General features: G+C 40.3%; 2 protein-coding genes across 3 annotated transcripts; one reads left to right on the top strand and one right to left on the bottom strand.

Moving 5' to 3' along the window:
* Positions 1-33,261: 33,261 nt before the first annotated feature.
* Positions 33,262-36,583, bottom strand: zic1 (zic family member 1 (odd-paired homolog, Drosophila)). Its single transcript, XM_068304492.1, has 3 exons — positions 35,360-36,583; positions 34,737-34,900; positions 33,262-34,365 (listed from the first exon to the last, which is right to left on the bottom strand). Exons 1-3 carry the CDS (start codon positions 36,318-36,320, stop codon positions 34,168-34,170), a joined length of 1,323 nt encoding a protein of 440 aa, XP_068160593.1. The 5' UTR covers positions 36,321-36,583; the 3' UTR covers positions 33,262-34,167.
* Positions 36,584-39,982: 3,399 nt separating this feature from the next.
* On the top strand, positions 39,983-44,638 carry zic4 (zic family member 4). Of its 2 annotated transcripts, XM_068304491.1 has the most exons (3): positions 39,983-40,676; positions 40,785-41,420; positions 43,403-44,638. In XM_068304491.1, exons 1-3 carry the CDS (start codon positions 40,250-40,252, stop codon positions 43,840-43,842), a joined length of 1,503 nt encoding a protein of 500 aa, XP_068160592.1. In that variant the 5' UTR covers positions 39,983-40,249; the 3' UTR covers positions 43,843-44,638. The 2 variants fall into 2 exon arrangements, with proteins under 2 accessions (XP_068160592.1, XP_068160591.1); XM_068304490.1 differs by having other exon boundaries at positions 39,983-41,420.
* The last annotated feature ends 27,451 nt before the right edge of the window (positions 44,639-72,089 follow it).

Genomic DNA, 72,089 nt, shown 5'->3' with positions numbered 1-72,089 from the left:
CAACCGTTGTTTAAAGCATTTCTGGATCTGCACCACATTTGGTTATATGTTTAAAACAGGATGCCATCCTCACCCTGTGATGTTCTCATTATTGGTATGTTGATCATTCTTACCCGACTGCCCTCATTAAGTCTGACAAGTCATGCAGTGATTAAAAATTGGAATGCTGCAACAACAGTGTAAGCATTAGGATCAGTGACTGCCTTAACTCCCAGTGACAAGGAAAGCCTGGCCAACGACTCCTCTCCAGTCAGTGGGAAATCTTCAGCCTGGCTGACTTCTGCCGATTCAAAGTGACGGCTCCTCAAAGTGTAAGCGAGACCGTAAGTCAAGTAAGGGCTACTCAGGTGGGGGTTGGTTTTTCCACTTCTTGCCCCTATTATAATCTGGTTTTAATCAGCTACAACACAAAGGTGAAAAGGCTTTGCACAACTAATCTCTGCAGCAAAGCCACCACTTAAAAGCACTGCTAACACCCTGGATGGAAAATACTGCATGTATCCGTACACCATATGCTGTTTTTGCCATAACACATATTCAGTTAGACAGTTGTGAAGACACCCAAGCCAGGTTTGGTGCATCATTGCTTCCTCACTGCAAGGATAAGTGACAAAATGACAAAATGTGGCACTCAGAGAACACAAAGATGTGTCCGCATGATCATCGTCCAAGTTCAAGGACTCTAATTAATCATTTTTGAAGACAACTTCACAAGTTCACAATGTTCTGAAATGTCAACACAAATTCATATTCAAAACTGAAAGAGGTCATATTTTGGATTGATCTATGTAGATGTGAAAACCAAGCATCACATATCTTGCATGCTTTTGCATTAGTACATGTTAACAGCAGGTCTATGCAAGTGTGACTCAAACAAAACACTAATATGCGCTTTGGATTCCAGACCTCTGTGTTGATGCATTGTTGGTAAAGAGCCAATGGATAGTAATGTCACCACCCATATGCTCAGGATGGCAGGAAGCAACTAAGCAAAGGCATAACAAGTGCCAGCCATGCTTTGGCCTGCCACCAGGCCCTGTCATCACCCTCACCTGCTGGGAGCAGAAGCTATTAAAATCGAGGTAGTGGGGTTCTCAACCAGAATTCATGAAACACTCTGGATTTTTGTGATAACCTCGCAGAACAACTTTAATGAACAAATTTTGTCAACAAAGTGTAGTTGACCACAGAATCAGTTTTCTGTGTGACCGTAGAAGTAAGAGTTTACAGAGGAGGGGAAACTCATGCAGCTGAATATTTTGGTACTAATACACAAAGTGTTAGCCCATAGCAGTTTTACTCAGTCATTTCCTGCCCTTCAAAATAAGGCCTTGTTGAGTTTAGGGAGACTGAGTTTAGGGAGATATGATTGACTCAAAACGAGTGCTCTGTTAACTGTACCTGACTCTGTGAAGCGAAATTAAAGACATGTTTAAAACAGCACAAAAATAAAGACGTCTAAGCAGTTGCAAGACAGCAGTGAATGATGCGTAGTCCCATTGCACATTTCCACTTTTTAATGGATCGTATTTACTGAGGTTAGCGGTTTGAAGTTCGCTGCTGAGTCCTGGGAGAAATTTTGTATTCTTATTTCTCTGTGTCACCGTTTTTAATTATAAGTTGACAGGGCTTAAGATCTCATAAAATATGAGAGTATCATTTGGATGCTTGAAAGACAGCTTAGTGTCAGTCAGCTCTATGGTGATGGATATAATAAATCCAATGTTTTTCTAATCCTGTAATGTTAAATTCATTTTTCAAAATCGCAAATAAATCACCAAAGACAACCCTCTGAAATGCGTAATGGTGGATGTCACAGTGTTAGCAGACAAGTTGCAGTACCCTTATTTCACAAGTGTCAGATAAAGAGTGAGAGTCAGACACATGGGCCCTCCAAAGTAAAATACTGTACACCTAAATGTACATCATCACTACTTCCCTGTCATGTCTTTATTCAGAATTGGGTTTTGTTGGCAGAATTTAATCACCTTTTCTACAATTTTGGATGCTGCTAGGTTAAAAAAAAGAAAAAAAGAAGATATAGTGTATATTTTAACATGTTCTAATAACTACAGAGAAATCACAAGGTACCAGATAAACTCCAGTTTCTCCTTCTTTATACAGGCCTTTTAATGTGAAAAATGTAGCACATTTGGAAGGGAATTATGATGCAGTTGTGTGGAATTTAATAAATTCTAATTAAGATTGCAGGCTATGTAAGTTGTAAAGTTAAACAGCATGACATCAGCCTCAGATAATGTCAGTCGAGGCAGATAACGATGGCGAGTGTAAAAATGAAACTAGAAAGATGGAACAAGACACTCTACCAAGGCAAGCATCAAGTGAAATAAAAAGTCAATATCTGTACCCCTGATGAAGGAAAAGGCTCAGATGTGTCCACATCATTCATGCAGCGCAGGCAGACACATTCATTAACGAGAGCCATTCTGTCCAGCAGCTCACAACCCTCCTCTTTTCTTTCTGCATCGGTTACAGAGTTACATCAGCCTGCCTTTTACTCAGTTGGTAAAATATCTTCAGTGAAGATACTTGGACAACTTTACTCATAACACTGTGATAAAGTTACAAGCTTAGCTCCCCTCTTCTCTGCTTCTTCTGTTAGATTTTCTTCCAGCTGATCGGCTCCTACACTGGCCCGAACCTCATCGGAGTCTGGGAGAGAAACCAAGGTTAAAAATACATTGAGCTCTGCTGTAGATTAACATACTTAAATCACTGATTACATCACATAATCCTCTCATTAGGATTATTTGATCTAACTTCTATTATTTGGCATAATAGTTAGAATTTTCATTCTGTTGATTGCTTGAAGATCTTTTAGTGCAAAAAATCTCACTGCCTTGGGCATGTTTTAAGTTTAAGCCTAGTGATAAAAGAGAGCATAAAGTCATGGTGATTTGATAAATTTGCAGCAAAAAGGGAGCAGCCAAAACCGCTTCTACCACAAATCTAAAAAAGCACCTATAGGCCCACCACCCCACCCAATTTGCTGAACTTGAACAGATGGCCGCAGCTGCAGGTCAGATGAGAGTCTAAATATAAACCTGTCAGAGCCAATAAATGGCTCTTCTTCATGAGGTGTATTTGTGTTACCAGTGATTAGATCTATGCTGTAATGGTAATGAACATAAGAAAACAAGTCCTTTCATAAAGTTATTTGTGTGACTAAATTGTAATGATGACAGTTTTATTTCTAAACTACATTTGAGCATAAATGCCAGTGTGACTTATCTAAAGAAGGAGCTCCACATGTAGGTGTATGTCCAGAATAGGAGAGGATGACACTTATAATTCAAGAACTTGGTCTTTATACAGTTATATTTGTCTTTTGTTTCATTTCCTATCTAAAAGGAATATCTGTAGATGTTTTAAATAACTGCTGGGAGTATTAATTTGTGTCTGATATAGTTATCACACGAAAAGTTTTTGCAGACACAACCTCTAATGTTTTAGCATAATTGCTCAAAGATCAGGAGTTCACCCCATAGCAAGATAGTCTTAGGCCGGTCTATGGGAGGTTTGTATGATCTCTCTAATATTGTTTGGGTTTCCCGTAGATTCTACTGTATATTTATATTCAGGGAGGCAAGGGGATGAAAATAAGATCACAACCTTGACCTTGAAAAACTAGGTCAAGGTCAAATTTTCCCTTTTATACCACTCTAGGTACACATCTCTGAAACGTGATGAGATATAATCACAAAACAAAAAGCAACATTTTCAGGAAGCCAGAGGTACAAAAATGTGATGATGACCGTCACCTTTGGAAAACCAGGTCAATGACAATTTACCACTTTTGTATCTTTTAGGGTGAAAAATTCTGGAGACAGACGATAAAAACTATGAAAATAATCAGAATTCAAGGAAGTAGTAGGTCAGGGTAAAATTTTGAATTCAGGGTTGTCGCGGGATGTTGCGGTCTGTGACTGCCTTGTTCAGTATAGTGATGGTCAGCTCAAAGGAGAACATTGATAGTCTCCAGTTCCCCAGGTACCTCTACTACTATAAAAATCCAAAAACGCTGCTTAATAACTGCCCTTTGTGCTTCGTCAGCGTTACATCAATGCTCCTAATCTGTTGCTATTTTTTCTAGAAAAAAGGATGAACTGCCTTAAGGAGCCAATTCAGCATCCTTCATTTGTTAAATGGAATGGGGGAAGCGGAGAGAGAGGGAAGTGTGTGAAGAGTATGGAGCAATTAAAAAAATCAAACCTGATTCCCAACATCTGTCCAGTTGAATTTGACTGTTTCCGGGTTTCCTAATCAGCGAGCAGAATAAGATTAAGGGATTGTACCCATTGAGCCAAGCTCAGTGTTCACTTTGAAATAAATGAAGACTCAACTGGTAATTACCCCACCTGGTATTGATGCAAGACATTGATTTTTTTTGACTTCCCAGACTGGAGGAAGACAACTGCACTTTCTGTGATTCGAAAGAGTTTCTCTTTCTGAGGCAGCAATCTCTACCCAAAAATAAACATGAAAACAGACTCCTGAAAAGTAATGCAGTTTTACTGTATTTGAAGTTTTGTTCTTCCAACAGTCATAATGATTACACAATGAAGTTCTTACAGAAGAGATATTAAGTTTTTAACTTTTAAATAATTTAATGATATAGTAAGCTAAATCTAAAACTATAAAGCAATTGATTTATTCCCGACTGACAGTATCTATGCTTTAAAGTCTAGTTTGGATGTCAGATGAGCTGTGGTTTTTTTCTTGTGTGTCTCAGATTGATGCATCTCCTATTATTTTCCAGGAAAGTATTAAGATCCAGGAATAAAATCCAGGTGACAGACAAGATGTTATTATTCTGTCAATAAAAGAAGATAATAGACTGTTTACAAGAGTAAATACCATTCTTGAATGGATCTTTTGATGTTTTTTTAGATCCAAAGTTTGCTTGATATTTACTTACCTTTATAATGATGAGAAACCACTTAAAATCCAGAGAGATGTAGGCTAAGAAATTATGAGAGAGGGACCTTGTTATACCCAGTTGATACCCATGTGACACTAAATATACTAGGATTTGAATAGTGTGTTGGTTCAGTAACAGTAGTGAAGCACACCATCCGTGTTCTCAATGAGACTTTGGTGTAGTATCCATTTGAAAATAGATAATGATCCCCTGCTGTTTGTTTGTAGAGCAGTCCTATATACCTAAGAGAGTGTTTTCTCTCAAGCTCCAAAGTTAGATCAAAACAATATAAAACACACAATCCCAGAACCAGTGGTCCGGAAATGCAATAACATGTTTCTTCTCATTCCAGCATTAATGAAGTTCATTCGTAACACTTTAGTCTAATTCGTACAAATTGAAATATGGGCTCCGCATTAGCAGCAGTGAACAAGTACAATGACAACTTCATTACCATAAGTAGAACTGTGCATCATAAAAATCATATTAAAAATTGCTCCCTAAATTGCCATATTAGTTTCTTTATGGGGTAATTTCTACTCTACACACAGTAATAGAATATATTCTTTACCCTCCAGTGCATATTAAACTCACTTATCTTCCCTATAAAGTCCAGCAGTGTGGATGTAATGGTGAAAACGGGAAAGTTCTGTTCAAGCAAACTTATTTACAATCCAAAATTGACACAGGCAAATGATTTCAAAATGCAAACAACCATTTGAGAGATTGCAACAAAAGTAATATTTCACTTCCTATTAGAAGGCGTAATATAGACTTAACGGGTGCAGAAACGCCACGGATTAAAGGACAGCTCAGGATTGGATGGATGAGCTGTGGAGTTAAAGAACGCCAATACTCGAGTGATAAATGAGTCAACTCTGATTAGAAATATTGCTTTTTTTCAACATTGTCAGTGGAATAAAGACATCAGCACAATGGAGTAGTTACTGCCTTTTTCATAATTGAGACTAGACCTTCTAGCCGTGCCCCACAGCTCATCATTAATCAAGCTGAATGACGAAAGAGGCAACATGACAGTTTTGGATAGCACTGGATGGGGAAAGCACTTTTTCAGGTAGCCAAGTGAACCTGTGAGTCATGTGTGTGTTCATTTTCTGCAAGTGTGGATTTATGCTCTTATACTCTCCCATTTCTGTATTTCTTTTTTATTATTATTATTGTAAATTGTGTCTTTATTCATAACTAAATAAAATGAATGAAAGGTTATTTGAGATGTCCCTTCATTTGAGAGGAAATTCTTTGTTTAAGTAAAGAAATACCCCAACATGCTGCTTGAGGTAAATAAAGTAACTTTATAACATAAAGTACTATAAATCTATTAAATCTTCAAGTTGAGGGACAGGCTCTCCTAACTGGTCTGTCACTGAGAAATCAATAGACTGCTGGTGAGCCAAAGCCCATTATTGTTGAAAATGATGTTCATTAATTATGTCATTTAATTGGATTTAGGCAGGTGCACAGTGAACACCTCAGCCAGGGTGGTCAACGGTGGTAAAGGCTTGAGCGTCGCTCCTCTCCTTTCTATTAGGAACCAGCATGTCCCCTGTCTCCGGAATTGCTGTGCTCTTTATTGATTAATGACCCTAATTTATTACTGAGTAGAAGGTGCTAAATGTACTATTAATCAACTTTCAGTCATCAAGTTATGAGGATCTGCGTTGAAAATGCCACTAGGAATGCTGGAGACCAAGTGGCTATTCTCCCTCGACTCCTGCAGCAAGTCCAAGGTGGTGATTTTAACAGGAGTTAAGAGTCTTTCATTGCTCTAATACCTCCTGTCTGCCTGTGACAAATGTCTCCATGAGAAACTGAACATAATTCCTTTTGATGGAATGACCGCCATGTTCTTGCCTCAATTCACAGTCAAGCCAACTAGAGTAATGAAACGCTCATCCATACCCTTGAAGACCATCTATTAATTTCAGAACAGGAGTGTAAAAATGCCTGAAGCTCCAAACATATCACAGATAAATCAACAATATTATATTAAGAAGAAAACAGATGGGGGATGAAAGAACCGCAGGCAAGGCTGCAATGAATTTAAACTGTGCGGCACTATCATTTCCCATTAACTGTAGACATTTATGACATTTTAAATCTAGCTTTGTAAAAACTAGAATTTATCATAATTTCTGCATGCAGAAATTATGATAACTCCAAATGCATTGGAACCATGCAAAAAACTAGTCTTTTCCACAACTGTGTGGTGATGCATTAAAATTCTACTCAAATGATTCTGCGATTTACCTATTAGGCATGCTGAAATGAGGCAGTAACCCACAGATTTCACTCCTTTGACAAGTGAACAATAAAATCCTGCAAAACATCTGCAAGTCTGTTGTCTTTAACAGAATGTACTTAGATTGTTCTATCATAAAAAAGCAAGGTGTAGTTTTAATTTACCTTACATTTTTTAATTAACTGTGTTCTTCCACCTCCTGAATGACAATTTATTTAAAATGTCAAAATTTAAACGAACCTTTGCCCAGTTATAGCTGTGATCCCTGCTACTTTAATGATATACTGCTAGAGCTGCAGCATTCTGAGGACCCAGACAGACTTTCAAAGCAAATATCCATTTTTAATGAAACTCAAAAATCACGGGGCTGTAGAATCCGTCCCACTAGTCATCGCAGGTTTTACATCTACAGCTGCTCTGAGAGTCGTTCACCAGCATGAATATTAATCAGACGACCCCAGACTGTTGAAATAAAACACATGATTTTCTCTAAGAGCAAACATTTCTTCAATCCAAGAAGCTAATATTAGCCATGCTACAATTATGCATTGATGAGGTGCGTCACACACATTAGAGCTGAGCTTGTCTGTTGTTTGTTGTTATATATAGAGCATTGCGCATAGAGTTACTTTGACTGCAAGATGTTATTTGTATTGATTTTGCTTGTTGTATGTCACTTAACAGACTAAAGAAGAAATAATCAAGAGTAGGTGGCAAATATTTTAATAACTGAATTCAGTTAAATACAACTTGAATTAAATGAGTTGCTTTACTTTATTTTTTATAATTGTTAACTAATATTGGCTTCTGGTTGAACTAAATAAGACATTTGAATGTCACATCTTGCACTCTTTGGAGATCATTGTGATGATCTACAAGGAGTAAACCTTTATAAATTAGACCAATTGATTCATTGATGAAACAATGAGTGAATTGATGGACAGAGACAGAAATGTCTAGAACAATTCAAAGACTCCCAGACTGCAGCTTGTTACCGTCACCAGTTTAAGTCTCTAGAGGCGAAACCTTGAGGCTAACTGTAATTGTAAACACACTGATATCGAGCAAGGATCTGGATTTATATCCCCTTAGGGTGAGCCCTGGTGTCAAGGGGAGGAACAGGGTCAGAGGAAGCGTGGTAGCAGTTAGAAATCACATGGGAAATGTAAAGCGGATTCCTTGAAAGGGCTTCACACAAATACATGACAGGAAACAAGATGATCTCTGGTGATGTCTCCTTCAAGCAAATATATATACATATATATATATATATATATATATATATATATATATATATATATATATATATATATATATATATATGTGTGTGTGTGTGTGTGTGTGTGTATATACGTGTGTATATATATATATACACGTATATATATATATATATATATATATATATATATATATATATATATAATGACAAAAACGGGCATCTGACAAAAACGCTCTTTAAGTAACTACATACAGTTCTGTTCATGTAGTCAGCTAACAGAGCCATCACTTCTCTAAAATTTCTTCTTTTCCACTTGCTCTTTTGACAGTGCCTTTTTCTTTAACGGTAGCTCTCTTCCCAATCTCACGATTAGTTATCTTTCTTTCTCCAGTTAGCCTGCTAACATTCATCTGCCAACCCAGCGCAATCCATGATTTGCCAACACAAAGTCGTTACGTCACCACATTGACTTTTGACTACGTTGGGTGCGCTTGATTTATAATACAAACACATTTGTTTTCATATGTTTGGTATGAAGTCTGATATTATTGTTTTATCATGGAATTTCCATGGTAGTATACTGTATATATATCATTTTAATCTCCCATTTAATCTCCCGTACACTGCTCATATTCATAGCATTGGCAGGTAAGTCTGTCTCCGAGGCAGACAGCAGCAGGCATGGCTGAGCTATGAAAAAGAAATGTCCTACGATGATCAGGAACAATCCACTGGTTTGTCAAAACGTGGCAGAATCTCTGGCTCCAGCAATAGCACCTTGTTAGATTGAGGTGCTCAATCAGAGGAGTGCTGGCCAGGCCAGGTTGAGAGCGGTGATTACCGGGCCACGGCTGTCCAAAGCCACTGAAATGCTCCACCTCGCCACAGGAGGCCCTCTGACATTCAAGCCTGCATTTTCTGAATCAGTCTTGAGTGATTAGGGCAGCGACAGGCAAAAGGACAGATCAAACAATTATTCCTCCTCGCCTTCCTCTCTATCCTTTTGACATGTGGCAGAGCAGGAAGACCGCAGCTCAGAATTTAAAAAAAAAAAATTAATTCATTTTTATAGAGACAGAGAATATAGGTCTATTGAAGTGAAAGGTCAGTCGGAAAAAATCAATTCCTTATGCAAGCAGCTCTGTGAGGTGTAAGCAAAAGTGTTATGCAAAAGCAATGTGCCACTAATCCCTTTGTGCTGGGGCTAAATAGGCTTATTCGAAGGCTGTGTGTTAAAACTACGAATGCACACTGTTGCTGTGTGTTTTATAACCTGCAGCTTTTCAAAAATGACATCAGATCAACAGAAACTCATATCACTCAGCATCCTGAATAATATTTACATAATATTTAACTGCTCCACTGCCTCTTTTCTTGTTTGGGGCTGTGCCGTTTGAGCTGCAGGGACAAACAGCAGTGAAAATTAGTCAGCGTGAACAAGGGAGAGGGAGTACAGTATGTGTCAGAGCACAAGAGGGCAGTGTAAAATCCCTCTGACAATCATCCATCCAACTGACTCGCCTCCCACCTGAAACAACAGCCGTAAAACTTGTTGTAGGCTGCCACTCTCCGATGGCTGTTTTCTTTCATGAAGCACAGGCCTGAGATCTGATTACAGAGGGAAAGCTGGAATGGCTGATCGTCGTTCAGCAGGGACTCCTGTTTGATCTTGAAGAAGACTTGTACATCTGAGTGAATGTGTTTTCAGACATAATAACATAAAGCAATCTGAAATTAATAAAAGAGAAAAGGGAACCCGGTATTCTCACATCACCTCTGCTTAATGCCGACATTCATTCTTTGAGAAGATTAGCGAGGAGAAGATTATGGGTAATGAGTTGAAACATGTAAAATTCAGCGAATATTCATAGCGTGGCTTTCTGTGAATGGTTTCTGCTCTCTGCGGAGCACTCACCTACGACAGGAAAGAGGAACCTTTAGCGCTGTGCACCTCAAAAATAACTTAAAGATTGATATCATTTTTATTCATAGTTTAAAAATACCAAAATGATTAACAGCAAAGCACTGGGAATCCTTGCACAAAGTCATATGATACATAAGTTTAATTACATCGACAAACTATGATCCAGACGGAATTATTAGCTGTCAAACACAGTCTGTGTTTGCTAACTTTTGTGTAGCTTACATTTTATGTTTAGCTCTATGCCAGAGTGTAGCCTTGAAAAGTGTGACCTGTTGCATCAAAGCCTAGGGGATTTGAGTTTTTCCATCTCATAATTAATATGGCTGAGGAGAGGGCGACTGCACCTGAAACTGGAAAGGTCCAGCAGCATCCCGCTGTGGCCAGAGAACACCTCAATACCCACAATGCACCACAAGCTGACTCCATCTGTAGAAATACGGTGTTATCCATTTCTTCTTTAAATAGGCTCGGCATCCTTTCTCCCTTTTCTCCAAACGTCTGCTTTAAAGGCCAAAACAACAAATACATAGCACATGTTTGTTTGTTTTTTTAAATAAAGAGCTTCGTCATCCTGTTGCTAATTTAAATATAATCTCGGGAAATTCTTGACATTTTTTGTGGCCTTTTACCCTTCTGGGTCGCTTTCATTTCCCAAAAGTGGCAAATGTGGTGTCTTTTTGAAGCCTGATGAGCTGCATTTTCTTTCTTTTTCATCTTTTCTTTAATAACATCTGGTACTAAACCCAAGTAAAACTCTTTTTTTTTTTTCCCATCAGTATGGGAACATGCAAAGATATATTCATGCATCAGCAATGTATAGAAAAGTGGAATCATTTAAAAGGCATCTCTAAATAAAAAAAAAACCCTGAATCTGTGTACATTTTACCCTTTTTTTGTGAACTGTCCCTGTATATTGCGAATGTGATATTTTCTCTCTCGGTTATCTCATGCCAGAATACAGGTGAAAGGTTACATTGCTTTCAGAGGGAATGCTGATTCAAAATTGCCAGCAGTTGTTTTGGAGAAATCCCTGGTTGCTTTGAAGTCTGCACCCCGCTGGGTGTCCTAACTTTGACACAGAGAGCCATGGCTGCGGCTATTTATACTTCTTGTGGGAGAATAGGTTTCCCTACGTAACAGACTTTCTTTTTCTCCTTTTTTCCTTTTGACGTTGTCCCCACAATTTAGCTTTGCTACAGAAATGAGAATAGGCTAGCCTGATAGTAAAGAGATGCACAAAACCGTCTAGTCTCAGTGCATGATAAATGCTGTTTTATCTTCTTATTTTCACTGCTGTTCTGTTTCCCCACTAACTTTGATATAGCAAAGTACTAGGGTCACAGTCAGAGAGTCCAAACCAATGCATCTCTTACAGTTCTCAGTCTATTGATTCTCCTTCTGAAATTTATGTTGCTTTTCAGTGGGACCCCCTGCTGTGGCCCTCACTACCTCCTCCACAGGAGGGTCACAGTGACACAAGAGTGCTGGGCCAGATGCCGAGCGATCCCCTCTGATGCACCTCCACTTCCAAAAGCCACATCCAATGCCACTACGGGACAATCAGCCCAAAACTCATTGAAATACCACACACCAAACCTGAATCACCAGCATCGCCTGCTCTCCTGCTTGCGGCTTCTTCTTTTTTTTTCTCTCTTTTTTTTATTTTTATTCGATCAACAACAGGAATTGTAAATCTCTAGAGCAAATGCTCCGAGAGAAAAAAAAAAAAGATCTGAGGAATAAGTGGAAACGATGAAATGGGAGAAAACAGAAAGGAAGAGAAAAACACAAGTGAAGAACAAAACAACCCAGCTGGTCCACCTTTGCCACTGGAAGCCAGTGAAGTCACCCTATGTTTTTGTGAGGGTGCGTGTGAACAAAATGGTCTTTGAAGTTGGGTTACAGCACTGTACTGTGGCATCACTACGGCCACTACTAAGCCCCTGCAAAAATGTGCTGGGCGATTATAGAAAATGCTATAGAATCTAGTCATAAATCAACTAAATTTTCATGCAAATGGCCTCCTCCATGGGGCATTTATGTCGTGTGTGTATAGTGGCATCAATGGCGCATAAAAGGCACATTTTGCCTCTTAAAAGAGAAATCATTGAGACACCACAGTCCAAAAGCACACAGAACCTTCAAGGTCAAACACTGAGAAATAATAAAACACTGACACACAGAGAGACACACACACAAACACACAATTGGGAGGTAGAACAAGACTGGAGAGTCGTTAAGGCTTTTATCTTCTGGTTGAAGGAGAAAGATCCACCCGACATCCCAGAGGGTACTGATCAATCACGGCCTGACTGGTTCAAACTGTTTGTGCTGGATTCCACATCTATCACCATCCGATGGAGCGCTGTGTCCGACTACAGCCCAGAAAAAAAAAGGAGAGCACTTTCAATTAGGGCATGGCGAAATAGATTCACACCACTTGATTTATAGTGCAAGACTAATTATACTTGCCTTTTTCTGCCCATTGCAGACTGAGCCGAGACCTAGTCTCATACTTAGGGAGGTTATTGTCTTAGAGTGAATGGCAGGCAGCAAGTTTTTGCGTCGCCATGAGAAAGCTTGCGGTAATCACAGGAGGGATAAGTGCAGATTCAGCCACTGATGTTATGATAGAAAGTGAAATATACTTGTTATAGTTCACAAGTGTTTTTTTATCCCAACATTTATTTGAAGAGTAAGTTCATACCTCATAGACGACTTCATAATTTAACTGCTTAATTTCTATTACCCGGTTATTTTAATCGTGAAATTTGTTGTGATAAAATTTAACAGACTACTCCAGAATACGTTCAATTTCAGCGATGCTTTTCTTTTTTTTAAATGCATAAGTGCAGATTATGTCATTTCTTTAAATGTTGCCACTAGCCTATACCTCAGGGGAAGATAGGAGGCTTAACAATAGGTACAAGCTACTGGCGGAGGCCTGGGGCACGCTGCACCTCATGAATATCATTAGCTGTGAACTGAATTTGTATTACTTTGGGATTACATCTAACCCCATAATGCAACCTGATTGTGATTGCGAACTGGAAATATATAATAACATAATCATATGTAAAGCAAATGTAAAAATACAAATCATGTTGAGGCATTAAAACCACCCCAGTTGGTTGGTTGTCATAGAAGAAAGCAGGGAGCCCTTCCCTAGCAGAGCCATTTATATAGCGTAATTCAGTGTGGTACGAGATGTAAATGCACATAATAAAACAAGACAAGTGAATGAAACAAGTGCTAAATACACATGAGAGATATTGTTATTGCCTTAGTACCAACAACTGAAGCATTTCACTACTGTTCAGGTAAATAGTCAGAAAAATAAAGCTTCATGCTCCTTAATTTCACAATAAAATGCACCAGATGGCTTTACAACTTAATTTATCCACTAAGCACACAATTATGCACATTCAACATTTCCTCTCTTGTATTTAACACTTTGTAATCAATCCAATTAGGTGACAACTGATTGTGTCGACCTATATAACTTAAACGTCTCCCAATTAAGGTGTTTTTGTGTTTATACTCCAGTAGTTGTAGGGAAGTCTGTTGATAACCTGTGACATCTCTTTCACCCTGAGACATCCAGCAGAAGCAGAGGTGACAGAATCTGGGTGTCAGGTTGGGAATTTAGACACATTTTCCATCACTGAGGCCTCAAGGGATTTCACAGTCTCACTTAAGACACTCTGCACCTCCCAGTAGGTGCCATATCTAAGACGGGAGATGGTATATGATGGCATTCAGGCACTAGATCCTCTGATGACAAGCAATCAGGCTTTCGGAAGACAGGATGAAACTTGTTGCACCAGACTCTTGATGGTGATTATCCCTTCAGTCACTGCGATCATTTGTCAGTCAATGTATGCAAACTGTTATCTCTGCTTACAAATCAACCAACATTTAAAATGATTCCTGATCATGCAAGATCCCAATAAACCATTCATCAGAACCTTGTTATGGTTTGCTGATCTGTCAAACCACTAAAAAAAAAAAAAACCTTTCCAGAGAAATTCCACACCAAGCACAGCAGGCAGGCGCAGTTAAATAGAATTATGTGCAGAAATTGATAAATGCACAATTATTTTGCTTGTATCAATGCAAGCTTGAGCCAGATACATTACAACTATTTCCTGGTTCTTAAATGATAACATATCTCCCTATAAAGTGACTGAAATGATCACAAACCCTCAAGCACACTGTTTCAACATCCAGATTAATTTCTTTTAGCTTGCAGGAAGAAGGTTTGGATTAAGAACTCCTTCATGAAACTGACAGAAGGTTCCACTCTGATTGAATGTGAGAGCTGCTGATCAAGCCCCAGTTAAGGCCATACGATCAGGGCTGAGGTGTCACTTCAGAGCTTAGCTCCAGGCGTAAACGCCACACTCCTCCTTAAGCGAGATGAAAGAATGTTCTGCTTGATACGAACCCTCCTAAACACTCTGACGGATGTGATCGACCAACACCACCCCCCATCCCCCTCCATCCCCCCCACCCCTTCCAAAGACATGCAGTGACAACAGATGATCTGCTCAGGTAAGCACCATCTTGCTTTTCAAAGTGCTTCATGTTGCAACTCCTCATATGAGGTTGATTTCAAAGTCATCGGTAGTCTGAGTCTCGACAGATTTCCTGCCCATGCGGATATGTGGCGACGTCACGGATGTCTTGGAGGCACAGGTGATAATAGGGACCTAATCGCCGTGCTGGTTCTGCTTGTCCCTCTCAATGTCACATATCCGGATAAATACGGTAAATATCAGGAATAATGCCACTTGATCTGTTTTTGTCAAACCAAGGTCTTGGTCACATGAAATGGCTGCGAGATGAAAGGTGTAGTTTTTAACATTTGCAATTTTTAAAGCCAGTGTACTCTATAATCACCTGGTTAATGCTATTTGAATGGTTTGAGGTGGAAACTCTTGGATTAAACATGAATCTGAATGAGAAGTACTTATTTTTGCATGCAGGATGCAAAGACTTTTTAAAGGGAGGACGGCTTCTTTGAGGCTAACTTGCATTTTTCACAGACAGGTGAGCAGAGCTCAGTGCAGAGATCCAGCCTTTGTTCATGAGGAATTTGGTTGAAAAGTAATGTATTGGAAATGGAGGAGAAATAGTTTCAAGAGACTTTGGAGAATTCTTCCAGGCTAAAACATAATCAGAGCACACTGCTCAGTACCATTTCATTCGTCATGTACCAGAAAGAAATTTCAACTTACTGCCCTCACACATGCTGCAGAAAGAAGAGTCTGCAGTAGTGATGCTCTGGCTGCTGTGCAATCCTCAGCTGAATAAACACAGGGGCCATTTGTAGCTTGGCAGACCCCGAGATGTTTGTATTTCAAAGCAATCCACCTCCCTTCCTTCACTCTGGATGACCCCCTCACTCTCAAACATAAAGGTGAAGAGACCGCAGGAGCTTACAACCACCACAAGTCACCGCAATCTTCAGTAATAGGGCTGCCGCTGTTTGCCAAGAAACCCGGATGACACAATCATTGTGGTCCAAGTGTAAGAATTTACAGTTGTGAGAGCGGTAATGCAGAAAAGGAGAAAGAAAATTGAACTTTAGAGGACATTATATCAAAGGGACCAAATCAAATAGGATGAAAGAGACAGCTCTCCGATGATTAATCAGCGTAATAACAAATCTGATCTGCAAACTGGGACACAGATTAAAGTAAAAAGCAAATATTAATATTCAGGTTAATTAACAAATTACACATAATGAATCTTGATATTTGATTAGAATCTTTTCATCAAATGCTAACAGTAGCAATCCCAACCGTGTATTCTAGAAATTAAATTTACTAATTTGTTTTCCCAGTTCATTTTATTTTTATCTTGTCAGGGAACAGCGTTCTTGTACCACACATAATTTGCTGTTAGGATGTGTGGTGGGCTTGTGAAGGGAAGAGTGGTGAGTTAAATGTAACAAATGTACACTGGTATAGATTGAGGAAAGGATATTTTTATTAAAAGAGTCTTCGTATAGAGAAATACAGTAAGGATGCAATTGATTATTAAAAGCTACTTGACCCTTAAAAACAGGTAGAGGTCATGAGACACCGATGTAAGTGTCACAAGATGACTTCCAGGAAACAAAATACAATTTAAAAATCTGAAACAGTGCACTTTAGCTGCAATGCTTACGAAATAGGAATCAAATAGGAGTCGTATATAACATATATGAAAAAATAACCTTCAAGCCACCGAAGCTAAGTAAAGCAGATTAATAAATTTGTGTTGTTATTCAAAGAAGGTTAGCATAAATAAATACAGAAGAGCATACATAGCTTCTAATTATTAGTGCAGAAACATGGTTCAAGCAAATATGCTAACCTCATTGATGATACCTGGTTCTCCATTAATATTCCAATGCATTAAGGGTTAGTCTTCTAAGGCTAAATGTGGTCAGCTGTGGCTGTTTTGTATCACTTTTTCTACAGACTGTTATACAGACAACACAAACACACACACACACACGTACAAACACGCACACAGACACATGTGCAAACACATTTGTGGGGTTGGTGTATAAATTCAATATTTCACTGCTGTGTTCCTCATTGAAAAACTTCACCACAGGTAGACTGTGTGTACTCAGCTCAGGCACATCTCCGAAAGAAAATATTCTCAAGAAACAGAAGCACCTAAAACAAAAGCTGCCTTAAGAACACAATTGCATTGTGAATTCACGACCTGGCTCTTGTTTGGGTATGGTGACACAAAAGCGAGCACAGTTCGCTGTTACTGTCAGTTTAAACAAATAACAATGATACAACAGGAGAGCTTCCGGTGAATGTGAAAAACACGAAGCCCCATGATGGTTTGTCATGCATCACAACGGCCAGGACGGGCTTGGTATTAACTTTTCCTTTTGACGTGTTCCAAAAGGTTTTCTTTAACCCACAGAGGTTGAATGGGAATCAGCGGATAATAAGAAATTAAGACGTAAAGAGGACACAGGGGAAAGAGCAAGAGAGAAAGCCAGATCCTTGCCCCAGGGCTTAATGTTAGAACACAATGGCCACTGAGGCAGTAAAGGATTCAGCATTTCTTATTCGCCCCCTCCCTTAGTGCCACCTGCATTACAATTAACCTCATGGCAACCTTGAGGTCTCTGATTAGTGATGGCCTATTGTCTCCAACCCGTTAATGCTTGGCCCCCACTCTGCCCTCAGTGCACTCACATCAACAAATCAAACCCAGTTTCCGGCAGGCTCTTTCAGTGCAGAGAGCTGCCTTCTAATATGGGATGGCTATAACTTAGTCATGGGAGGCCTACAAAGAGCAGTTCTGGGTACCTGTGAGGCGAGATGACTCTGAAAAACTAAACTGTAGCATAATTTGTGTGGGGGGGTTTTCTACCAGAATGGCAGATGTCTCAATTGGTTCAAAATACACACAGGAAATCAGCAAAACATGGGTGAAAACTGGAAGAGTTACAGGACATTGCTGTTCCCTTTTGCCTCGATGTTAACTGTAACCGTGTTCTGAAAAGAAATTCTTTTTAATTAAAAAGAACTCTAACCTTTACATCGATAAGAATCAATAGAAACGAAAGGCATGGAAAGGAGGGAGCGTCCAAAGAATTAAAAGCATGCCAGATGTTGGGAGCCCCTCGAGGAATAAACCGACACATTAAACATAATATCACGTCATGCACTAGAGTGCAATCACTGGCTCTCTTTGGGGAGCTGTTATATTATGTGTTGCTGCCACAGTTTAAATATCAAGAGCTAGAAACTAATGCCCCACAGACGGTGTTGGCCCACTGAAGGGTACACTTGGGAGCTCTGGCTGCCTTGGCAGCTCCACACACAAAGCAAAGAGTGTGTTTCTATTTGTATCAAGTTCAAAAATCAACTACAAGCAGTCATATCTGATATCTTTGCGGGGATAAACATGCAATCTTTTTATTTAAGCTCGCAGGCGTAGTCTTTCCTCCCGATTCCACTATTTGCTCCGTCTTAAATCACACATGGCAGCTGCGACAAGACCAAATTATTCACACGGCATGAATAAGAAGACGAGATGCAATATTTGCGCAGGAAGATTGATAATTTCCTCACCTTTAAAACTCTACCAACATTTTGGCACCTATTATTTAAAGATAATACTAATTAGTAAAGTAGTTTGGAAACATTGGAAGTGACTTTGTCAAAACAAACAATTGTGAAATGCATATTTATCACATTAATGATGAGATGAACCAGAAGCCTGATTGATTTAGTCACTGTAACGTACAAGTTTGTTTTTTTATTGGCAGATTTGTTTGATGAAGCCGTTAAGGTGACAATTAAGACAAAAATTACAGTCATGTCCTCTTTATAATCATATGTAATTACTGTAATTAGTATTCTGTAATTATTGTAAATACTGAATGTTTAGTATTCGTGTTTCTGGTGGAGTGGGGATGAATTGTGTTGTGAAGTGGTAAACCTAAAGGTAAAGTTTCATGACATTGAGGTTACATTACAAATGCTTGGTTCAAGCATTGTGCTCTGAACGGGCTACAAATGATAAGCTTGCCAAGTACGTATGTTAAGAAAAATGTAAGTGCTGCTTTCCAGACTAACAATCATTTGTGTTTTTTAATTTTGTAAGTTTTTATTTAACACCATGTCCACAATTAGGAGCATATTGTTAGGGTGATTCTGAAAAAAAAAATCTACATTTATAACAGCTGTGCAGGTACTTATATTTAAATGATTGTCCATGGGGCGGGAGGTGTCATGTGACCTGCTATTAAATATCTGGACACAAAACACCTCTCATACCAGCTTCAGGACTTGTGAAACAATAGAGTGCAGTCTTACAAATTCATATTTCATTCATATGTCCAGGTCATTTCTGGATAATATGTGTGATTTTTTTTTTCTTTTAATTATTTATAAATTTTGTCTTAAGAAATTCAAGTAAATGTAAAAAAAAAAAAAACATCCTGGAGTAAACTAAAGCCTGAGTCTCATCCTAGCAAAGTAACAAACAATTACAGATCATATCTAGTTTGTGGCAGGAAGTAATTACGAGTTGCAGACGTGTTGCGGTGTTCTGTTGGTGCTTTCAATTGGTGCCTCATTGCTTAAACTATGCAAGTGTTACTACTAACCTTTATTTACCTTCCTGCTATTTACAGTAAATAGATGAAGACTGACGCTGAAGAGGGTGAACGGGCCAAAGCTAGAACGGCTTATTTTTGGCAAGTCAAAGGATTAATAGACAGTCGCTCCATAGTTTTGGGCAACCCTAGCAAAGAAAAGTGCAGTTTATTATTAGTGTAGTGTTGTCACCAAAGACAACAACAATGCAATGATCTGAAAAAAAGTGGCTCTTGAATCTCCGCACCACAAAGAAGCGCATACAAAATGCTCTATTGGATGCATTTTTAACTAAAATGTTAAGTAACCTCTACACAAACAAGAGAGGCAGTGGGAATATAAGTACCTAGAGCTGTTTCCTTGTAATTGCACACTTTGAATTATGTAGCTGGAAATTAGCATCAGCTTTCTTGGATCTTCTGCTGAATTCATTTATTTTATGGTGCTAAAGGCCTTTCGAGCGCCAAAGCTGGACTCTGGGGGAGGAAAGGGGCCAATTTATTCCAACTTACAGGAAAGTATTGGTGTTCTTGAGAATTTCACTTCTCTCCATCACTGTTAGCTCAAAGCCAATTAGACTGTTTTTGAATCCATGCAGTGTGTTGTTAGATGGGTAATTCAATACGATGCTTGCCTTCTGCTATTCGTGTCTTGGTTTCCAAAAATGTAATCCTCATGGATCACCAGACAAAATCTTGATTTCTGAATATAGTAACTGCCAAGTTTATAACAACTGCCCTTCCTTCTAGTTCAATAGAACATATTTGTGGTTGCAGAGAATAATTTAATAATTAACTTACATGGACTCTGACAAGTTTATGAAAAGGGGATTATACATGGATAATCTGGATGCTTTTGGTTTCAATAAAACGAGACAAATCCATTTAACTTTTAATTCTCTCTGTGTCTCTGTCCAGCTAAGCACCACAACAGTCACACCATTTATGGACTGTCCAGTGTGCAGGTGGCAGACAAACTTCTGGGGCACACCTGCCAGCCGATTCGACCATTAGACTACGCACTACCCTGTCTTCAGCCCCAATCCCCCCGAGGATGTCGCTTGCCATTTGCAGGTGCAGAGGCTGAGAAACCGGGTTAGGGTTTACTCCACATTTAGTAATAACATCCTTAGAAAACCTGTCCTTTGTCTGTGAATGGAACAACTTGGTGACTGTTTTTAACACATTGACGGGAATGAAGTTTTTATGCTTCAACTGAAACGGCACTCACAGAGCGCAAACCTCAAGCAAGGATATAAAAGTTTAAGTCACCTGAACCTCAAGCCAGATTCATTTCAGAAATTCCCATTCCAAGGAAATGTGATAAATGTTTTGGGAACCCTTTGAGATATTTCTAAAGCATAATAATCAGGTAGACAGATAAACATAATAGAAATACAACTGCCTTGGCTAAGGTAATAAATAGGTCTAGAATGTTTCAACTGAAAAGTCAGATGAGGTGACTGCGATGTCTATTACACCGACATAAAGCATTATTTCAGGATTCTGATTTTGGCGCTGGAATAATGACAGTTTAAATAAGTTCTGAAAATCATTTTTACGACTCCAAAAACACTTTCTGTCAGCTCCAAAACAATGTTTCCTTCTCCTACTGACATTATCCAGTACTAGCAAAGCTTCCACATGGCTATGACTTCACCCAGCAACCATCACACACCCAACCATATGCCGAATGTAATGGTTTAACTCTGAACCAAGTCCAACCCAAATAACACTCCTGTTAAGATTCACAGTAACAGTGGACAAACTTTTATATGATCTTCCATCATGTGAGATACAAAGTAGTAACTGGCCAAAAAATAGTGGAAGCAGTGATAAATTATATTGTCTGTACTGGAAAGACTGTCAAGATTGAGAATTATTTTTAAAAACAGGCTCTCTCTCTCTCCCTGGCATCTATGCAGGAATATAAATAGCAGGTTAACTTTTTAGAAGAATGTGTTTGTCTGGTGTAATCTTCCATAAGATTTATCAGTGTTAGTTATTGGTGAGGCTCCCCTGGGTTAGAATTCTTTATCTCTGTCATATGAGGAGATAAAATTTGATCCATCACACAATCGACAGTCGGACCCAAAGCAGATACATAAGTGAGTTTGCATATGTAATGTCTTTGAGTGTTTAACATATATAATGGAAAAATACAGATGAAAGCGCACCACTGATCTGCAAATAGAAACGATTAAAGCTTGGCCACAATGTGCTCATTCTTTGGTTGTCTGGGTATCAATACGCATCGGTAAATTCATCAATCCATTAAACTACAAAGATAACACATAAACGTTGTCTCCTTGCAAAACCAGATGTTGACTTGTTGATTTTTAGAAAGCCCTGATTCAAAAAGAAAAGTCGACACAGAACAATTTTGTTTAAAAAAAAACTTTAAGTTCATCACAAAACCATTTGCATTTGATTTAGATCACATATAAATGATTCATTCCCAGGGATGACACATTGCTGTTTTTTAGTTGCAGCTCAATTGTTTTTCTCATCATCTCCCTTATTCAAAGTGGTGTATTTATCCCAGCCTGTAAACAAAATAATCATTAGCCAGGGATGAAATGGAAGTGTTTCATCTTGGTAAAATATGATACCAGGTGAAGCTGTGTGTTTTGACAGGTCGCCACTAATTTGGTCTCTTTGTGGCAGTGGCAAATCCCAGCACAGCAGCAGGACAATTATATCCAGGTGCAAGGATTTGATTCAACAAATTCTAGGTGGATCTTTCCAGCTTGCTCCCCAACTACCATCACCACCACCCTGTGCTCTGTTGGGTTTCGTCTGGGGCCAACCTGGAACAGATGCCCTTGAAAAATCTACAGCCCCTTAACATGTGACTGAGAACCTTGTCAAAAAAAAAAAACTGAAGCACTTCCAGACACTTGAAAGTCACGATCCATGTTGTATATTATATTCATTGAGATGGCAGCAAGTGGAAACATTTCCCGGAATATTCTGTAAGATAATGGGACATGTTAATGAGCAGGGAATTGAGCCAATCAAAAAATGAGCAAAGGGTTGGAGAGGGGAAGGTCTCCATAAAAAGTGTGAGGCATATCTTGGCAGTATGTGCTGTGTCTGTGCTCCTCTTCTTCTTCTACTTCGTGTAGTCCGCCTGTCAGAACTGTTGATGCACAAGTATGATTTGGAAGCTCACACCTGGCAGGCAGAGGGATTTCAAGCTATGACAAACCACTCAAACAATGGCATGCTAAAAGGCAGAGCTTTACTCTCTTGTCGATACACACAAGTTGTGTCATAGGGCCCATAAATACACTCACTCGGGCTTTTTTTTTTTTCTACCGAGGTGATTTAAAAAAAATGTCTTGCACAACTTTGAGAAAATGTTTTGCATCTCAAGTAGGAAGAGTTTACTTGTTTTAACTCTTTAATTTTGATTTATTTTCATTTTAATGGACTTCAGAAGGGACGTTTTTAGGCAATCAGGTTTGTCCCATTAAGCCTCGCAGCTTAATTCCCTCTAAATGAAGATTACTACTTTAGATGAAGCTTATAGCGTGGCATCTTATTAAAAATGCCGGACTGCATTTTCCCCGTTCGCCGACTTCCGTCATCGCTGACACTCTACATCTCAATCCTGCAGATAACTGATTGGATTTACTCAAAACTTGGGCTGGAGAAAGTCTCACGCTGAGAGTAAAATTGACTTAGGCCTGTATTCAGAGAGAAAGATGAAGGGCATCCAGACTTATCATTCCCCATACCATATCTCCCTGCAGTCTCAATACGTTCCATGTGTTATTCCAGTTTGTGCCTGAGAATCTTTCGTACATGTGATGTCAACATTAAGCGAGGACTCAAAGTCAAGGGAGGTACAAGAGGTTGTGTCAGAAACGCTGCCAGCAGTTTATGGCTTTGGAATCTGCGTCCAGATTGATAGATGAAAGATCACCATAAGTGATAGTCAGAATAGAGACATTTGTGCGACATAAAGGGGTGAGACTGGTACGATTAAGGTAACATTTTTGCCCTTATCGTCGATTAACAGATATGAAGCTGATGCAGTATATTAACTGAAGTCCCAATTCAATATTATTTTACCTTACTTTTAATATAAAACCACTTTAATATTAAACTTCTGAGTACTTGATGGTTCTGAACACACATCACAAAGGTCAACATTTAATATGTATGTTACATGTAAATGTTGTGTGATGCTATTTTAAAGATTACCATAATTCTAATTTATGAAAAATGCAGACAGTCTAACCTGAAGGATGTGTGTAATTTCATTCCCACTGCATCCTCACCGGGGTGCTGGTTCTCAGACTTCAACCAGAACCTTTATTGGATTTAGGGAACTCCCCCTCTCATGTGCCTCCTCTACTCATGAAGTGTCCCAGTATGGAATGTCTGCATTATTACACTGCTGACAGAGATTGATGCTCCTCCAAACCATCTGCACATGCAACAGACTGCAACTCCAACAAACTTAATTGCAGAAGAAGAGGAAAAAGAGGAAGAGTAAGAAAAACACTTTGAAGAGTTACAAAATGCAGCTTCAGCTTGCGGTGTTTGAAACATATGTTTAGAAATGAAGAACAAATTCGGTTTAGCGTCGCGCATGACCGTGAAGTTGGGTCATGTTTTAGCTGAAGCAACGTTGACGCACAGAGTGTTGTAGTTTACGAGTCAACGACAAATCATCAATAGCACTCAAACTGTGGCTCCAAAAGCAGGCATGCAAATTATCTTAAAGTTCTTGTATCATTCATACATGTCTTCTAAAATATGTATTTCAAAACATTAGGGTTAAGTCAAAATAGATTTTTTTAGAAGTTGTGATTGCTGGTTTGAACCTTCACGCATCTCCTTTCCTTTCAAAATCTTTGTGACATCCATATATCCATACATATTAATATAAAGGTTGTAATTCACAATAGAAGGTGTGTTATATATAATGTACTCTTAAAAGCTCGGGGAACAAAGGCTACAGCACCCTTAAACAAAGAAACATCCTGTAACCCAGTAGGATAAACTGTTCAAACCTCACGCTATTCTGTTTAACAAGGCTGGGGATCAAAACTCTAATCCCTCCCACACATCCTTTTGGTTATAATTAACTCACAGCCCTCGATGATAACACTGTTGTATTTAAAGATATGTTTCTATGGGCTTTAATCCCAATTCGATCGCTCTTCCTGTGCCAAGAACTGAGAGGGAATGAAAAAGAGGGTGGCTTTGTCCTTTGTGTTCACTCTCTCCTGTCTTCACATCTTTCATTATCAGTCCAATACCTGATATCACAGTGTGTTTATGACCTGAGTGCATTCATGAAAACAGTGAGTTTATGTGGGTTCAGTGCATCAATAGCGTAAAAAGTAGACTCTCGAAGAGTCACTTCAGCAAGTGGTTTCTTTAAAATGAACCACAATTCATGATTATAGATGATAAATTAAGAGAAATAATTTTCATGTGAAGTAGCTTTTTTTATACTTTAAAATCTCAAATAACATCAAAACATAAACAAAATATTGCAGTGAATAGATCTGCAGATTGAAGTATTTAAGTGTATGGCAATTATTTTATGTAAGAGAGGAGGACATATTTGTTTCAAATATATTTATTTAATGAGGTTAGCAGAAATAGCTGCTGTCAAACAAACATTCCACTCGCCATTAGGTGAAGAAACATACCGCCATTTATCTGTGTGATGATGGGGGCAGCAGCTCTCTGTGAAGCGATGACAGACGGATACTTACTTTGCATAAGTTTGGAGACAACCTTTGGCGAGACGTTCAGCTGGATGCTCTTTTTGAGAACTTATCAACACTTGTCCATTAGACAGAAGCCACTGCTGTGTGTGGCTTTATACCAGATAGCTTAGCGTGGATGCAATGCAGGGGGCTGTCATATATAAGAATAAAGGGAGAAAAAAAGAAACAAGTGGCTGCAGTCATCTTGCACATTTTTACACCAGCCTGTTCGTTGGTGGGTGTAAACACACATGCAGTAAATTGGACCCATAATTATACAATCATATATGATGGGATAGTTGTAATAACATCATTAAGATTCTGTCATAAATTGGCTGCAAAGTTTCAACATTCAGTTCTCAGTTTCACAAAGCTGCTGACAACTTCCTAGTAAGACACAAACCACCAGTGAAAAATTGCTTGTGCAACGCCAACGCTGTTGCTCTGATGTGTGTTTGTCTTTTATGCACCAGAATACAGTGCTCCCTCGTTACTCGCGGTTAAAGCGTTTCAGGAACCACACGCGAATAATGAATTCCGCGATAAAGCCACAAACTTTTTGTCTTATTATTTACTGTAATTTAAACGTTTATGAACCTTCCCCATACTGATATTAAACCACCTTCAATCTGTATTACCGTTTCCCACACTCTTTAAAGCACTTTTGTGTCTCACGGAAGTCCGAGACTCACAGATCATAGCACACTTCCGGATGCCGTCAGCCAATAGAATGCGTGTACGGTATCACGTGACTGCCTCCCAAAAATCCGTGATGAGGTGAAGTCACGAGTGTTGATGTGCGAATGTGAGAGGGCGCACTGTATCTAGATTTGAGCTTTTATTCCTATCTTTTCCAATTTCTGTATGTTATTTGTTGATTAAGGTCTCAATTTTTCACAATTTGACCTTTTATGAGAGCTTGAGTTCGACCTTTCAGTGAAGTGTTTTTCTAGCTTTTTATTGCCACAAATAGCCTTGTTAGTATAAAAAGAAAATAACTTGTGAGTTTAAAAATGGAATTAAGCATAAACTATGATTAGCGGTGACAAATGTGAGAAGGAAAAAAAATATTTCTTAAAGCACCATTTCAGTCTGACAATAAAATTTTTCTATTTGCAGACATCAAATATCAGGTTACAGCCCACACATTGACCTTACCTCAAGCAAGACATAATCCCCTGACATGGCAAGCATTGAAATCAGCTCCTATTGTCATTAATTCAAAATCCCTCAACACTGTCATGCTGTGCAGGCAACAATGACACAACAAATGTGTGTGGTTTTTTTGCCTGTTGTACTTTACATATTTTTTTCCGACGTGTAAAAATTAAAACAGTGGCATTTTGACAATAAATATTTTGATGCATTTTCCACAAAGACTGGCAGTGTGAGGCTTTTGGCCACAGTTGTGCTATAATTTCCTTTGCAGGTGTAAAAAAAAAAACACTTAGTGATTAATTGATAGGGGTGGAAAAATAATAAACGGCGAACACCTGGAGCATGGAAATTTAGGCCAATCATTATCAATCAAACGGTGAGTGAGCAACGAGCAATTCTAATTAATAGGATACGCACATTGCATCGTGTTGAAAATGCATGACATTTTATTTAGAAATTGTTATTAGCAAACAAAGTGAATTATCACAGTTGTGACTGTCCGGTGGTTGTTAATGCAGAATAGATGGATTTGTTGTTCAAGAGGATAAAATGCCTGCTTTTTTTTTTTTTTCTTTTACACCTCGAGCCATCACAATCTAAACAAACAACATCAGTGCATTCAAAAATTATGTTTTAGCTCGAGGTGTGTGTATGACATTTAACGGAACAACCCTTTACTCAACATCCCTCCCACACATTTATGTAGGATCGTGTATGTTGGTAAGAAACGCCGCTGTCTCACCTCTCTGCGCTTCAGAGCTTGACTCCGGAGACCTCAAAAATAATTTAGAAGGCACCGGTTCATGCTTAATATTGTTGGAGAGGTGCGTTCGCACCAGAGCGCAGAGGTTACTGCGGCTTCTTGAAGTCATGTCACCGTGTTAGATCATCCATTCTCAACGGAACCATGTTGTATCGCTCAGTTAAATTTGATATTGTAGTATATCAGAGGCAAAAATGACACGCCAACTTGCCTACAGGAACATCCGCTGCAGACGTATCGTGCGGAGTTTTACATCAGGGAGATACAGGTTTTAGTATATCCCACTTATTATTTTGCATCTTATCTCTTGTATAGCTACAGCTCATAGTGATACCAAAAGACATTTAAAATAATCTTTATTTTCTCTTTGCTTGTCATACTTTTCATTATCATGTTGTTTTCTTTTTAACTCATAATCCTTTAGAGACTCCTAGATCTATTCTCTGCCATCATTAGGAAGCTGACACACTTCCAGAGTTCATCATGCATTCATACAAACACGCAGACAAACACACACACACTCATCTTCCACGTCTTTCCTGACTTTCCCTCACCAGTCAGGTTGTGTTTCCACCTGTGTTCTGCTGATGCAGCTGCTGAAAAAAACCTCCACTGCCAAGCACACTGTTATGATGATACCTCTCAAACCACATTTTGTTTGCCAAATTTTACTTTTAATCACCCTCTTTTTGCAATGCCAGCAATGAACACGCAGCGGAGAGATGGAACATATCGAGTGTGTTTGCAGCGATGCATCAGTCGGTGCGTTTCTCTTGTTACTGGTAGCAACTGCACGCTGGCTGCAGGCTGTCTGAATGGCTCGTGGGCTATTGCCAAGGTTAGTGAAAATGTAGAAGATGAGACAATATGTTTTTATTTCTCCTCATGCTTTCTTTAACGTGTAATACATTACAACTTGGTTTAGGATCTTGGCTCGATGACTTCAGTTTTATTCCTGAATTAATTCCAGATTCCCCTGGCATTAATGAACCCCAGCATTGCAAACACACTACTGGAGTCCATGGATGGATAAACGTGGATGTGGTTCTACACTGGACAACAGTGAACCAAGACTATTGCAACGTTAAAAGAAGTTAATTGCAAAGTAGATTACAGAATAATGCCTGGATATTAACATAAGATTGCAAATAACTGCAATTATGCAGGCACACACCAACAAACCGGGGAAATTATTCCAGTTGGTTTCATTGCACACGTTTTGTCTGAAATGATTTAATCATGAGGGAGAAAACACCAAATCCATTTTAAGTTAAATGTCTGCACTCAAACCTGCATTTACATCATCTTGTCTCTGAAAAATATGTGATAGTTTTGAGCTGGAGCCCAACAGCAAAACAGGGAACCCAAAGACAACCCAAAGATAAACTGTTCACTTGTAGAGATTAGTTTGTTAGATTGGCTGATTCATGTGTTTTATGTTAAAATATTTGACCACTGATCTGGAACTAACCAAGATATTTGAATGTTTTTGACTCTCAATCATCTGTTTATCACAGCAGCATAGCTTTTTTTTAGGCTCTGACAGTGTAAACAAATGACATTTTTCACAGACTGAAGAAATTTGTTTTTAAAAACTATATTGTAAATTAATGAAAAAGATAGGATTTAGGTTGGTTTTTTGACAATGTCGTAATAAGAAACAAGTTTTGGAAAATGCTGTTTTGTGGCAAAGAGCGGGCTTCTACGTCGATTTACAAAATGCGAGCAGTGACAAATAATTTGCTACCAATGTGAAACAGAACAATACAATAGTAAACACATTAATTGGGATGAGCAGAGAGCAGAATCAGTTCATCTTACTATAAACCATTAAAACCTTGGAGTTCATGGGTTCAGCCGTGTTTCCCTCGGGCCACCTTATGGAGCACTTTGACAAGAATGTTTATGTGGAAGGGATGAGGAGAAATCTGTCAGTGATTATCTTTTGCTGGTCATCTTCCTTTGCGAAAAACAAGTCATTATAAGATGCTTCGGATAAACAGATGTTGGCAAGCTGCTCCATAAGCAAAAAGAACCTCTCCATTAAGACAATACATTAACACACCATATGCATAGCTTTGAATAGGCTACATAAAATCAAAATGGAAGTCTGATTTCATTATAGCTAATGAATGTATCAGAATGTGTTCTAAGGTAAGGCGTAAAGAAAAGAAGCAACATTAGATAAACCATCAGTCGTCATTGTCTTTGACAGGCTATGCATACATTATTGATTACTCTAGATATTACTAATCATATTTAAGCGGTCTATTTTTTTTTTGGTCATATTAAAAGCATCAGAAAATGTGTCTGAAAGAAGTTACCCAAATTTTTTTTTAAAATATGCATTTACTCTTGCACTGTTTTACTGCACAATGTTGCAAGGGACTAAAAGCGAGATTGTCAAGTAATCTCCTGGGTTTAAATGAACGCCGAAGTGCCGCTGAGCAAGGCAGTTTGCACTTCAACTGCACAGTAACCAGCCTTGGCTGCTTTGGAGGAGCTCAGGTGTCCATCACAGTGTCGTTGCGCGTTCACGCTGCTTTCCTCGAACAAATGCGGCTCAGACGGGGACTATTTTTCCTCTCTGAGCAGTGCAGCAGTTTCACCCTGTCGCAAAGAGCTAATTGGAGTGGCCTCATTTAACAACACGTCAAAGGGGACGCGGCAACACCGTGTCAGCGCCTCCACAAATCTCCTGCACGGTCTGTGTGTCAGACACCACAACTGATGCAACGGGGGTCACCGTGAGCCTAATGCTTCACTATAACGAACCCTCTGCGCACCGGCACTGGGACCGTGATGGCGGGCTGGAGATTAATGTCCCAATCAGTGATGTGGTTAAGTAAAAGTAGGAATTCGCTCCTGTCAGGATCATCAGCAGACATTCAGGCAATAAAAAAAAAACAAGACATAATTATATATATATATATATATATATATATATATATATATATATATATATATATATATATATATATATATATATATATATATATATATATGCAGACTAATATGAAATCATATTGTATGTACATACTGTATGTATGTATATATATGTGTGTGTGTGTGTGTGTGTGTGTGTATGTATATGTATATGTACACACACATATATATATATATATATATATATATATATATATATATATATATATATATATATATATATATATATATATATATATATATATATATATATATATATATCTCTCGGAGCACACTGCAGCATTTTTTTTGTCCTTTGTGAAGACGGATGGACCTGTTCAGGAGATAAAAGCAGACTTGCACCAGAGTATAGCTCCGGTCATGTTGGGCTACACGCGCGGAAATCCACAGGCTACAAGTCAGAGGGAAACTGTTCGCAAATAATTAAGGTGGAAAGAAAGCGCTCAAATAGTACATCATAATAATTTACGATATGTCAGAGGATGTGTCAGTCGGATTTAGTCATTTAGATGGTGTGGTGTAAATATAAAGCTCGTGCCTCAGTGGGAGGTTTACACATTTAAATCATCTGATTTAATGTATTCAGTGTTTAGTTTTTGAATTTGTTCTCCTTCTTCAAAATCAAAAAGTTACATCGCCAAACGTCAAAATTACCTACTAGCACTCTTCTTATCGCCTGTGTGTGACGAGTATAAATCATTTCTGAAAATAAAAAAATAAAAAATCAATATCTAGATGTTGCATGCAAACTTCACGGTGCGATGGATTGCTCCATTAGCACGGAGTCTGGCAATGAAATCGTTTAATGGCTGCAAATACGACAGAGTTTCTTGGGGGCGTTTTTTGAAACGTCTGCGTGCCAATAAACGAAAGTGGACTTGACTTGAATTTGACCTTATTGCTTTTTGTGTAAATATATATATATATATCTGTGACGTAACCCTCTTCTCTTGAATATATGCTTAGCCGGACACCTAACAGTTAAACCAAACTGTAAATCGATTTAATTCCCACTGAGCGACGCCAACCGGCAAATTAATGGGCGCCTCTTCTTTGCACTAAACTCTGCTGCAAGTTCTGGAAAAAGAATTGCACCTTTTTTCACATTTGACAGCCGGACAGCAAAATTTACTCTGTCTCTAAAGAAGGAAAGGCTCAAAATGCCAGTAAGAAGAATCAAATCATCCAAACTCCTGTATAGCCTTTAAATAGAAAGTTTATTCTGTATTAATTTTCTACTTTTTAACATTATAACATAGCCAAATGTATTTCCTTGTGGATTCTGTTGTTTGGGTGAATAAAACAGTTATTTTAGACTTTTAAATGCGTAAAAGCAACACGAAGTGAAAGACTGAGCCACCATTCTGAGGGATATTCGATGCGCAGCTAAGCTGCAGAGTGTCTACCTTGGTAACACAAACGTCAGGCTCGGTTTACTGCTCGCAAGTGCTGGTGATAAATATTCATGATGCTGGCGCCTGCGCTTTCCCGGTATGTGAGTGTTTGTCATCTCCAGACTTGAGCGTAAATACATTTAAAGTGGATGTTTTTCCTGCGCTCCTGTTTGATTTGGAGTCGCCATCAGAAATATAGAGACGCGCCGCAGTCTGTTGTCGACGACTCTTTTGAAGAGCCTCGACACCACTGTATAGGTTGAGTGAAACGACTGAAGCATGAAGAGGGAATAAAACAGCAATGTCAATGTCCATGCTCGGTGTTGGCACGTTAAAAGAACAGCGTCTGGGTATTTGGGTCTAAAATATTAGATTTTCTCTCTCCACCAGAAACACGCAGGGAAATATAAACGAGGATAATATATAAACTCAAGTCTGTGTCCATAAGGAGGCAATTAACCATCAATCCGTGGAAGCAGTCTCCGACATCACTGGCACTGAGTGAATTCTTTACCATTGAAGTTTTTGTTTTTTTCAAGTTCACATGATGAATAAATTGTCTTTTACGCGGATTAAACTCTTTTTCTATTTGTTTTACAGGCATTAATAAATATGGGGCACCCCAACGTCGAGCCGAGTGTGCGTTTTTAACATATTTTTTTAAACTATCCGTACTTTCAGTTATATGTGAGCATTTCTTTTCCACTATAAAAGCTGCAAAGTGCCACCACAAACGAATTCACACAGCGTGGAATGCGTCTTTTCTCTATCAGGAAAGCATCAGCACTGGAACCTAGATAGATAGTGTTAAATAGAGTCGAAAAAGTCATTTTATTACCATCCTTCATTTATCTCCAAATTTAATAGTCCGTGAAAAGAAAATATGAATACATTTCAATACATTTCAACAATTCATCTGAAGATGGTGGGAGTCCTGAATGTGCTTTTTTATCTTTTATTTTTGCTGATATAAACGGAGACGTGCACGCCCGCACACACACACACACATACACACACACATACACACACACACACACACACCTTTTGCGCTGCTACTGTGTACAGATTCTTTTTAAGATTAAAATCGGTTGTTTTCGGGTGTGCTCAGCACTTCTGACAAAGCTCCAGACTGACAGATCGTGGCTCCGTGCGCACTGGCAGTGTTAACCATGATCACTGGCGGCTGCTGATGTGATCCCTGCCTAATGGGGCGGTCAAGCAAGCTGCAGCCAGGAACAATGAGGGGCCACATTGACTCCTCAGCACTCCCTAAATCTATGAAATCCGACAAACGCAGGAAAGGAAATAAATTAGATTTGAAAATTAGATTCCCGAGCAATTAAGTAACGCAAACTATTCCGGCTTAGACTGAGGAACAACCGCCGTGATTAATCGATTTAATTTGCACATTACTGCAGGGCAAAGTGTTGCATGTTAATTTTAATAAACAGAAGATGCAGAAGAGGGAGTGATATCACTTATTACTGACTGTCAGGGAAGTTGCGACAGTGTGCGTAAAAACATACTTTTTAGCTTGCTGATCTCTCTCATACACACACACACACACACACACACGCACATACACAGTAAAGAGTTAAAATTGTTCAGCTAAACATGCACTATTTTTCTTTTAAATTCTCATGATATATTATAGGAGCAAAAAAACAAATTAGCTGCAACAACCAGTTCTGTTCCTGGTGAACCCTAAGTAAAAGGAACCCATTAGTTTCACACTGCATTGCAGTAAGAACACCAAATGAAACCAACAACCTCCAAGTCGTTGTGTTATTGTATTTTTAATGCTTTAATATAGTACGAAATGTATCCAAACATTTTTTTGTAAACTAAATTTTACATACGAGCGCATTTCTCCATAAATACCGATCATTTCTAACATGTTACCGGTCCTTTACATGCGGATAAATATGGAAAATTGAGCTACTTACATGTAATAATACTTCCTTTCAGACAAAGCAATTGACAGAGTTTTTATATTTATCACGTACATAAACAGATTGACACGGAATTTCAGGCTTTCACTACACGATTTATCGACATGACATTAAATAACAACAATGATACTGTGCTACTCAAACTGGACCTTGGACGAAAATGTTGCACTGAATAGGCTACAAAAGCACATTAATACTAAGAGTCGGTTAGGTCGACGTGTAGACTGTAGTAATACTGAATAAATTCACATTTGGTTCACAACTATAACATTCTTTTCAATGAAGTCTATTCATCGCAATATTCTTAAAACCTTCTCATTTCTCCATATATCTAGGGACCACATTTTCACAAATTCCCTTAAGCTGTGATAGAACTATTTACAAAATAAAATATTACATTTTTCCAACTTGGTGAAATCCGTATGTACAAAAATTTTCAGGCCCGCAGATAGCATGCTTTTTGAGATCTCTCTCGAGAAAGTCTCTCAGTAAAAATAAAGAAATATTGAAGGGGGTGGGTTGGGGTGGGGTGGGGGGGTTAACTCGTTGTCTGTCCTCGCCTCCTTTTTGTCCTGCTCTCTTTCATTCACATTAAGACAGCCTTTAATTGATCTTGTCGGCCTCTTGTGTTTTCTCAGTCCATGTTTCACTGGCTGACTTTATAAAGTCTTTTATTCCAAGCAGTTCTTTTTTTTTTTTTTTAAATAGTCTTTTTTCGCTTTCTTTTTTTTTTTTTTTTCCCAAAAACATTTACACGTACCATTCATTGAAATTTGACGACAGCGTGCTGTGGCTGGTCGTGTGGTGCACTGCTGAGGCTGCTGGTGATATGGAGCTGCTGCTCTGGTTCTCTGTTGATGGTGATACTATGGTGGGAGGTGTGGAGGACTCGTACCCTGAACTGGCCGCTGGAGATGGTTGCGGTCCCGGATTGGTGGATTCGTGAACCTTCAGTAATAAGAAAAAATGTTTTTTGAAAAAGAATCTTGCACGAATGCTGTTGGTCCTTGTTTTGTTTTGTTTTTAAATGCAAATACACAACATCAGAACTGAATGAAAATCCTAACTGTCTGCAAAATGTCTAAACAAAGCATATCTAAAATATTAAAATTGAAAGATTTTAATTTCATTTATCAGTTTAAAGAAATAAAAGAATCAAAGAAAATTTACTCATATTTATTTCTGCAATAAAAACCTCACATTTAAGAATATTTTTATTCTAAATTCCAATCTCAACAAGCTGCACAAAACCACAAATTTTTATTATTCTTCTGAGAAAGGTGTAGAAAAAAATAAATAAAAAGCCAGCGAGGTTTTACCTTCATGTGTTTTCGGAGGGAGCTGGGGTGTGTGTAGGACTTGTCGCACATTTTGCAGAGGTAGGGCTTGTCCGACGTGTGGACGTGCATGTGTTTCTTGCGGTCACTGCTGTTTGCAAACCGCCTGTCGCAGCCGTCAAACTCACACTTAAAAGGCTTCTCACCTAAAGACAAAAAACAATACAAAGTTTAAAATGGGATTCAAAAAATCGGATTTTCTATGTGATTTTATTTCAATAAGATTCCAAACTCGATAATAACAAAATAAATAAATAAAATATAAAAGGTGCAGGCTTCATTCTGCTTCTTTTTTTTTTTTTTTTTTTTTTTTTAGAAAGACAGCTGCTTTGCAGACTGCAGATGAATTGGATTCAACCCCAGGAAGCGAAATTAATTAAATGTTAACACACATCACACATTTTATATAAAACAAGAATGGATTTTTTTTTAAAAACCACGTGAAATATTTTCTGTTGACAACTGCGTTGAATCACATGCCAGTATGGAGAGCCCATCAGCTGCCTAATAAATAATAGTAAGCCGGATCGCATGCAAATTTTTTGGATGGGACATTGTCAGCGTGAATTTGGAAGTAAAAAGCGGTCCGTCTGTGCGGATCTTACCGGTGTGAGTCCTTTTGTGAATTTTTAGATTTTCCGATCGAGCAAATACTTTGCCACAGCCGGGGAAGGGACACGGAAAGGGCTTTTCTCCGGTGTGTACTCTGATATGATTTACAAGTTTGTATTTGGCTTTGAATGGCTTCCCTTCTCTGGAGCAGTCCTCCCACACGCAGACGTGGTTCGTCTGCTCCGGTCCACCGACGTGCTCCACCGTCAGATGGGTGACCAGCTCATGCATCGTGCTGAAAGTTTTGTTGCACGACTTTTTGGGATTTGTCAGCTGCTCCGGCTCGATCCACTTGCAGATGAGCTCTTGTTTGATCGGCTGCCTCATGTATCGAAAGAAGGCCCCTGCTCCGTGGTGTGCGGCCATATTCATGTTCATAGGGCCGTAGCCGTGCAACTGGGTCGAAGCGTAATGATCGGACCGCGGGCTTGTAACGTGGCCGTACTGGTCTGCTCGTCCGTACATGTCCCCCGAGAAGCCCAGCCGCATCTGGCTGTTGACCACGTTGGAAGACGCGTGGGTCGCCGCTTGCTCGTGGAGCCCCGGGAAGAGCAGGTGCCCCGCCGCATCTGAGTGTCCGTGTGGCCCTGCGAAACTCCCGGAGGCGAACAAACTGTGCTGCGCTCCGGTGGCATCCCCGAATCCTCTATTTCTGAAGAGAAAGTCCCTGGTGGAGTTGAAAGCAGCTGTGGAGTAGGAGCCAACGTGGGTCGGGTGGTGGTGGTGTCCCAGGGCGGCCGCTGCGTAACCGGGTGTCTGGGAGGAAAACGCCGTTTGTCCGGAGCCAATATCGTGGGAGCTGTGGTTTATTTTGAAGGCGCCCATCCCATCAGCGAACGGATTTATCCCCAACGCCACTTCTCTCTCTGTGACTTCGCCTGTTGAGTGATGCCGCGAGGAGCCGAAAGTAGTGACTCCTATGGTGGGATACTGCGGTCCTGCGTCCAAGAGCATCTTCAGTCTAGACTCGCCGAGACGACTGAGAGCAGAAATCACAAAAACACGCGCAGATATTCTTCCTCCCCCTCTTGTCTGTCTGTTGGACCTCACCCGACTGAGCAAACTCTCAAATCCACAGATTTTCTGTTTACTTTTTAAGACGCGAGGAATTCCCTTATACCGCTCATCCGATGCACATGCAAAATCATGTATACATGCAATATTGTCTTTTGCGGTTTATCTTCCTGTGGCGCAACTTTCACCTCCTCAGTCAGGCGGTGAGCTCTAGACTGATAGTCGCAATCATTCCTGCAGATAAATGAATTGAAAAGACAACACAGTCCAGCCCTGATGAATGGGAGAGGAGGGGGGTGGTCATGTGGCTACGGAGCTGCGCTCTGATTGGCGGAGCCCCTTTCACCCCAATAAAATCCACTCACCAAATAACAATTGAAGATGCAGGGCCCACACTTCTATTGGCCTCTTTGCATCATCAATCCCAGATATTGTGAGATTGCTGACTTTGAATTTGGTTAAAAGGCTGAATAACAGCAAAACAAAAACAAAAAAACAACAACAACAAAAAAACACGAAAGTTGAGAAACACAAGTCGACAACTGACCTTGTTGAAAGTCAGCGCACGCTTTGCAAGCCGCGCGAATTGACTGTTTATAGATGCAAATGCGTTGTATTGTCTTTGTTTAACATGATTTTGTTGACGGATAAAAGCATCTGGGGGTGTAATTGGTGACGTTTTTGCACAATTAACCACTTAGACGTTTTCTATCTGTTCATCTATAATCTGTGTATCTGACACGAGCTCGATAAACAACGAAAACAATGCAAAATGGATATATTATCAGTTTGTTCTAGAGAGACTGGGATGCAGTGTAGCTTTACGGAATTATGAGGTGGGACACCAATGCGCGCCAGGTCCGACGAGCTTTACGTCTTTTCTCAGGAAACCTCGTGGGAACGCCTCGTGTTTGATATGAAGTCATCACTCCCTTTTAATGCCGGTTATTGTCAACTCATCTATTACATTTTGAAAGGCATCCACGTAACATCTCGTTGTCTGGCTGGAGCAGCGCGCCCCGTGTGTTTAACAGCTCTGTATCCTTTGAGCGCAACGTTTGTGCGTCCACTGGAGCTCACACCGGTGCAACATCTGTGCTTTAGATTTCCACATCAGCGCGCTCCCCAGCAGCACCCCACGTTCATAAAGGTTACCTTGAATACATAGGCCAGTATTTAACTTGGATGCACTAAAATGTATCCATCAATATCTGACTTAACTCGTGCAACTTTTCTTTTTTTTTTTTACAAGCCACTGGTGCATAGCTTTTGTGTTAAACGTTGTGGGTTGTTGAAGTTATCAAGTGGGATTTGCGGCACTCTCCGCAGGAACCTGCGGCTGCTGGAGTTCAAAGTCACATACACAGACCTTACCATACGAATAACTAAATGTATTCTTGACTTTTAGGTTAGTTTCTGCAAGAAATTTCCCAACACAGTCTTGGGGTCCAAAGCAAGAGCGAACGTTTTGTTATTCTTGACTTTACAATAGACCTACAACGTTACCCGATATTACAGCTTGGTCACACTCTGTTGTGCAAAACTTGAAGGAATCCTTCAACAGGTGGAGGACGATAAGGAGCCAACCTAATGGTAAATCGCTGAAGGAGTCAAACTGGGGGTCACATACTCAGACTTGCAACAACTGAGGCCAAATTGGAAATAACTAGATAGGCAAGAGAATTGTTAGAATTCTGCACAGTGTTCCAAGTGTGTGTAAAGTGTCTCTGCGTCAAAATGATCTTTAAATATTTGCCTTAAAGAGGAATCCTAATTAAAAGGCCAATAACCATTTAGTGTCATGATCCATGCTGGAGTCATATAGGATGTAAAATGGTTAGCTGGAGCTGTTTGGGACTCACAATGAAAGCTACTAAGTCAAAGCAGTGTTTTATGAGACACTCTGCAAAATTCACCTGGTCGCGGGACATGACTCTACTTATTCTCTTCCAAGAGTGACTGCATGCACAACTTGGACCAGAAAGAGCACTTTCTACATTATATTTGCGCTGCGATGCATTTGAAGGCTACAGCTGTGAGCCACATGTACCCCATGCGTAAAGGCTATTTAATAAACATCTTTTGGACCCGTCAAGCCTCAATATAGTGACTCAATTTCTAACGTGCTGTTTGTGACGCTGTCATTAACGATTCTGACAGCTCAATTCAAAGAAACAACCGAATGAGTATTGAATATTTTTCCCTTACAAAATCAGAGAAAGGTGAGTGAGTGCCTTGTTATTAAACAGATCCCTGAATTTTTTTATGGTTCAGAGCCGAAATGAATACATTCAGTCATCCAAAAACTTGATTTCATGACCACAGCCGCAGATGAGCGCATCTGGCGATTAATGGTAAAGTCTAAATTATTTATTTTCGCAATAGAAGTTAAATAACCAATGCAGTCATCGCTCCACGTGACTTTTAGGTGACTTGGTAACAATTTATTTTTGTCAGCAAGGACAAAGATCCCGCCAACACACATGAAGTTTTAAAAACTTTAAATAATAAAATAAATTTAAGTTGACATTAAATATTAAATTATGAGCGCGTTACCATAATAGGACAAAATTTTATGCAGTGAAAAATGTGAACCTTTCTGTTTGCTGCAGGTACGTGACACACTGCTGGACTACAGTCGTGACTATAATCCAATGAACAGTGATAACCTATCCATTTTGACATTTTGGAATTTTTAAACACTCATTTTCATCAAAGAAACATTCCTTTAATTAGTGTTCATTTAAAGTGGCAAATAATTAGTTCCACATGTTATTACTCATCTTTCTTTTAAGCTTTCAGCCAAAAAACCCCCAAAACTAGACAGTAATCTCTGTGATAACGTTCTATAGCATAGTAATAGATACTTACAGCATATATACGTTTTATTTTGAATACGACACCTCCTCCTGTGACCCCCATCTGCTCCCGTCCGGGTCTAAAGCAAAATTACCCCGGATCATAACAACAGGTCCTGTCCATTACATTTTTTTTTTCTTCGGGACAATGGCTGCAGCTCGCCCTATTCACACTTACCCACGCGAATCCTTCCAAGTAGATCACGGAGTCAAGACTGTAGCGCTTACCGAAAGGCGAACAACGGGATTTGTAAACACGGGTATTTGTCGACGCGCACATTAAGGGTATGTAATCCGGACAATTTTAAACTCCCACGCGGAGTTTTCCTGGTTAAACTGGCAGGTTTCACTCCGCCGACTCCGATATTCTCAGTGCGTAAAACTGTGCGCAATGTGTGCGTAAAGTTGTCTTTCATACGTTACGAGGCAAAGTGAAGATATTACTACGTTATTTGTAATCCGCACAACTTTTATAGTGACAATATGTATACTCTTGCGAAGTAGTCTGTTTTATAATTGCACTTCCGAAGAAAGGAAATTGTTTTTTTCATGGCCGCGATGCCTTTGTTCGCTGCGACAAAAGAAGAGCGATTACATATCTGGATCAACATTTTAGGATTTTTATTGTACAATAACCTTTGCATAACAACTATTTTTCTCAAACGTTGCCCGAGGCACTGCGCATGCGTGCTGCCTGCTCGCTGTCACTAAGACATTTTTCTTCACGCTGGAAACTGTCACTGGTGACGTCAATCACCGAGCTCTGACCAATTAGAGCGCAGGGTGATTGTTTAGCTCCACGGGCTGCAGCGCCTACCATGAATCTCTATTCAGTATCAAAGCGTCCTGCTGCTGCCTCTCAACCGAATGGGATTCCATGCAGTCTGCAGATAGACTTAACTTTATAAAGTCTTTTTTTTTTCCAGTATTTTTCATTGCGATTAAAATATATTTGTCATCATCATCATTATTATTTTGCCTGCTGTCAAGTTATTCTAAAATTAGGAAGTAATGAGCGTGGATGCATTGGGAAGCCCCGTCATGGACCCTACGTTTTCCAAACGGAACACGGCGCTGAGATTAGTTGACTTGGCAGGGGCTCACCACCATCACCATCATCACCACCATACCCCTCAGAGCGTGACAGGCTTCCCGGGGTTCAGCAGCCATCCACACTCAATGGCTCACTCGCACCCTGGGGAGATTACTGCGGAACCCCGCCTGGGGCCGAGTCCATTCGGGCCAGAACACATGGGGCACTCCGCGGCCCTCAAAATCAGCCCAGCCCATCATTATCCCCACCACCATCACCACCACCACAATCATCATATGGCAGGCCACAGTGAAGTGGTCTCCAGTCAAACGGGAGCTTTTGGCCCGGTTCAAGCGACACCGGCCCCCTATTCTATGTCTCACACGGCCCAGGCTTTATCCGCAGGTAGGGACTTCCTCATCCGGAGAGATCTGACAGCTCAAGCCATGCCAATACTGACTGACCAGACTGCTGGTTCAGCCTCTCACCACGGAATGTTTGTCTCAACAACAGGTAGCTATCCCGGACACTATGGTCATCACCCTGACACTGGGAACCATAACCTCTTCTCCGGACTCCATCACGACCAGCCTTCCAGCGGATCACCGGGTGGCCAAGCGTTGAATGGACAAATAAGGTTAGGACTACCTGGAGAAATGTACGTTAGGTCTGATCACTTGAGTCAGGTGGCAAGCTCCAGGGCTGATCCGTTCTCCGCCTCGCCTTTGCATGGCTACGGTGGTCTGAATCTGAACATGAATCTGAGCGCTCACCACCACCACCACCACCATCACCACGGAGCCGGTGCCTTTTTCCGCTACATGAGGCAGCCGATAAAGCAAGAACTAATCTGCAAGTGGTTGGAGCCGGAGCACTCGCCGAAGAAACTTTGCTCCAAAACTTACAGCACCATGCACGAACTCGTTACGCATGTGACTGTGGAGCACGTCGGCGGACCAGAGCAAGCGAATCATATATGTTTTTGGGAAGAGTGTCCGAGGGAAGGCAAACCATTTAAAGCGAAGTACAAGCTTGTAAATCACATTCGAGTGCACACCGGGGAGAAACCGTTTCCATGTCCGTTCCCTGGCTGTGGGAAAGTGTTTGCAAGATCCGAGAATCTTAAGATTCACAAAAGGACGCACACAGGTTAGTAGCCGTATATTCTAATAAGAATATCTTGTGAAAATGCTGATAGATCTATAATATGTATCCTTAAATAAATGCATGGCACCACTTAAGACACATGTTCAGTGATTTATTTATTTTGCAGAATTTTCAGCCATGTTTTTACTAGTTTTAATTTCATGTTCTTGGATTTTACGCATTTAAAAAAACAACCACGCCAGTTAATGAGTGTGTGCTGCTGACCGGCGCGCTGCCACCACATTGTCAAGAGTTGCATCGCAAGTTTTTACTAAGGTTGGAGGGCTATGATACAGCTCACTCAGGCGTTTGACGGTTCAACCTCTTGTTTACACCACAGCACAAAGACATGGGGCCCACGTCAGATCTGGTCCATGTGGGCTAGTGCATGCCACACATGACTGGCAGTAAAGTTGGGAACGTGTATCTTCTCGTTTAGTGTAACTGATATGATGATGTGGTGATGCTGCTGCTATGATTTTTATTATCCAGTCATTTATTTGTGCATTAGTTTCTTCATAAATAATAATAATAATAATAATAATAATAATAATAATAATAATATAGAGGTGTTATTGCATGGCTAAATTTAAATCTACAAAGAAGGGAACGTCTTTGTGCTTTACAGAATTTAAAGCCTCATATTTACTTAATTTTTTCTGACAACACGCATTCACGGATTATAATATGTTTTATGGAATGAGCTCCCAGTAGACTCCAGCCAAAGCAACAAGTTGACAAGAGCAGAGAGCTTAAGTGATCCACCAACAGGTTGTCAGAGCTGACCGCGTTCTGAAACGATTGTGACCGGGACGCGGCTGTGATTTGGGCTGTGGAGCGTTTTACCTATACAACATGGCTTCTCCGTGGCCCGAGGAGTGGAGTTAGTGACGAGAGAGAGGAAAAAATACTTTCAAAATGTCGACTTGACTTCAATTCATTTTTGGTGGCGTGGCAATCCCCCCCACTGCTCAATTTCTGTGCCCTATGTATTATTCATATAATTTGCTCACATTACCGAAGTACAAATCTGTTAAATTATTTCTGTGTGTTGACTCCCAAGGGGCCTGCTCTTTGGTATCATGTTTAAAACCTATCCGAAAGTGTGGTTATGACTGGGGCTGCCCCTGGGGTTTGTTCCTCGACGGTTTCTTGTACTACACTAATATCCTTGATTGGCTCTCTCAACCCAACAGCTGAAGGTCAAATTGATATTCAACCCGCAAGTGTAATTAGACAGAGGCAATTACATATCCTCAAAAGCCTTAATCGGAGGGACAAAAATCAGCAGTGGATGAGTCCCATGTAATTTATTCAGATTGTCTTTTTTTTTTTTTTTTGCTTTGTCATAATCAGGAATATTTGTTATTAAGACGCGAAATTAGACGCAGTTCATAAGCAGGGATTCCAGCAGCAGACAGGCTGCCGTTAGCTCACAGTGGGTGAAGCCTGGCTGTGGGGAGACTTATATTAATCATGGCTTTGTTTTAGGCCTTCAGTGTCTCTGCTCGTGGCTTTCTGTTTTGACGTGTGTCTGGATGCACGCAGACACCATAGGTATAGACGCAGGACAGTGGGTGGGTGGGTGGGGGGGTGGGGGGGTCTAGCCTTCCTGTTTACTCCAGACTGAGACCCATGACAGCTCTGTCCAAACAGACAAACTTTAAAAGGTGCACCTTTTAAAGCTGAACCCCCCCCCCCCCCCTTCAAAAAAAAAAAGTTGGAAAAAAAATCAACCCATTTTTATGTCTTCTTCCTGTTCTTCTGTTTCTTTTTTTTAAATTTTCTATTTCTCCCTGTTTTCTTCTTCTCTTTTTAAACTTGGTTACTTGTTGCTTCGATTATTCTAAAGCTGTGTGTCCATGATAGATAGATAGATAGATAGATAGATAGATAGATAGATAGATAGATAGATAGATAGATAGATAGATAGATAGATAGATAGATGATTTATTGATTGATTTGTATTTAATTGTGTGTAACAGGTGAGAAGCCCTTCAAATGTGAGTTTGACGGCTGCGACAGAAGGTTCGCCAACAGCAGTGACCGGAAAAAGCACTCCCACGTCCACACCAGCGATAAGCCCTACAACTGCAAAGTGAGAGGCTGCGATAAGTCCTACACACACCCCAGCTCCCTGAGGAAACACATGAAGGTGCACTGCAAGTCCCCCCCGCCCAGTTCGGGCTACGAGTCGTCCACGACCTCCCTGGTGTCCCCCTCCTCGGACGTGGGCCGGGAGCCAGGGGGCTCCTCGGTGCTGTCGGAGTCGGTCGGAGCCTCCCAGCCGGCGAATTTAAGTGAATGGTATGTGTGCCACAGTTCAGGTGCCAGCGGCACCCAAACACCTCCCAGCGGGCCCTCCACCCCAGACCCGACAGAGGAGGCCTCTTACAGAAGCGCAGAACCAAGGGACGCGTTTTAACCCTCTATATGTGACTCGAACGCCAGGAGACGGAACACATTTTCAACAGCCGAACTCTTAAAGCTGGTTTGGCTTTGGTGCCTATATAAGCCTGTGAAGACCCACTGCCCCCCCACCCCCTTTTTTTTTTTTTTTTTTTTGGGATGAGCCACCCAACAGACACCCAGAGCCAATATTTTAACCACACTGAAAGAAAATGTGGAGACCTTAAAGACGTGCTAATTCTCATGCACATTAAAAGAATATTTTTTCAAACCTCAGCGATTCGAACCAGTTGGCCCGGTGCCTGAGGGCCCCCACGGCCCCGCTGCTCCACTTGTGGACAGAGTCGTGTAAATCCGTTGGACTGTGTGGTGCAAGTATTTGTAGGCTGTAGGCATGTTGGTGTAAAGTTCTTTTGTAAATTGGACTTTTGACTTCGATATGTTTTTATTTATTTTTCAATATGATCTCGAAGGATTTTGTATTTTCGAACCAAAGTGCATGTTTCAATTAGGTCAAAAATGTACATTTGTAAAAAAATTTTAAGTTTCGATGTGTTTGTTGATGTTGATAGTTTTGTAAGGATATGTCTCAAAAGCAGGTTGTTATCGATTACCGCAGTTATTTGTACATTTCATGTTTACAGCATTTATTTTCCTTGTGCAGAGGGTCAACAATCGAACTGTTTAATAAGCCTACTATTTGATATATGACTGGTAATTATAGATGTTTTATCAAAGTGGGCGTTTTGTGCTTTTGTATCATTGTCGTCTATTTTTTTTCCCCTATTTTGAATATGAATTCGAGCAGCACTCAACACGCGTACCGAATTGCCTTGTAATTTGAGTGTATTTTGAATAAACCTTGTAAAATGAAAACATATATGACCCACTTGGGTTCGTGTGGAATTTGGAAAAAATTAGTCACCTCTCTGGGCAATACGTATAGGAAATTTTAATTTCAATTTTGTGTGTGTGTGTGTGTGTGTGTGTGTGTGTGTGTGTGTGTGTGTGTGTGTGTGTGTGTGTCTTGAATAATTATTTCCATTTTTTAAAAAAATTGCCTCGTTTCAAGGCAGTAGAAATAAACACGCGTCTACTTTTTATTTTCAGGAAAAAATATATGAATTATCAAATAAATAAATGAAAGGGTCATCGCGTAAATTAAATGTGGAATTTTCTGAAGTGTCTCTCCGTTAAACGAAACGACTTGAATTGTGTTCCACTTGTGTTAAAGTCTCACTCCACTCTCTGAGCTGAGCTGTGGTTTTGATGCAGACGTGGGCAAAGCCTGATGAAGGACTACAATATTCTGATCCAGACTTCAAAGGGCATTTCGCATAAAGAACCATTTTTTTTCACGACGGTGAATCCTCATGGTGAATTAAGATTTCTATAGCAATAGCCAAGTCAAACTCAAATGATATGGGGCCAAGTCCGAGGCCTCAAAAGCCCGATCTAAAGAATGTAATATTTGCTTCCCATGGGGTCGGAAACGGTAATCTGTGTCCTTTATACCGCAGACGAGGGCAGAATAAAGAAGAAAAATATATTCTTTTGCTCCGGGCCTACTTTACGACAATCAAAGGAAAGGCGACTATAAACGCAGTTGTGCCACACAATAATAGACTTGCATTGCAAGAGTGCCAAGCTGCTCAACCGTAATCATAATTTAGGCTTTCATACATGAAATGAGTAAATCCATAAAAGCTCCTTTGCCCTTATTGATAGCTGAAAATGTTCCTGATAGACATGTACATTTTTTTTTAGTGCAAAATAAAATAAAAATTTTTGAAGTGAAAGGAGTGGAAACATGGATCTGACTGAAATGCTTTACTAGGAAAAACTTTTTCCTTTTTTTTTTTTTGGCGGAGGGGTAAATTTTCTTTCCATGCCATGACTAAGGCAGAAGTGGGTGGAAACGATGGAGCAACTCTCAGATACGTTTATAGAGTTTGGTTAAGTGCATGACAGTTTGGTCCGTGAAAGAGATCCGTCTGGAGAAGAAGAATAAACACTAAACCAGCCAAATAGAGATGATTTGGCACCACCTCTTATGCGTAAGGACAAAAAAACCAACAATGATAGTTGGATCTCAATTGAAAGTGAGAGGCTTTGAAGTGGAAGTTGATATCAGAGGGATTCTTCTAGGTCGTCTGAACGACGTTGATGACACGGAAAGCCTTTTGTCACCGATTTGTTGGGCTCCTCTCTATTGGGCTCCGCTCTATTGGGACGTCTAAAGCTTTTCGTTCCAGTCGTCAAAATGGACAAGAACTAACTGAGTCGCGTAAAAACATTTTCCATTCAGCGCTCAGAGTGAAGGATAGGCAACATTTAAGGGGTTGTTCCACTGAAGAAAGGAGAGAGTTAAAGCGTGGGTCAGTAAGGTATGGCATCCTGTGATTCTAGTCGAAGTTTGTGGATTTTTTTTTTCCAGTTTGTGCAGATAAAAAGAAAAAAAGAGATTAAAAAAACAAACAGGAATCCATTCTGCAGGATTGCGCAGCGAAGAAAAAACAGATTTCTGACTTATCACATTCAGTGCACTGTTTGCACCACAGCAGACATAATATGATAATTGTTTGCTTTTATTGAAAAAGTTAAATGACCGGCGTTCAGACACAGGATCCCACAGGCAGCGTCAGTTTTAACAACAGATCCTGTTGGGTTCACTCATCGGGGCTTCCCTCCTTCAGCTGAGAGTGACAACCTCTGATCTGATATCAGCTATGGGGTCAACAATCAAGGACAAGTGTGTGTAAGTGTGTATGTGTGTGTGTGTGTGTGTGTGTGTGTGTGTGTCTGCGTGTGTGTGGACGCGCGTCTGACACAGAGACGTGTACAGGCACCCAGAGAAATAACACCAAACACACGCATGTCAGTCAGAAATCTGGTGGTGTTTTTTGCAGTTTCACGGGAAATACACATGTTCACGTCAATAAAAGAAGAGATGTTAATAAAAAGAAAAGAAAGGGGAGGTTTGAAACTATACCAAAGCGCAACAAAAAGAAAAAAAGAAAAGAAAAGGAAAATGAATCCATTTCATTTCTTCCAAGGCCTTCACACCACCATTGCTACATCCTAAGGCTCATTTGAGTGTGAAATATCATTTCTTTGTAAAATAAAGGAGTCGGTAATCCTACTTCCGGAAACTGTCCGGCATTATTGAACAAAACCCTTTTAATAGGGGGATTAGCATTCTAGGAGTAAAAAGCTTCACCCGCCCCACCTCCCTCTTTTTTTCCCCCCTCCACGCCCATGCACCCCACGCTGCAGCTCCACCATCAGCACCTCTAACACCAACCAGGTCATAATTATCAAGCATGAAGTGGCCGAAATTGGCATGGAAAATAAAGAGAAAGAGAGACAGGTGCAATAGAGCCACCAGGAACAGACCGGAAAAGCAGGACAGAGTTATGAAAGGGATTCTGGGAGCACCATAGAAGAGGACAGAGGTGTTAAAAGAACTTTATTTTAGAAAACGACCAAAATAGACGGCTTAAACGTGGCTACAATATCCCAAACTATCTGTTTTTAAAGTTGTATTCTATTTAGTCTCCATTAAGAATTTTAGTATGATGTATGATATTATTTTAGTGACTTAAAGAAGCATTTTACTTTAAAGAAGTGAGGTCAAGAGGAAAACTGCGCACAACCAATTTACGCGAATATTTAGTATTTTATTCCAATCTTGATCCATCTTTAAATCCGAGGGGGGAGATTTATAAGATCACATGATATCTTATGGGCTACCGCCGGCTTTCGTCATAAAGATTTATGGTGAACCTTTAAGTTAACTGTATTCTGCGTATATAAAAAGGTTGAACTAGCTGGGTTAAGACGGGCTTCAGGCTATAATCCTGTATAGGAGCTTTTGTAGCAGAGGAAAAAAAAAAACGCACTTAGAGATCTGCGGAAAAAAAAGAAAAAAAAAACTTGACGCAGATTTCAGGAAGCGAAGTTATTTTACTTTTACACACCAGCGGACTCCCTCCAACGCGAATCAGCCCCCTAGTAGCCTATAGGCCCGAACACGGATTTCTAACAACCTCCACATTATATAGCAGAATGTGCCACATACTTCACACCTGCAGTCTGAATAGCAGCTCCCTTTCAGTGTATGATACGCCTGTTGGCCTTGCTCTCAATGCAGCTGCATGAATGAATCAGCAACCCGCTTATTTGGACTCTTTTGATCTGAGATCTCCTTCTCTCATTTGATCTCGCAGTCTGAACTGAAGCAAGAGCCACGATGACTTCCTCCCTTCAATGCGTGTCACTTTATATGTTGAGGAACTTGTTGCTACAAATATATATATACACATATATATGCATAAAGATATAAATATTGTTGAAGTCTTTATATACTGCGTGCCTGGAGGAAAACATGATGAGCGGCAAAAGTGTAGTTCTTTATATAAGGACAGTATAAACAATAATTTGATGGCGCATCTGGGGGAAGCTTTAACAGACTCACGTCAACATTTTATTAAAAAAATATAAAATTTATGGCGTTATTTAAATTTTTAAAACTCAGTATTAACAAATGCTGAGGAAAAAAATTCTCCCACATGCTTCTCAAACTTCGCCTTGAGGAAAGTGGACCATGATGCCAGCATAAAGGATTTTAAATTTGAAGATTGGCCCCGTGGAGTTTATGTCGCAATTTATCATAACTTGAATTTATCATCTTTCACTGACCTCTGCGGGGTCTGGGAGTCTTTGTGACGTCTGGAAAAAAAAATTTGTTAAAGTTCCAGACGCTTTACGCGTGAAGTTTCAGCACTGATCTAAATGGACTGAAAAAAAAGTTGTAGAAGTAAAAATAAAATAGCCATCTCTATTCCTGCTCTGCATTGGAAGCGGTTCACAAACAGGGAAATGAACCGTTTTAGGACAAAAAAAAAAACCCTCCTACTGATTTAGCCAAAGCCATAATGGCAAAAAGTGCGTTTATACACTCGATAAAAGTGACAGTATGTCATCATATATCAAAATAACACAGAGCATTATGGGATGCAAATGCAGCGACCATTATGAATCATTGGTTTATCTGCACTATTTCACACGTCAGATGGGAAATATGTTCCAAACAGACAAGCAAATGCACAGTTTGAGCAGAAACATAATGCATGTGATCAGTCTAGCAGTATCGAAGACTTTGGGTCATTTCGCCATCTCCCGCAGGAAAGACATTACCCCTCTCGTATTTACATACTCTTTAATATTTGTCAAACATTCATAAATTACAAACTAATGAAATGTTCGGCGGCCCTTGGAGATCAAGCTAATGAAGACATAGACTTTTGCTTTTGACACGTCTTTGTTAGGTTTTAATACCATTCTCTCTATCACGCTCTATTAACTATTATTATACTTATGTCAGGCCACCGCTGACACGTTGCGACATCAGGATCACCTGCTGGAGGTGGGCACGCCGTGGGATATAAATGGCCTCCATCCATAATGGCAGTAGCCTGCATTAAAAGTGTTAAAATGTTCCTGAGATTATGTTCTGAAGGAATAAAATATTCTACTATCCACGGATATATATCCATATGCAGAAAAAAAAAACGAAAAAAAAAAAAAAAAGGAACAGCAGTTTTAATGTATGTATTTTTCCAATTTTATTGACAAGTATGAAAATACACTGCTGGAATATTTTCCGACCTTTTTTTTTTTAATTTTATTTTTTTTTAAGGAAAAATAATAATAAACACGCCTGATATGTTAAAGTGGATGTTTTCTTTTTTTGCAGTGCAAGCAGCCAGCGTGACCACTGCAACGTCAAGACGCACTGGAAGGACTGAACCTATAAGGAAGAAAGGATGAGGGGGGGTGGAAAGTAGGGGAAGATATTAATTATAGAACAACGTCTACACTGGCCAACCATTTATTTATTCATACGTTCATATCATTAGTTTTTCTTTATGTGACCCGTCATTCGCTGCTGCGCACGGGAAAACCTAACGCTGATCAAAACGATACACTAACTTGAAATACTTTGAAATTCAATGAATGGGAGGTATTGTCACCGCAACAATATAGATCCTTGGAGACGTGTTTATTTGACAGAGCAAATCCCCAGCGTGTCAAGGTTGTCATATTCCCCTCAATGTCCAATGCAAATGCAGCAGCTTAATCAGATGCAGCAGCATGACGCGTTTATTACTTTGTCAATCATTCTGGTACGACAGTATTGAAACAAAGCTTGCCCACGTCCGGTAATAGAATTAAAGAAAACCCTTTCAGCAGCAGGCGATTTCAGTTTGACGCGTAAACCATATGTAGGTTGAAGTCCCTCTCTGAGAGGTCACAGGGAAAACTTTATTACCACTGTTCACTTTAGCAGCAATGTTAATAATATTAACGCGTTTTACGCGCTAAATCTAAAAGCCTCCGAAACGCCGGAGAATTAAAAGCACTTGATTCTCCAAATAAATACAAAGCAGCACTTTTATTAAATTATTCCTCAGACGCTACACGATGCTTATCCTCATTATACACGAATTAATTCATGAAAAGGAAAAAAAAAAAGTTTCAATAAGATTTTTTTTTTCTTAGTTATTATAATAAGCCAACCACTGCGACATTCTTTCAGCTTCTTCATAATACTGATTTGTGTAGCCTAGGAAACTACTCACACCAGTGAAGAAGTAAGCCCAAAGGATTTTTTTAATGGTCTCTCACTTGTCTAAATTCAACATAAAGATTTGGATAAATTTGACGACCAGACGAAGAAAATTTTTAATTGTTATTTTAAGAAACGCGCACTAGAAATAAACACAACTAATGTCAGAGCAGACGAGGTAAGTCTCATTTCCCCCCCTCTCACATTGTCGCGCTGCTTATAGTAAAAACGCACTTGTGTGAATGATATGAGAGAGTGTGTTAAGATCTGTCAGGAAATCAGCCTCTGAGTCCTTACCCAACGTTGAGGCTGTCTAATTTCTGGGCATAATTAACTTTATGCTCAAAATCAATTGTTTCCTGTACACAGCCAGGGTCCAAGACTGCAAGCGGCGAGAGGCCTATTTGAGCGTGTGAGAAAGCAGGAAGCAGTCCTACCTGCCACTCATTAAGCCCACAAAAACTCAATACAAAGAGGGGGGAAGAAGGATTAGACCTGCTCGTTATACCTGCCGCGCAATTAACACTACTCATTCTGATAATCCCTCTGTTCCAGAAATAATTGTAGATGGAATAATAACAGAAAAAACACACACACAGAATACAACTCTTAAATTGCAGATGATTTTTTTTTTTACGCGCGTTGTAATTATAATGATAATAATAATTTGTTTATTGTATGTTCTGTTAGGAATGCAGGTTCTAAAATTGTCTTTTTTCTTCTAGTGTGATGCGGAAGCGAGGTGAGGAAGAGAAGGTGTGTGTGTGTGTGTGTGTGGGGGGGGGGGCTTTATGGAGAATCTTCATCTCTGGAGAACGCTCTTCCTCTTCTTTTCACGTGAATCAGGTTGAGAATCTTCTTCCTCAACCCTGCAGCTGGTAATCACCTCCCCTTTAGCAGCGACTCTTTGTCCCCGTTGTGTTGTAGGTGAATCGGAGCACACTTGAACTGAAAGAGGACTTGACCTTTGCCTTTATGTTTTCCCCCCAATGTTTGTCTAAATCACAATTGTCTTTTGTGCGGGGACGTGCGCTGCCGTCACACGTCCTATTGAGCGGATAGATGTTCGTAGTCAGACGGATTGGGCAGGATGTCAATGGCGCATAGGTGTTTGTAAACTTTTAGGTGGAAAAACCCCCCCCAACTGGAGCTTGAAATCTAGAGAGAAGTAATAAAGTATTCATAAATAACCTCATGAATTGTTATGAACGCGTCTAAATTCTTAATTATACTTAAAACACTTCATTTGTCGCTTCGCTTTCATTTATGCCACCGATAGATCTTCCGACGCCCCCCTCTCTGCTGGATGCTCCTACGGGTCATCGTTCTCTCATGACTTGACGGTAAACAAACAATGACACACATACTATAGTGGTAATTTGAATTAATAAAACTATAGACAAAGTAATTGTTATTTTCTTTTACTATTATTTATGATCTTACAAGGGAAACCTCCAATAAATTATTAAATCATCCCATTTTATTCCTATCTATCGGAAGTAAAATATTTAATCATATTTAATGAGAATGCAAGTCATTATTCTTCCAAGAAGGCTTAAACTGTTTAATTCAAGTTATGAATAAATAGGGTTACACAGCCTGTAAATAAAGTGTAGACTACATTATTCCTGTTTTACTCGTTTAATCCACCTGATAAATAATATACTAGAAAAAGAAAACTCTTTTGTAAGGCGTGTCAGGCATCCTGAAATAAATTTGTCTACGTATGTTTTAAATTGTAAAAGATTGAACCTAACACTGTTAAACAGCTTGATAAAAATAGATCATGGAAATATCCCCCAAATATTTAAATAAATAAACAGAAGCGAAATCCTCGAACGCAAACACGTGTAATCACAAACACGGGGAGTTGTGTTGATGCACCTTCTCACACCAGAGCCTCTAACACATTTTCCAACTGACTTTTGACACGTTCTAACACTAGTTGTCACTTTTCACAGTGTCTTTATTTCTGTGTTGCAGTTACACACTCAGCACTCGCTGCGTAAACTGCGGGGGAAAGTTGCTTGGGAGCGACAGAAATTCTGACGGACCCTCTAAAACGCTGCTGTTTATGACAGGAGGGACATTATTGTGTCGCTTGTTGCCTTTTGGGAAACCAAAATGTGTTCGTTTATCAGATCTGGCAGGGTATACACGGAGAAAACAGAAGCACCTTTTCCTTCATCGTAAAGATTCATGAAATGACTATATGGCGATAATTAAAGTGCTGAGTGGTGTAGGCGTCAGTCTTGGGACTTTACGCGTGCACGCATAGATGTGACGTACACGCAATATTAAGGCGCACGTTACGCGAATTTGTAAATGAGAATGAAGCTCATACAATTGGGTGAAATTAAATTGTTAGACAGATAAAGGATGACCCGATTCATTCCTAAACATCCCCAGAATAATTCTCCAAACCTAAATATCACACATTTTATCCAACTTGTGCTCTTGCAAGAGTAAAACGTGATGTCACAGTTCTCTCTTATTGGTGCAGTGCCTCCCAAAGGTGAGCCAGTAATATTTTTGCACTGATAAACTCTTACCAATGAAAACATGATTCCATCTACAGCAACAGCCCTCCATCACATTTCAGCAGTGATACTAGAAGAGGAGAAGTCATCCTCTGCAGCACTCACCTATATGCGTGATCTCACCGTGTGACAGTCGAAAGGTGAAAACAAGGATTACCCAGACTGTGTCAAATATTAAAGCTCCCACAAGACTTTTCAGAATATCATAATTAATATTTAGGGTCGATTAAAGTGTGGGCTTCTGGCAGCTACGAGGGCACGATGGGAATGTGTGGAATTTCATGTCTATCATTCATCCTGCAGGAAAAAAAAAAGTTCAGATGGAGTCTGTGCTCACACATCCTCAGTCATAGTGTCACTTTCTTTTCCCTCTTTGCTCCATAATTGTAGGTTGTAGTCAGTTATGCCTCTTTATGAAGATGGAGATGTGGGAGCAGTGAGAATGTCTGCTGCTGCACTCAGTGGTGACTTTCCTGTAAACACGTTACACTTGTTCATCCCCTGCTGGACTTTTTGTGGCAAGCCTCTCTGCTTATACAGTAGTTGCATGGAGACTTTAATAAATGTATCATTTGGGTTGCTTGTTAAAAATTATTATAGTTATTTTTCATGGGAGATGACAGTGGAGGGAGCGCTTTTTCTTTATGGCCTGTGCTGATAATCAATTTCTGTCTTTCTGGGCTTTTCAAGCTGGGACTGAGGGGAGGTAGCTCAGGAAAAAAAAAAGAAAATAGAAAAGGAAAAAAAAACAAAACCCTCCTCTATATCATCTCCTTCTCTCCATAACTTCATTTCATTCGGTCTGCAGATCAAAAGCTTCTGAGATTGGTGTCCCGAAGTTGCACATTGTTGAGATGACGGGGCGACAATGCGGAGAGAAAGCGTGGTCTATCAGAGATGTCAGCCCGCAGAGGAGAGGGAGGAGAGGCCTGGGTGTCGAATTAATACCCGAACTGCAGGAATTTCAAGCTTGTAGTCGTTGCCAAGATAGTATTCCTCCACTTAGAATTTGTGGTCTATGACTTGAGGGTATATTTGTTTTATAAAATGAAAGCTGATCATGTGTATTTCAAGACTTTCTTCCATAAAATAAAGAATAGTGAAGTTTATTTACGAAATATATATATTTTTGAAGCATTTGGCGCCATTTAAATTAATTATCTTTGCCATTGAGTGAGATTCTCAAGTAAATGAAATAACGGTTTGGATGTAATTGTGTGCGTGTGTGCGTGTTTGTGCGTGAGCGTGCGTGGATGTGAGTGAACGAGCCCAAATGTAAGACAGAGACTGAATCCACACAGAGGAGCGTCTTGGCGTTGCAACCTGCTGCTCGAACAAAGACTTTAATAGTTGAAAAGAATCCGAAGTGACTGCAGCTCAGACGTTCACAGAATAAATATTTGTATTCATTTGAGAAATGAGGATTTGAGCATCGAGACAAAACCCGACAAAGGCACACAGAAAAAAAAACAAGCATGAATGCAAGCATTGTCCCGGGCTTAGAAATTCTGATTCACCATATCATAACCCCTGCGAGGAAAAAACATCAATATCCCCGCGGAAAGGATACGTTTCTATGGACAACCAAAGAATTTTAGCGCGTAACAGATCTTTCGCGGGGAAGGGAGGGCGGGTCAGAAGGATCAAAGGCTCTGCTCAAGGAGACTTTTTTTTTTTTTTTTTTTGCTTGAAGAAAAGATGGACGATGTTGACTTTTAAGTGTTTGGCAAGAATTTTAGAGACCTTCTTTCTGCAGCCCGTGTTTCTGAAAGAGCCAAAGTGCTTTTGTTTGCTTTGTATTTATTATTTTTACTCAAATTTCTGAGACACAGATTACGACTCTTTTGAATAATCACACACCTAAATGTTTTTTTTTTTTTTGCCTAAACCCATAAGTAGGAGCTGCATGGATTAAGACTTAGTACAGGTAGACCTCATAAAATAACACCTTTCCTCTCTTTAAACTCAATATGTGATTTCAAAGTAGCTACACCACACCTGGTTTAGAGCTGCAGTCAGGTTCAACAATTTTTCCAGCCTATAATAAACCCGGCAGGATGATGATGGCTGAAATGTCTCAATTGTTAGGCCTACTCACATTTTAATCCATATGCCTTTTCAGGTACCCTGACATGCAGGCAGCATAGAAACAACACTAAAGTAAACAGCACTACCAGGGAGACTAGTCCTTTTGTTGTGCCAAAGGCAGCTGCCCAACCCTCCATTATCCTAGATCAGACTGACCGCATCCGTCCCCACTGCACCCACACCAGCCCAGTGCACAAAAAGAGAGGGATGTTCTGCTTGCATGGGTAACACTGTCGTTCCAGCCCTTAGCAGTCCTCTTACTCTCCTTTGAAAAGAGTGGGTGTAGTGGACACAGCCTGATCTGCTGAGCACAAAGGGTCTCCGTAGAGTCCCAGCGCAGTGAATGGAATGAAGGGGCTGGACATTTTTGAAAGAGGGTCGGAAGATTCAGAGAAAGAACGGAAGTTTTGTTGTTGTGCTTGATTTCCCCTTCTTAACTAGGGATGGATTGGATGGCTGGACACACAGAAACTGAGTTTACTCATATTTTAGTTGTAGAAAAGAGTCATCCTCACCTCCTGACTCAGACACACACACACGCACACACACAGAGGACACTGCAAGTCATGTTCAATATGTTCAATAGAGCTTTATTAATACTTAATGTTCTGAAATATTGTACAATAATAGTCATTTTTACTGTTTTTTATATGGTCATTGGTATCATTGGAACTATAAGGAAACTGTTTAGTTACACACATGTCCTATAAATTTCACACAGCATGAGATTTTAGGCTTGTCATTTAATGCTCCAAATAATATATCAGCAAGATATGAAACACAACTTTGTCTTTCTATTTTATCCCATCATTGAACATGTTATTGTATATAAATACTCCAATTTAAATAAAGCTCCAAAACAGGAGAAATTAGTTTAAAGCCAACCATTTTGAGATAAAAGTGATGATTTAGAAGAATTCAATATGAAATTGCTGCCAGGCGGAGATAGGAATGGGAGGCCAGTGCCCTCAGGGAGTCCCATGCTGGCAGGGTTTATGTGGACACACACTTTCAACAAGGATTGAATACGACCCTGTTGTTTCAAAATGGCCTCCTGATTTATATCCATCAAGGTTTAAAGGGCCTGTTGTGTCTGCTGAAATAGAGGCGTTGACAGCCATACTTGACAGCTTCTTGCTCATACTGTTTTAATGCTGTCTTACCTACTGAATACTCAGCAGCGTTCTGGCCCGTGGATCCGAATGGTTTCTGTGGATCAGGTTGCTCTGACATCCCTCATGGATCATCGTGCATCCAATGAATGAAAGTTCACCACATCTCATAAACAAATATATGAAATCACTGCCACTTATCAGGCCTTTCATTCTGTGAATGGTGACAGGGACAAGCCACAGAGGGACAAGAGTGAATTTGGATTCATGTAAACTGATTCTTTGAGTGAAGGAAAGCAGCACAGACAGGTGGGACTTTTTGATACCACAATATCTACTAAACCAGAGTAGGGGAAAAAAAACCCTGATTTTACACAATGTCAGGAGAGCAGAACCCCCAAAGAAATTCATGCAGCCTGAGAATCCTCTTTGAAGTCACATTCCGTGGGTCACAGTGCAGACACCACGCAGTCCTGCCGTTTCATCCCCACCAACATTTGTGTGGGCTGCACAGCCCCGGGGCCTAAAGAAACACGCTCGGGATTTCTCAGTCTATAGTTAGCGTCAGGCCAGCTCCTCTGGCTCCACTGAGCAGCGACGGGACTGACATCAGCACAGCAGCCCTGTGATTGGAGCAGGGAGTGGAACAACAAAATCACAAAGCGTTTTGCTGTTTGATTACATTCCAGCTTATTCTATGTGCACTGTAATTGAAATCCGACGTTGGTCTACTCACACTACATGCAGAGCAGGTCTCGCTCACATTGTGTAAATAAAGCAGAGCCTATTTATGCCGTCAGGTTATTTCAGCCTGAGGTGTGTGCTATTTTAACTCTGTGTGCACACTGTGACTGTTCATGCTCTGGAGAGAGAGCCTCTGGTGTTATAATCACATCATTTTGAGCCTTGTCATTCAGAGACTAGCATGAGAAGCATGCAAACTCCATGGCTGGGTATGCATCGTCCCGCTTGGCTTGGGATTCATACACGGCAACGATGTGCTTTCTGCTCAATCAAAAAGTGAATGCCTTATTTAGAGTGGAAAAATGATGAACGATGCAAAGCTGTGAGACAGGAAGAAGTCAACGTTCAACTTTTGTCCTAATGTGCAATGTGAAAAGATGATTGTTGAAAAGACAGTGTGCAACTTTAAGATAGAAGTAAATACCTCATTTCACCTATTTCAGTCCTAACTCATCATGGTAGGACTGAAATACAAGTATTTATATATTGTGGAACAGAGCAGGTTACAGTTCACAGAAATATAGAAAACAACTACATTATTTGTGTTGAATTGTCAAGCAATAGATTCAAATTTGCGTTTCTAAGCTCCTCATATGTTCCAATGTGCATTTTTAAAAATCTGTAAAGTGATTAGTTGGTTCGGTTCTTTCACAAGTTAAAAATACATGTTCCACAAAATCAAGTCTTTCAAAAAGCATAGATTTAAAAGATGTGCAGGAATTATCAGTGAGAGTCAAATGTCAGATAATGTCAAAGACATCTTACATTGAGGAGTACAAACACGTTGAATATTTTTTCCCATTTATTAATAATAATAATAATAATAATAATAATAATAATAATAATAATAATAATAATAATTACAGACGTATTAATAATTACTTATTCCTATTATAATCATATGTTGATGCCTTTCACCTCTAGGAAGATGGTAGACAACTGCTACCTCTATGGTCGATGTGAGGGCACAAAGTGTTTTAAGTAATGCCGAACACATGGTGGCTGAAGATGTGGTAGTGTCCACATCAACTTATGTCAGCTTCCCACCACAGGGAAGTTGACGTGTGGGAATAGAGGCTCCATGCATGGCTGCCATGCATTGGCCCTTACGTTTTGCACATGTAGGTAAACAATCCCGCCTTGTCTGCTGAGAGGCCTGAGTTTATACATGAGTGCAAAACATGTGTTGCGGCCAAAGTCGCACCAAAGGTCACTAAGCTATGCTTTGAACACTTCAAAGCTGGGGGATGAGACTGTAGCTTTTAAGTTTTATGGCAGGTGTAAGCAGGGGTTGCTGACCAGCCCAGGGTGGTCTTGCTCCCCGGTCTGCAAGAGGCTGCTGGTGGTTAGCGTGGTAGGGGTGGTGATGGTGGCGGTGGTGTGTCCAGGGCCAAGGCATCGGGGGCAGGGATGCAACCAGCCGGTAGAGGATGTGTCCAAGCTGTCTTCATACAGAAGGCCACATTTGGAGTCCTCGGACCTCAGAGGGTTTTTGGGAGCAGACTGGACACAGGCAGACGTCCACTTCAAGGATCTCTGGTTTCAGAGGACCTCAGCAGGGTACGTCTCAGGCCTGCGTCAGTCTCATTTGGAAACACATACATTGGCAGGAGATGAGCAGAAAGGTTTTAAGCCAGATGACCATACCACAGAGTGGCCACAATGCCGCACCCTCCCCTGACAGACCAGAAACAGACCCCGAAGCAAGTTCAAAGGATCCCAAGGGGTCTTTCCAAAGTTCATTTGCTGGAATTCATTCATCTCAGCGCCTGATGTGGTTCACTGCTTCTCGTATCGTTACTCTGAGGTGCGGGACTTCAAAGGTGGCCGACGTTATTATGAGCTCTAGCTCGAATGGAATCATTTCGTTTTCAGTTAATTCACCCCTTTTTACACACGATCCAGTTTCATCACAAATGAACAAAAAGCCGCCGTCAAATATCACTTCCCTGAGATAAAGTTGGTCAACGATGTGTTTATGCGACAAGGAAAACAATCTGTATTTAGTGACGATCCTAGATGTTGGGAAAAGAAGGGGTTTTTTGGGGGGGAAATTTTGTTGATTTTGGCCTCGACTCTAAATCGATGTTGCTTAAAATGACTCCATTACCAAACAAATGTCTGCCTCAAGCTGCACAAAGTCCACGTTCTGCAACAGAGCTCCAGATTCCCGCAGTCGGGCGTGCTTTAAAACATCACATTATGAATATTGAAATCAACACAAAGTGGCTTAATCACCCCTTCCGTGACAGAGCCCGCTAAATTGATCATTTTGAACGCTTTACAATATCCATAATTATGCGAGCGGAATACAAGGTGCTGCGCGTCTGGTTGATGATCCTGGAATGACAGGTCTATAACGGCACCCCCCTCCTCTCCTTGAGATAGTTGAGACCCACATTGAGAAAAGCCATTACAAGCTCAGGGTGAAGCAGGTGTGTTTGCAGCACTTCACAGATGGCTGGGAGTGTTGTTAATGAGACAATAGTAAACACCACAAAACTTTTATCTCTGATGCGCCATTGTTTTATGAAGTGTTGCTCCACCGTTCAAAGCCGGGGGACTTCAGGTCCTACAATTTGATTGACCTCTGCCTCTTCATGTAAGGGTCCCACCAGATATTTAGCGAGCACTGTTTATGAACTTGTTCGCTGGAGATACTTGCTTACAGATCACCTGCTCAATCGGACTTTCATTTATTTATTTTTTGTCAGTATTCCAAACGTCACACACGCTATCAAACTATGGCAGTCGTATTACCAACTCTTAATTATTCTTGTCCTGGAAACGGAACGTTTTGCAACACGGAGAGAAGCATTATCTTCCCAGAGAGTGTTGCTTCTCTCAATTTCATTACACTGAGGTGCTGCAGTGAGATGATTAAAAGTGCATTACCTGCGCACGGCGATTCCCTGAATGAGCTATGTTAAATTGGTTGCTTTCTATATTGTGATTAATTGATGTTCTACGGCTACAATTCAGCACACTTTGTTTTTCTGTCCCCAGTCATCACCTATTATTAAAGACAAATTTTCGATATCTCTCTGGGAGTCCAATTAAGGATTTACATTGTGACAGTATTTTTCACTTTAATTGCTATAAATAGCGCGAGTGGTGATGTATTTCTGTATTTATCAAACTGCACAGTGGAGCAGAATTCATCAAGTAAACGGATAGTTAGATTCTGTAATTGCAGTTTCCTTTTTTTTTTTTTTTAAATCTCGACAAAAAAGACAAAGAAAAAAAGAAGCACGGATCTGAAATCTGATGAACAATTGAATAATAACTCAGCTGGAAAATAACTGCACAGGAAAATCAAAGCATAACGAACAGCCGAATTCAAAAGACGTATACAGCAGCTGCATTGGTTTGTGCTATTAACAGAATGCATATACAGTGCGCGCTCGAGCATTAGTGCATCAAGGCTCACGACTTCACCTCATTGTGGAATTTTGGTAGGCAGTCACGTGATACCTTACGCGCATTCTATTGGCTGACGGCATCCGGAAGTGCGCTCCGTTCCATGAGTCTCGAACTTTCGTGAGACACAAAAGTGCTTTAAACAGTCGATAAGAGTGTGGGGAAAAGGTAATACAGATGGTGGTTTAATATCAGTATGGAGATGGTTCATAAATGTTTAAATTATCGTAAATAATAAGATAAATATTTTGTCGTTCTATCGCGGAATTCGTTAATCGCGTATGGTTCCTGGAACGCATTAACCGCGAGTAAGGAGGGCGCTCTGTAGATGGAAAAGACATTGAAATGATGGGACTTTGGTATTATAATGCTGAAACACTCAACAGTGACTCAACATGTGCTCTAATATTACAGCACGGGATTCTGAACCACAGCGCCTTGTTGGAACTAAGCACCAAACATTCGGTCAGTGATATTAATTACGTTTTGCTTCACATTTGGCAGATTTGGGATCTCTACAACTAAACAACCCTCAGTGTTGTAAAACATTAGTAGATGCTAGCGTTCACATTTAACCGGTGCACAGTGTTTGACGCTGGCATCCCAGGATTCCCTCTTAATATTTTAAACCCAAATGTGTCATTGTTGGAGACAACTGCGATTGTGTAGAACTTAAGTGGCTCCAAATTGAAATTTCCTGTGGGTTTGCAGCCTGCATATGGAGCCAATAAAAGTCCTGTGGCCCTGCATAAATGTTAATTTTTCTTTTTGTGGGTCTGTGGGGTAAGACAAATGATGACAGTTTCTCCACTAAACATGCGGATATTCTGTGAATAATCATCTCGTTTCAGCATATAAATTTATTAAATTACAAAAAAAAAACCCCCAACATTATAGCAATCCTCTTTCAGTGATGGTTCCCTAGAAGCAAGGCCTGCAGTAGCATGAAGTAATTTTCATTCAGTATCTACTGTATGTATACCACCTCCTTTGTGTGACCCAGCAAATATCCTCTGGGCCTCTTCATTAGTCTGTGGGGCCTGCATACAAAGACTCTCCAGTTAATTTGCCCCGGCAGGACTGCCCCCCCCCCCACTGGATATCAACAGGGGGAAAAGTCTGCTCATGGAAGCATACTTGATGCAAATAGTTATATATAGTGTTTTTGTTCCTTCATTTTTTAACATGTTCTCTCCATCCATTATAAGTGCTCCAGCAAATCTCTTGCACCACTTATTGGCTTGTTTATGACCGGCTTTCCGGTCTGATCTTGTCATGCGCCGGTGATCTGGGCACAGTGGTGGATCATGGCTATAACAATTTTTTTTTCTACATTGTTTGGTCGACCACTTGCTGCTACAATTGACCTGCAAGTGAAGCTGATGACCAAGATGGCTAACCCCCGGGGAGGCCGAGTCAGGGAAATCATGCGAGAGATGGAGAGGGATGGAGAGGGAGAGCAAGAGACCAAGACCTACTTGCACAGCATGGTCATGCAATCAGACACTGTGGTACACACACTGTACTGTTTCCACAGCGTTCTCAGCGGCTGATCTCAGTGAATTTCGAGTGGGAGCATCTGTGGCCGAGATCAGACGCCACATTGCAAAGCCGTCATTTCTTTTGGGTGCAGGAGCTCCCGGCGAGGTGCTGGCATGATGCGCCCGGCTCTGACAGGTGCTGCCATCCCAACAGTGAACCTCGGCCACCGACCAGACAAGAATTGCCTGATGAAGCTGCAGAAGACCCAAGAACGTGCTGAGAGCATGATCCCGACTTGGCACAGTCCACAGCACCGATCGCTGGAGCTGATTTAATTGAGTCTCTCTTGGGAGAAAAACAAAATTGAAAGAGATGGTTGCAGTGGAGTATGAACATAGAATATATTATCACACCTTCAGTTCAATATGTCTTTTAAGTCTCTCGCCCGATGAGGAGCTATGGTTTCCTTACCCAAATTGTCATGGTAGGGTGCAAACTCCAAATGCGTAATGTTGTTTGGGTTATCAGAGGTAGACGTGGAAACCGAGAGAAGAAACCACTTTTATACAAGACAAAGTCTCACCATGAAACATTTGAAAACACGTCTACCGCCACGGCAGGGTTTTGAGGTAGCACATGGAAAACATTAGGCTCTTTACAGATTTAATAAGGATGGGCCAATAAATGTCAGGAATTTCAGCAAGCAGGGCTGAATCAGACAAAATAAGACTCCATCATTTGCCTTCAAATCCGGTGTTAAATTCATTATGAGAACAAGCATTTCTCACCACATACCTCCTTCCAGTCTTCTGTGCGCTCTGTAATTAGCACAGGCAAGCAATTGTTTCCGTGACAGCTAGAACAAGCAAGAGGCAGACAAAATGTAAACAAAGAAATAAAGAGCAAATGAGGAAAATACAGACCAGGTGGAAATTTTTGGACAAATCTATAAAACAATAATGAGACATTCACAACTCACCTGGCAGATTCTCAGCACCCATCTTCTCTGTAGCGAATGGGGAGCATGTTTTAGTTAAAGCTGTAGAAAGAGAGGGGAAAAACATAACCTTTAGAAGAGATTAGATTAACTCGGCGCTGCAAAGACATCAGGTGACAGAGTTAGAAAGACACATTCAAAACACCATGTTGATGAGATTGAAAACGTCAGCTTTAATTTGTGAGACTTTGGCTAAGCCAGGGCTGCAGATGATCCAGACCATTCTTTTGCTGGACGGTGTCCAAATCTGTCTCTCTGGAAGAGTTACTGGGCCATGGGACTTTATCCAGATACCCAAAGGAAACAGTCTATACTATACAGAGCTGCACTGTTGCTAATCTGATTGGCTGCAGAGGTTTGAGCATTGGATATTTGTCCTTCTGATCAAATGCTTAAAATCTGCACAGATTTTTTGTATTTTTTTAATCATGACTTGTTAAAGTTGGCCGACGGCTCTGGCTCCAGATCAGCCTGAACAATCTTTTGATCTCCACATCAGACTGTAAATTTTTACTCCTTTCATGATTAAATTCACACACGTCTGTCTGTATGATGTATTTAAACTGGAAGCGGATATGTATTTGAATGAATACTAAATATTGCTTTTTCACTATGCTAAGGTTCAAGTGAACCTCGTTTGGAAGCATCTCAATTAAGAACCCATCTGCTTCATGTCCTCCTTCAGATTAATAATAAGGCGTACACCTCAACTTTACTTCTTATTGTTTAACTTTGAACAGTTTACATTATAAAGTTGTCCTTCTCAAGTGATTGTTTTTTTTCTGCTCATCCCTCAACTCCAACATTTACAGGGGGGGTGAACCATCAGAGTGAAATCATAGGTCTACAGATGTTTTCAAGATGTTTTTTTTCTGTCAGTTGCAGATTATCCCCTGTAGCAAAATCTCATTAAAGTGCAATTTACAGAGCTGCACTGATGTTGCCATCAACCAAAATTAAAGGCATTAATTTTTCAAAGAAGTTCACTAAAGTCCACATAATAAATGATGTAGCACTTTGTAAGAATGATTTGCCAAAGTGTTATTTTGGAGGAAGAAATTAACTCACATTAACGAAGCAAGGGGATTGGACATCGACTGCAAAAAAAGATGTGCAAATGTGGCCATTTAGTCAGAGCGTGTCGGTACGGAGACATGCATATTAAGGCTACCATGCTGGGATAGATGAGGGGAGAGGGAAATGTGAAACCCTGATGGAGGTTATGACACAGACACATAGAGAGATGTGTACACTGCTGTACTCACTCCTGTTTTAGTCAGAAGGACAGAAAACAGCCAAAAACCTTCAAGTCATTTGGGTGAAGAAAATCTTGTTCTTGAATTAACAAGTGTTGAAACTGTTCAGGCCAGAACGCAACAATAAATATTAATGTTGGTGTCATTTTTAATACGCTTCCTCTTTTTTTTGAACATTTTTATGTTACAAATGAATGTTTAATAATAATAATAATAATAATAATAATAATAATAATAATAATAATAATAATAATAATAATATTTTAAATAAAAAATATGCTTGAAATGATTTCCCTTCATATTCTATGACAGAAGCCCACAAGGCCTGTCCTTTCATGCCAGTCAATAAAAGATAAAAAGATAAAAGTCTCTATAAGAGATAGAAGTTTAAAAGAGGCTGAATGCATTCATCTTGTATTCTTTTTAAAGTGAGAAACCATTTGAGCTGATGATGTATGAATAAATAATGACCCAAAAATAATTTACAAGTATTAAAATGTCATTTCAGATTCGACCTGAATCAATTTTCCGCATATATATTAAATAACGAAAAAAAAAGAAAGAAAAAAAGAGTGTCTGTTGCAAAGAGCATATATAAATGGTTGGTTTAATTTGAATTTGACTTAGAAATTTTGCACAAATTGCAAATATTTGTTACTGTCAACTAAAGATTATTGAAACTTGACTGATTATTAAGACTAAAAAATAAGTTCTTTTATTATAGTATAATAATAATAATAATAATAATAATAATAATAATAATAATAATAATAATAATAACTATTTTATATTGTATTTCATTTCTTACAAACCTCTCTACCAGTGTTTATGTCAGTGACTCACCACAAACATTATAATTACCCAGACGGGATTTTAATATACCGTGTTGCACATTATAAGTTGTGATTGATTACTAAATAGACATCGAGCAGAAGTGCAGCTCCGTCTTTTAAGTACATTAAAATTAATACCAAGAACTGGTCTGTAAGCTGAGGAAAGTGCGCCAGCCTTGCTCGGTCCCTGCAACCAGTCATGGAAGCTGCAGGGGTGTGATTTATAGTGATGAGGGTGTACTCCAGCAGACCACGTAGGGGACATAAAAAAGTAGAGCATAATATTGTATAGTCCGATGATTTATGTTACTATTTATGATTCGGAAACGGTGCAATTAACATTCATAGACTCGTGGTCTGAATAAATGCAGCCTTGCATGAAGCCAAGGCCCGTGTAGCTCAGCAAAAAGATGAGACAGTTTAATTAAACTAGGTTATTATTATTGTTATTATTATTATTATTATTATTATTATTATTATTATTATTATTAATATTATCACCATTACTATTATTATTATTGGAGTTTCCCTGACAATTCCAAAAAGTCCTGAGGCGCAGACGCGGCTCTGGCAGACCTTTAAAGTTCAAGGTCTGTCTGGACAGAACAATGTAAGGCGGATATACGTTTAATTAAGTTAACTCATGAAAAAGATGGCACAGCATGTCGCAACCAGTCTGCCCGCTGCACATAATGTGCGCGAAAGAGCAAATCCAGAGAGCTTTCTCAGAGCTGGACGCTCTCTGAGGCGCTTGTTTTTGTCCTCGGCTCACACCGTCGGGGCGTCACGCCAATGCCTATCAACTAAACATCAAAGACGCAGTGTCGGATGTTTTCACTCTGCATTTTTACCTTATTTTATCCGATCCCACCTGCTGACGCGGGTTAAGTTATTTAAATGCGCCATCTATTTTGGAGGCTGCACACGCACGATCCAAAACGCTATTGTCTTTTCCTCCCCTTTCATCCTTAAAATACGGAAATCATTTGCAAGGAAATTATAGGCTTCGCGAGGGGCAGGTCTTTTGCATACTAATTTTGTTAGACTTACCTCCTGTGGTCGATATTCGATGTGACCATTAGTGGGGAAAAAAAACTAGAATTTATTTTATTCGATTGAAAAGACAGTCTTTGGAGTAATGTGGTGCGGACATCCCAGGCCTGCGTAAAGATAAATAGCCATCTGTGTCTGTTCCTCAATGCGGGCCTGCTGCAGATCTGCCTCAGGAAAACACGTGGCCTTTGTGCGGGCACAATGGCATCCTCATCAGGTGCTTCCTCAGTATGACAGACGCGCTTTATTTATTTATTTTTGCAGGAATAATTAGGGTTGCATAACCTGAAACGTGATATTCTCCACCATCAGTGAACATACCTATGCGCTGACCTCCATATCTGCGACCCACCCTTGCTTCGGCACTTCCCTGAGCATGATAGAATTACAAGAGGGGAGGGTAAGGGGGTGGGGGGGGGGCATATTTTCTGCTCGAATTATGTGGACGCACCAGGCGAGTTTTTGAAAGGTGAAAGGGAATAGTTTTTACAAGCAAAAAAAATAAACACTCCTCCAGCCTTTTCGATTTGTTTGAAAAAGGCTGTGGAGTGGAGCTTGGAGGCAGGAGAGATTTTTTTTTTTTTTTTTTACTGTTGGTTTCTTTGGGGGGGGTTGGTGAGCTTGAATGGCAGGAAAGGGGAGGAGGGGAGAGGAGGGAAAGTGTGTGTGTGTGTGTGTGTGTGTGTGTGTGTGTATGTGGGGGGGAGGCTTCAAAAGCTGCTTACCAGCAGGTGGCGGCAGCATAACGTTGGAGCGGCCCCACCCCTCCAGCTTTCTGGGTTGTGGACTCTCTGGTAATATTGACAGGTGTTTTATCCTCCAGCTCAAGAGAAAATAAAAAGTGTCAACATCCCAGCAAATATGGTACCATTGATCACAGATGAGTGGGATTCAAAGATGTTGTTACATGTTGAAGCTTTTTATTAAAAACACTGTTTGGCCAGTAATGATTATCTGATTTTGAGATCCCGTGGACATTGAATAAAATATACTTTTTGCTTGTTAAGCAAATCCTAAAAGAATAAACAGAAAAAAACAACAACAACACCTCAGCATCTCTGGATGACACCCGGACGAGACAGGGATGCCATTAAGGTCCTCTGTGGTGACTTATCCCCCCGGTGGTGTGGTCCCTTATGTGGAGAAGATGAATCACATGATGCATTTTTAATTTCCCCGCCGTGGCCCTAGTCCAGGACTCACTGGGTCAGATGGAAATGAGCGCCGGACGGGCCGGCGACATCAGCCGAGGAGGGCTGCGGCACTTAAGACATGATGTATGACGGTCATTACCGGAGGCAGGTCAGGTGGGAGCGGGGGTCATTCTCGCCACCAAAGAGAAACAGCAGAGGAGGCAGAAAGTGTCTGGCCGCTTTAGAAAATGCCACATCTCTTCAGACCTTCTGCAGGAACGCACACAGGGCCCCTGTCGGTTGAATGGTCCCTCAAGACAGCAAGGGATTATTACCCATCCTCACCTCTGCTCTTCGTTCTTGTACAGTATGTGGCTGCAGCGCTTGGGATGCTCGCTCCCTCCAAGTCGCATCACAAATAACGGCTTGACATATGGGCCACTTATCAACACGTCTGCAGACAAGTTGGCAAGTCACACATCTATTTTAGTTAGTGGCTGGTTGGTGGTGGTGCAGATTCAGGCCTGAGCATATGTATCACTTCCACTCTTAGTGTTGGCAGTGTGCACCTCCAGCACAGTAGAAGCTCCAGCTAATTACCACGTGTCTGATGACCTTTCCTTTCCCCACTTTGGATTGTAAGCTTGACCTTTGATTCCAAAGCCAGGTTGTGAAACGTGTCTTCTTTGTGGACGTACTTCTGGGTGGCGCACAGATCAACAGGGCCCGCAATACACCGGGGCCTCAGTGTTGTGACTGGTGTCACAATATATGGGGTAACAGAGAAGCAAATAGATTAGAGCAAAGCAAGGTGTGAATGTCGATTAATATCGCCGCATGCATCTCTGCTTTGAGATTTTATGGTTTCCTTATTACGAGCAAAGGGGTTATTCAAAATTGAACAAAAGTGCCTGACAAGTAGAGAGCTAATTGCATCGAAAGCCGATTCAAACCTCACATCTCTGACGCAAAGAGAGGACAGCGTGTCAAGGAGATTAAGAAGTGGATCAAGCAAGGAGAGAAAAGGGAGAGGGGGAAAAAAAAAATGAAAGGAAATAACCAAAATGAAATAATGTGCTGGACCACCTCTCGAGTCAGTACAAGCATGGCATCTGTGTCAGATGTTGTTAATTAATGTCAGTATGTTCCTCGCTGCCACTTGGCTTCCTGTCCTTCTTGCAGGGCAGATCCTAGAGTAGAAGTGCTTGTGAAGAACGAATGTGTGTGTGTGTGTGTGTGTGTGTGTGTGTGTGTGTGTGTGTGTGTGTGTGTGTGTGTGTGTGTGTGTGTGTGTGTTAGACACAGCAGTGGTAGGGGGTGTTAATCCCACTCATTATAATTCCAGTCTGTAGCCTGTCTTGGGAGAAGGACTACAGGGGCTTACCCCTGCTTCTTATCAATATGTATTTCCCCCCCTTTCACCTGGTGGCCCCTTACTGAACTGTGGTTATCTATCCTTTCCCTCTGTCTCCTTCTCTGCAGCTCTTCATCATCATCAGCATATTGTCCCGACTCCTCATTGTAGGAATACAATGCAAACTGGTGACAAAAAGATGATGCAGACTCAAGGAGCGCCGAGCACACTGATCTGTTTTGCTCAAAAATTATGTGCAACAATAAATTATACTCCCTATGAGGAATGAGAAACTTTTGAACATTTGGTTTATTCTTTTAAATATTATTTGTTTTCTGCAGTGCACTGGTGTCGTGCTCAGAGTGTTCCCCGCCTCTTGACCGTAAATCATATGGGATAATCTCCAGCAACACCCATCAGCGGAAAAAGCCATATAGAAATTGAATGAATATAATTTTTTTAGCATGAGAGGTTGAAGTGCGGAAATGCAAGGGCACGAAGGGGAAAAGCGCTGTAATCATGTTGCCATGAAATACAACAGCATGTTACTTATATAAGAGCTTCCAATGCACAGTACACACTGTATGCACTATGGGAAAATATGCATGCCCTACTTACGATTATGGAATCCAAGAAATCCAACATTGGGTGAAGAGAGCAAAGATAGGAGCAAGTACAAAGTCTGTAGTTTCTGCTTGAGCTTCTGATTCTTTTAACATTTACATGATTTAAAAGCTTTTTTATTGCACATTATATAAATAAATATAGCTGCATTATTTTTCCCTAATTGAGTAACTCACCTCACACCACATGCAAAATTAAATTCGCATTACATAAGCTGCACAACTAGAAAGCTCTTCTAAGTTTCGCCTCCGGTGTTTTCTTTATTTTTGGTCTTTTTTTTTTTTTGCAACACAATAAACCCCTACACCAAAATGTACATTTTGTCTTGTCTTTGGGGAAATCAAAGACTTTAAAGACAGTAAATTATTTTTAATGCTTGCACAAAAATAATAGGCCATTTTCTAAATGATGTGCCATGCTGGTGCTTGGGATCATCAGGATGCCAGTTTTGCCTCCCTGTTGATCAGCTAATTTGAGACTGAGCGCACCTGGTGTGTCTTATTGCGTGCACAAGTGCTGAGAAATAGCACTCTATCTACTGGGTTTGGTGATTTCCATGCAGAGCAGAGGTACTGACGATGTTAGCATTAACGGGCCATTAAAATGAGGAAGGATGAAGTCATTGCTGTGAAAAAGTTGCTGCGCCTCGCTGAATGGGAGACCAGAGCAGGATCAGATAGCGTGGAAGTGGAGCCTTCGACATGGCCACCATGTCCCGGACCGATCGGTGTTAAACTTTTATAATCCCATCCAATGAGCAGGGACTCAGATTAATGTGGACATCAATATGGGAGCAGTGGTCTGAATGGACTGCAGTGGAGACTCCACTGGGGCTTGTTGCAGATGATCCACATCTGACGGTAAAAGTGAAATGACCATACCATGCAGATGTTAGAAGCATTGAGAACCATTTCACCTCCAAGAAAAGCGATAAAACCTTTTAAAAGGTCCGCAGTGGATGATGGTTATAGTTCTGTCTATTATAACATATATGCTGTTCATCTTTTCTTTCATTTTTCTTGTTTTGGCATGCTGGGCTGTCGAGCTGCTTCCAGGCAATCGTGAGGCGCTTATCTTTTCAACAGGTTTTTAGGCTGTTGTGGACAGCGAATCGGCGGCAGGCTCAGCAAAGGAGTATAGAGCACAGTTTGGGGTGGCGCCACACCTCTACACTAATTTCAGGGTTAGCAGAATGCCCAACAGGAGAACAGCATTGCCATGGCAACAGTTAACAGCTAAAAAGCACTGTCTACAATCTGACAGGGGCCCCAAATAATCAGTCATCCTGACACACAGCTGATTATAGCAGGCTTTTTCCAAAATGGAAAAATTTGGGTAAGCATTGTTTCTGTGTCTTTTGTTCTGTTTTTACATGTTATTTTATTTATAACGTTACCAACTCAAATACATGAGTCCAGTATGTAATGGCAGTATATTTAATACACTTTTCATCCATTTTTTTTTTCACAAAATAACACAAATAACCCAGCTTTATCTATTTTTCCACAAACACTTTACAAAAGGAACATGGTTACATTTTTCCCCCAAACCAAGCAAGTGAATTTCTTTCCTCTGAATCTGTCTGTGTCCCCCCCCCCCAAGCATACAAGAGATATAAAAAGTGAATGAAATACGTGGCAAACCGAAGAAAGGGAGCGATAGCCAGTCAGGGGCAACCACAATATACTTTCCATCAGGATATCAATTTATCAGAGGAAAAATGTTATTAGCTTCCAGATAGCTGCAGCAAAAGCATGCAGGTATTTTCCTCCCCATCAGTCTCCTTTATATTATTAGATGGTTTTTATGTGAGTACAATGGCCTCAATATCAAACATTTTAAATGATGCTTGAAATACCAGTCACTTGACTTTGATGTCACAGGCAATTAAATCCAACCTTACCCCTCTCCACCGTTAATAACAGCAATCTCGCCGGGCCTAGTGCCTAATTAATATGTGCTATTTGTCACTTTGCCTTGACACATGCATATCAAAGTGGGGGTGGGGAGAGCGGCTGCAGTGGCGAGGAGGTGGCTTCGGGAAGTGGAGGGGTTGTGGGGTGGAGGGCAGTGGTGAAAGAGTACTATGCTGGGCTTTCATTAGGTGGTGTGGTAGCACTCCTTCTTCATTCCCTTTCCATGCTGCTAAGTGAATAACAGATGTCATGTCATTTGATTTGATAAAGCGGCAGAGAGCAGGATGAGGTATGAGTTTGATGAGCTTCTCAAACCTCAGATGGAAGAGGTGGCATTGGTGTGGATTATCTTCAGAATTCAGGTTAGGAGGATGTGTCCAGATGAAGGGTTGATATAATGACAGGAATAATCACACAATAATCATCTTTTGATTTATTCTTCTGATACGAGCAGTGGGATTCTTTCCACGTTTTCACATGGTGGATGCTTCGTTTTGGACCAAAAAAAAAAAAATTCCCATATCGCCTATTTGCCTATAATTCTTTGCCTTTTAGAAAATCATCATCCTTCACTGGAGTTTGACTGTGGAAAAGCGGTGCTTATAATTAGGCGTGTGTTTGTTTATGTGTGTGCATGCATGTGTATTGTGCATTTGAGCACATGCCTTGTCATTGCCATTTTGCTCTATGGCTCGGCGGGTGGGAACGCGGCACTGCAACGTTGCAATGAAATCAATGATCCATGGTTCTTTAGATGTGACCAACAGACTAAGTTGTCATCTCATTATGAAACAAAAGGGGTGATGGGGGGAAAAAAACTCAAGGCACATTGCACAGGAGCTGCTATGATTACACAGAGAATGTGCAGGGTTTCAGGCCAGTGCAGCTCTCAGTGGGGTCAGCCTACAAACACCAAATATTCATGCATATACACACACACACACACACACACACACACACACACACACACACACACACACACACACACACACACACACACACACACACACACACACACACACACACACACACACACACACCCTCTTCTCACTATCCGCCTGAAACCTTCTGCCAAATGCT

This window comes from Antennarius striatus, chromosome 20, assembly GCF_040054535.1.
Source record: "Antennarius striatus isolate MH-2024 chromosome 20, ASM4005453v1, whole genome shotgun sequence".
NCBI classification, from domain to species: Eukaryota; Metazoa; Chordata; class Actinopteri; order Lophiiformes; family Antennariidae; genus Antennarius; species Antennarius striatus.
The sequence above is the reverse complement of the archived record's forward strand: the minus strand, read 5'-3'. Positions and strand labels throughout refer to the sequence as shown.

Excerpts from the sequence above, each read along its gene's own strand:
- zic4 (XM_068304490.1), top strand. The coding sequence starts at position 40,250 with ATGAGCGTGGATGCATTGGGAAGCCCCGTCATGGACCCTACGTTTTCC. Across the intron at positions 41,421-43,402 it reads TCACAAAAGGACGCACACAG|GTGAGAAGCCCTTCAAATGT; the intron begins GTTAGTAGCCGT and ends TGTGTGTAACAG.
- zic1 (XM_068304492.1), bottom strand. The coding sequence starts at position 36,320 with ATGCTCTTGGACGCAGGACCGCAGTATCCCACCATAGGAGTCACTACT. Across the intron at positions 34,901-35,359 it reads TCACAAAAGGACTCACACCG|GTGAGAAGCCTTTTAAGTGT; the intron begins GTAAGATCCGCA and ends TTTTGTCTTTAG. Across the intron at positions 34,366-34,736 it reads CCCTCCGAAAACACATGAAG|GTTCACGAATCCACCAATCC; the intron begins GTAAAACCTCGC and ends TTATTACTGAAG.